Source organism: Cetorhinus maximus, chromosome 4 (assembly GCF_964194155.1).
Source record: "Cetorhinus maximus chromosome 4, sCetMax3.hap1.1, whole genome shotgun sequence".
NCBI classification, from domain to species: Eukaryota; Metazoa; Chordata; class Chondrichthyes; order Lamniformes; family Cetorhinidae; genus Cetorhinus; species Cetorhinus maximus.
The window spans coordinates 167320419-167392507 of NC_135882.1; the positions used below are offsets into that span (position 1 = coordinate 167320419).

Below are 72089 nucleotides of genomic sequence, written 5' to 3' on the forward strand. Positions count from 1 at the left end.
TTTGTGCTGTCGGTGGGTGAGGTTGTAACATTATCTTCCCTTCACCATTTAGCAGCCCCTGTAGCGCCTGTTAACGTTTGCAAACCTCCGCGATCGATGTCAGGCTCCCAGATAGCAATTAAAATAGTATGACTTAAAAAGAGAAAAGCTGCATAATTGTCCCGACGGTGGCTGGGATTTAATCAGGAAATGGGCTCAAACAGCGTTTTGCCTGGAATTGTACCTGACAGAGTTAAGTGGGGAATATATTGAGAGGAGCTTCAATTTGCACATCTGGATGTGATCTGTCAGACTTACAATGAATAATTCGCGCTGATTCTACTGAATACGTGGCATGTGTTGTGGAGATTTGTAGGGGATTGTTCTTTATTTTAAACTTCCAGTGGTGAAATATGGCTCAACGTTAGATTCATTCATTGGGATGAACCTTCTTAAAATGAAACACCACCTTGCAGAAGATTTTGAAGTTTTGCTTTTTTAATAAAACTAGAATGAACAGTACAGGTTTTGTTTTACACGTTGTGCATTTCAGCCTCAGGACAGGATTCCTAATCAAATAACAGAGCGGGACTTGGACTTTATTCTACTCAGTCGAGCAATGTGCCAGTAAAACACCAGCAATTGCAGTGGGCCATCATTGCTTCCACTTACCCTGTCTAGATTTTAGGATTCTCTTCACATCCCAGCCACTGTCCCTTATTCCAGTGGACGGCTGCCAACTCAGGCTCGGAGCATATTCCTGGAGATTTCACCCCGTGACACCCTGCCCCTCCCAACTGGCCAGCCCCTACACTCCTGCCGTTGGTCACCCAACACGCCCATCCTTGCAGTGCATCCCTTTCCCATGGCCAATCAGGAAGGGTATAGAGGGGGAGACAGTGGTGTGCTGATAATGTTACTGGGCGAGTAGTCCAGCAACCCAGGCCAATGCTGTGGGGATATCGGCTCAAATCCCACCACTGATTAATTAATCTGGAATATAAAGCAAGTCTCCATAATGTTGACCATGAAGCTATCGTCAAAATTGTTGTAAAAAACCCATCTGGTTGACTAATGCCCTTTAGGGAAGCAAATCTGTTGTGCTTACCTGGTCTGGCCTAAGTGTGATACCTGATGCACTGAGGCTAGTTTTTTATTTGAATCCAAATTTATTAATTGAATTTAAATCTCACCACCTGATATGGTGGGATTTGAACCCATGCCTCCAGAGCATTAGCCTGGACCTCTGGATGACTAGTCCAGCAGTATTAGAAATGGACAACAAACTCTGGCCTTGCCAGCAGCACCTTCATCCAGTGACTGAATACATTTCTTAAAAATGGTCTGCGGTGCCCAATTGGATGATACTTACATGTTCAGACAAACAGTCTGTTATCCCCATGTCCAGTATCAAAGGCCTTTTCAAACAAACGTTTTTTTTTTAACAATGACCCTATGATTTTCCTCCAGCGATGCTCACAGCCATGACCTGGGGTTTCAGCTTTCACACCTGGAGACTCCAGGGCAATCCCTGGAGGGTCAGCAACTCCTAACCAGTGGGCATGGCAAAATAAAAAGGGATTTGCCTCACCTGTTACCTTACATATCAAAAAGACAACCTACTGAGAGAAGATAAGCGTTATATTTTTAACACTCAGTCCACAATCTTATGGGACCCCGATTAGAAAATTGCACAAATATAGGAATAGACCATCGAACCTACTCTGCCATGAGAGCGCTAACTCCTTAATCCTAATGTCTTGCCTTCTCCCTATAACCCTGTACTTGCAAAGAATGTACCTCATTTTAAACACTTACTGTTTCAGTCTGGTTTCCACTCTCCCCCCTACCAACCCCCCACCCCCGCTCCATGGATGCTTCAGACTTTGATTTTCACTTTTCCAAGATCAAGTTTACAAGTATCAAAAGAATTATTAGTTTTTCGAAATTTGCAATTCCTGTGGTGGATTGACATACATACATACAAACAAACATACCAATTAGGAGAAGGAATTGATCACTCGGCCTCTCAAGCCTGCTCCGCCATTCAATAAGATCATGGTTGATCTGATTGTAACCTCACGCCAACCCCCCGATAACCTTTCACCCCCTTGTTAATCAAGAATCTCTCTAGCTCTGCCTTAAAAATATTCAAGGGCCCTGCTTTCTCTGCCTTTTGAGGAAGAGAGTTCCAAAGACTCATGACTTTCAGAGAGAAAAAAATTTCTCCTCATTTCTGCCTTAAATGAGCGACCCCTTATTTTTAAACAGTGACCCCTCGCTCTAGATTCTCCCACAAGAGGAAACATCATCTCCACATCCGCCCTATCAAGAGGCCTCAGGATCTTAAAGGTTTCAACCAAGTCGCCTCTTACTCTTCTAAACTCCAGTGGTATGGAAGCTTAACCTGTCTAACCTTTCCTCATAAGACAACCCGTCCCTTCCTGGTATTAGTCTAGTAAACCTTCTCTGAACTGCTTCTAACGCATTTACATCTTCCCTTAAATAAGGAGAACAATTCTGAACACAGTACTCCAGATGTGGTCTCACCAATGCCCTGTACAACTGAAGCATAACCTCCCTACTCTTGTATTCAATTCCCCCCCACAATAAACCATATCATTCTATTAGCTTTCCTAATTACCTGTTCTACCTGCATATTAGCCTTTTCGAATTCATGTATGAGGACACCCAGGTCCCTCTGAACCGCAGAGCTTTGCAATCTCTCACCATTTAGATAATAGGCTTATTTTTTATTCTTCCTGTCAAATGGACAATTTCACATTTTCCCACATTATACTCCATTTGCCAGATCATTGCCCACTCACTTAACCTATCTATGTCCCCTTGTAGCTGCCTTCAATCCTCTTTTATTTTCCTACCTCTTTTTGTGTTGTCAGCAAATTTAGCAACCATCCCATCTGTTCCTTCCTCAAAGTCATTGATATAAATTGTAAAATGTTGAGGCCCCAGCACTGATCCCTGTGGCACACCACTCGTCACATTCCACCAACCAGAAATGTATCAATTTATGGCTACCCTGTTTTCTGTTAGCTAGCCAATCTTCTATCCATGTTACCCCCTACACCATTAGCGTTTATTTTCCACAATAACCTTTTATGTGCCACTTTATCAAATGCCTTCTGTAAATCTAAGTACAGTACATCCACTGGTTCCCCTTTATCCATATCACATGTGACTCCTTCAAAGAACTCCAGTAAATTACTTAAATACGATTTCCCTTTCACAAAGCCACATTGACTCTGCCTGATTGCCATAAACTTTTCTAAATGTCCTGCTATGACATCTTTAAGAATAGCTTCTAACATTTTCCCTATGACAGGCGTTAATTTGTCCTTGCTCACAGTGTGTATTGATAACTGAGACATTTTTGCCTTTCATATTTCATCTGCCAGTTTACAGAAGAAAAAAAAATCCTGTAAAATCCATGATTAAATTTAAATTTGTGGCTAGTCCTCCCAGAGGGGGAAACTCCATGTTGGAAGGGTAAACTCAGAAAATGACTTTTACTATTTCCCAAATGGAACTCAGAACATTCCAGGACAAAGCAGCCCATTTGATTAGCACTGCATCTGCCACTTTAAGCATTCACTCCCTCCATGACCAACACACAGTGACAGCAGTATGCAGTATATTTTTATTCTCTCATGGGCTGTAGGTGTTGCTGGCTAGGCCAGCATTTGTTACCCACTCCTAGTTGCCCTTGAGAAGGTGGTGGTGAGCTGCCTTCTTGAACCGCTGCAGTCCATGTGCTAAATACCCACAGTGCTGTTAGGAAGGGAGTTCCAGGATTTTAACCCAGTGACAGTGAAGGAATGGTGATATATTTCCAAGTCAGGATGGTGAGTGACTTTAAGGGGAATTTGCAATTGGTGGTGTTCCCATGTCCTTCTACGTATCAGAGGTTGTGGGTTTGGAAGGTACTGTCGTAAGAGGTTTGGTGAATTCCTGCAATGCATCTCATAGATGGTACACACTGTTGGCCCTGTGCATTGGTGGTGGAGAAAGTAAAGATGGTGGATGGGCTGCTTTGTCCTGGATAATATTGAGTGTTGTTGGAGCCGCACTCAATGAGGGAAGTGGAGAGTATTCCATCACACTCCTGGCTTGTGCCTTGTAGATGGTGGACAGGCTATGGGGAGTCAAGAGATGAGTTACTCTCTGCAGAATTCCCAGCCTCTGTCCTGCTCTTGTAGCCACAGTATTTGTATGGCTAGCCTAGTTCAGTTTCTGGTCAATGGTAACTCCAGTATGTTGATAGTGAGGGATTCAGTGATGTAATGCCATTGAATGTCAAGATGCACTGCAACAATTCAGCAATGCTCCTTCGACTGCACATTCCAAACCCACAACCTCTACCTCCTAGAAGGTTAAGGGCAGCAGATGCGTGGGAACACCACCACCTGGAAGTTCCCCTCCAAGCCACTCACCATCCTGACTTGGAAATATATCGCCGTTCCTTCACCGTCGTTGGGTCAAAATCCTGGAACTCTCCCTAACAGCACTGTGGGTGTACCTACAGCACCTGGACTGCAGCGGTTCAAGAAGGCAGCTCACCACCACCTTCTCAAGGGGCAACTAGGGATGGGCAATAAATGCTGGGTCCAGCCAGCGACGCCCACATCCCGTGAAAGAATTTTAAAAATGGCAAAGAAAGGCTTTGATGTGTCAAGGCTAGGCTACAGCGACAGTGTTTTAGCTACCTTGCCCAGTAACAGCTAGATGTTTTACAAGATGTGCTGTGGGCTAATCCCATTTTCTCAGCCAGCAGGTGCAGTGAGTAGTTCTGTGGCTGATTCTTTCTTATTTTATTTCAGGTCCCCAGCACCCGCAGTTCTGTGCTTTCGATTTTAACAATGCGCTGTCGCCTTCCACATCTGCAGGTGCAACCAAAGGGACAACGTCCCCATTGAATAAGGAATGCCGAAACGGTTCAAGCAATTAGTTCTTTTTATTGATAGGCATTAATAAAGTTCTCAAGAAACAAGGAGAGAAACAAGGGCCGACCCGTCACAATGAAAACCACAAACCCAAAACATGATCGAAGAACAGCTCCTGACGCAAGACAAACCAGACCACAGTGTCCGACACATTAGTGCAAGGTTACATGGAATCTGTCCTGTTGTTTAAAAGGCGCAGCACTACATTATTTAAAAGCATTTCCATTGTAAAAACAGTTCTTATGCAATATGCACCGCCTTTGTCCCAGCTCCACAAGAGCTATTTAGGAATGAAAAAAAAAAACAAGACTTCCTCACACAGAAGCAAATCAATAATGAAAACAAGTACAGCCTGGCTACAGTCCACACCTCCTTCGTCCATGTGCGAAATCCATCATTGTTAAATTTACATTATCATGGGATCAATCGCACACAGTTACACGCGTTGCAAGATTTGGTGCTGGCTTGTTAAGTGAGTGGCATTCACTGCAGAATACCACATTAAGCACATCACCCCACCACCCCCCACCCCCGACCAACAATGTAGGAACTTTGCTGGTGCAATGAAGTGAATTTAAATCTCTGGATTTGAAAACAAAACATTAAAATGTGATGATTTATCAATCCACGACCATTTGGAAATGTACAATTCTTTATTAGAGCTACCAGGGCTGGTTCCGAATTCAAGCTGTTTGGCCTCCGAGAGAAGTTTGAAAGTGACAGTGACTGAAATGATGGAAGTCCGTGCCCCCAGGATGCTTTACTTAAACGTGCTCACTCAAGTTTAATTCGGCACGGTGCTATTTGAAAGTGCCACAGAGTCTGGGTTCATCAGAAAGAGCAAAACAACATCAAGATTAATGAGCATCTCCTGTGAATAATTCACCCTCGAACTGAGCTGGGTCACTGCTATCATAGTCTCAGCACGGAACTCCAAGGGGATTTTATTCCTGAGTGTTATAACTTCCTGTCAAATGATGCTTTGCTGTCATAGCTTCTACGCATCTCCTTCTCATCATCTCTTGGAAAAATATACATTGTTACTTGGATTTACAATGCTGGTTGTGATTCAAACTGAGTGCCAGTAGCACACAGGATTATAGAGTCGTATAGCACAGAAGGAGGCCATTCTGCCCATCGCTCCTGTGCCGGCTCTTTGAAAGCGCATGACAATTTGTCCCATTTCCTTGCTCTATCCCCATAGCTCTGCAATTTTTTTTCCTTTTCAAGAATATATCCAACTCCCTTTTGGAAGTTACTATTCAATAATTCATTAAAGGTCACAACAACTCTCTGTCTAAGAAAACCTCTCCCCTGTTCCCGTCCGGTTTGTTTGCCAATTACTTTAAATCGGTGCCCCCCCGATCTTTCTGCCAATGGAAACAGTTTCTCTTCATTCACTTTATTAAAGCACTTCATAGTTTTGAACACCTCTGTTAAATTATCCCTTCACCATCTTTGCTCTAAAGAGAGCAATCCCACCTCCTCTTGTCTCTCCACATCCCTGGCCTCACTCTAATAAATCTCCGCACCCACTCCAGGGCGTTGTCATCCTTCCTAAACTACGCTCCCCAGAAATGAGCCCTAACCAGTGATTTATAAAGATTTTTGTACAATTTTTTTTTGCAATAACTTCCTTCAGTAGGTGAAACCGAACTCTGACATTTTTTTTTTGAATCACAATTTGTGTCAGTTGTTGGTTGCATCAGAGACGCGATCCTGGACCAAGGACCAAGGACCAAGTCTGCAATGTTTTGAGAAGCCTGGGGCAACAGATTGAAGATCAGGGTAATGATAAACCCACGCTCTTCCTTCCTGGCCACCGAACCAGGAAACAGTTCTGAGAAACGAGAAATGAGAAGCCCATGAGACAGGAAGGTCCATTAATTAGTAAATGTTTATCAAGAGGCTCTGAGAGTCAAACCCCTTATGAGCGACGTAAACCTGAAGCGGAAATTTAAAGATTTTTAAGTACCTAGCAGGGACTGAAAGGTGGAGAGAGCTGGCGCCTTTCTCCATTCGCAGATAAAGTCTTATTTCCAAATATATTACCTCGACTGGCAACCAAATACCAAACTTGCACACAGCAAAAGCTGGGCCGAGATTTTAAATCATTTGGGGCTGTTTTCCGTGTTTGTGCTACAGGCCCACTCTCGCTGTTGGCACATTTTGAGAAAACTTGAGCACACTATCTATTACTAACATAAATTAACAAATCAATGCCTATTTTTCTGGAAATGGCTCTGTTACTTTCTTTGCACAGACGTAACTAGAATGTCTAAGAATGCAGATCACTGCCAGTCACGTCTTAACATGGGCCTGGCCATTTTCTTACTGATCAAATCATTAAATGTTTGGCACAGAATTAAGGCCATTTGGCTGCAGCGCTACAAATATCCATACTAATCTTATCTCCTTGCTCTTTCCTTGTACCCTTCGTTATTTTCCTTCACGTGTTTGTCAAGCATTCCTCCGAAAGGTCAAGGTTACCTCAGGGGGTGGATTTTAACTTCCGTTGTCTGGTGGAAAACAGGCCCTGGTGGCGGGGAGTGGAGTTGGGGTTAGGGGGGGTGCAGCAGGGGAAAAGATAGTTAAAATGGAGTAGGGGAGAGTTGCCCACCCCTTTCTTACCCAATCTGCCCAACTGCGTTGTTTAATCGCTGGTGCCGAATGACAATGCCCCAGTCTAGCAGGCCCCTCTTTAACAATGCAGTGCAGGCTCCAATTGCCTGGTCAGGGCCTGATCTGCCATCTTAATCTGAAGCCTGAGCAGGGGATTAATTTCAATTGTCTTTTAAGTGTGTTTAATTGCAGGCAATAACTGGGGATTCACTTGAGTTTCTTTAAATAAACACAGACTGGAGGTTGGGATTAGGAGGCATATGCTTGTAATGTCTAATTCTGCAAGCAAATATAGAAATGCATGACTGCCATGAAGCTATTAATGTATATAAGATTATTGGAAAATATTTTTCTTTTGAAATAAAGGTTCGGTCTGTGGGTGTGTCTTAATTGGATTAAAGTCAGCTAGTCCAGGAGCTTTGATGTGTACTTGTTTTGAGATATAAGAGAGGTAGAGTGCATTTGCAATTTTTGAATAGACCATTCAAGAAGTGGGGTGAAATCTGGCATCTAGCTAGCTGAGACCAAGCAATATGTTTACATTACTAATAAAATTGGTACTATGAAAGGGGTTTTATTGTTAGAAGAGGTGGGTTCAAAGAGGCTGGTGATACAATGAGAATTTACATTCAGTGAGCTGTGCTGGGTATAACTTCAGCAGTTTTCATGTGTGCCGAGCAGAGGCAATGTAAGATCAAAGTAGCTGAAACCTACAACTGTCTTCACAGGAACCAAAGTGAAAGGAACCTCATTTTGAATTTGTAAGGTGAAAATGCATTGCCTGGTGTTTGGTTAAGTCTATGGGTTGCTGTTGCCTTAATGGAGATTAGTTTGGGAATTTGTTAAAAAGTTACGATATTAGTAATTTGTAGACATGCGTATATATATTTTAACCTGTGTAAATTAATAAAATGTTTCATTTAGTTTAATGTAAAACTGCTCAAGAACTGGTGGTCTGATTCCTGAATTTAGAGTTGCAACTCAAACATACTACTTAAAAAATATAGGTTATGACAGTTGTTTAAAGTTTCCCTCTGGGACTTTTAAATAACTCAGCTTTACCGAAAGGCTGTCTCATAACAATAAGTAAAAACAGAAAATGCTGGACGAACTTAGCAAGTCTCTCTGTGGAGAGAGAAACAGGGTTAACGTTTAGAGTCCATATGACTTCTTCAGAGCTAAGGAGAAGTAGAATTGTGATGGATTTTACACTGGTTCAAACACCAGGAGGGAAATGGAAAGCAATGCAGGTGAAAAGGGTGAAAGAGACAAATGAAGATCCTGTCGGAGAGAAGAGCAGTACTTCTTCAAGGTAACTCTCCTCTGCATCCTCTCCAAGGCCTTGACACCCTTCGTGAAGTGTGCTGCTCAGAAATGAACAGACTGCTCCACTGGATCTAACCAATGCATAAAGAATTAGCGTATCACTCTTGCTTTTGTGCTCTGTTTCTCTATTCATATAGCCGACAATTACGTATGCTTTTTAACAGCTTGTTAAGCTGCCTAGAAAGACCTATGTACCTACACCTCAAGATCTCTCTCCCCTTCTGCAACCACTTAAAAATTGTACCATTTAGTTAAATTTGTGTAAATCCTAAGCACTTAGGTTTCCAGTATTAGATCTGACCTGCCCATTTGCTGATGCTAGTGCATAAGAGATAGGAGCAGGAATAGGCCAAGCGGCCCCTCGGGCCCGCTTTCCCTCCCCCCACCCCACCCCCACCATTCAATAAAATTATGGCTAAACTATTACATTATCCACCCCTCCCCCCACCATTCCCATTTGCTTATTACAACTGACTGTAGTTACTGTTCAATGCAGTGCAGCTTTTTGCTAGCTTACTGCTGCTTGTTAATCAGGTCAGTTTGCTATTGGGTTCCTTTATGTAGTGGATTTCATTATTCTGCACCTTGTGTGAATGAGTTTGAAAATTAGCGGAGCGTAACTCACCCAGCTGGCTGCATTTCTTGTCTCTCTCTCTCTCTCTCTGCATGCCATTAATTCTAGACAATCTCCATTCTAAGCATGAAAGGTTGCTTGTAGTCTATTGATCGCTCTGCTACTTGTTAGCATGCATTTTGGTTTGTTTGGCACTGGGTTATTAATCAAGGGCCGGGCTATCTGTGCACAACATTAACAAGAATGTAAAAGTCAGTAATGGCACAGCAAGACAGATCCGGTCACAGGCAATCTCGGCTTTTACAACTTCCCTCTGCCCCACTCCCGGAAGTAGTGCTCGCCTCATGGCTGCTGGTCACCACTCCTTATCAAGTGGAGTATGCACCTGGGGAAGAGGCCATCCAACCCAACTGATCCATGCTCTTGGCCCAAGGCAGGAAGAATAGAAAAGCAGATTATTCAAACGGAGAGAGACAGCAGAATGCTGCAGTACAGTGGAGCCTGGGTGTCCCCATACATGAATTACAAAAGGTCAGCATACAGTTTAAACAAGTAATCAGGAAGGCAAATGGAAAGTTGGCCTTGATATCAAAGGGGATGGCAATAAACGTAGGGAAGTCTTGCTACAGCTTTACAGGACATCGGTGAGGCCATGGGAACACCACCGCCTGCAAGTTCCTCTCCGAGCCACTCACTATCCTGACTTGGGAATATGTCGTCGTTCCTTCACTGTCACTGGATCAAAATCCTGGAACTCCCTCCCTAACAGCACATGGTCTGCAGCGATTCAAGAAGGTGGCTCACCAGCACCTTCTCAAAGATAATTAAGGATGGGCAATAAAAATGCTGGCCTAGACAGTGGCGCCACATCCTATGAAAGAATAAAAAAAGGGATAAGAATTAGATACAGGCTTCTTGATCCCACTGGCACTCTTTATGATGCCATTTAATTTGAGCAGTTTGTTCGTTGAACATAATAGACCATTTCTGTCTGTCTTCTTCAGGGCCCAGAAATCTCACTATCAACGCAAGGCAAGGTTTGCATTTGAAAGCACCTCAGGACATACAAAGTCATTCTTGTAATGCTGAGGAAAATAGACAATAAAATCACACTGCACTATGGCCCTGCCTCTTACCTTGGAGCTGACATTCTAGTTTTAAATGGGTCCATCTTTGTTTGTGGTAATTTCTCAACTTTAAACCAATGCCTTATGTTGGGGAGGGTTCAGTGATCCAGATTATTAAAGGTTTCAGTGAGATTTGGCCATGACAAAGCTAACGACCGAATTCAAGACAGGATGTCACTGCCACTCACTCCCTTATCCTGCTATCGTTCCGCTTTGGAACTGAGGGAAACAATGACAGGCCTGTTCATAGTCACACCTATTTTACATCTTTGCATTTCAAGCCCAATTGCTCAGCTCTGCTGCATGCCAGAAGGTTTGTTAAGACATCTTTCCTTGGGATTAAGAATCAATAAGCTTTTGACATATTTCATCAGAGATTTACATCCACATTTCACACCGCCAGTGAATCTCTGTCAGGAAGCTAAACAGACGAGTGTGAACGAGTTCTCATTTCCTCCCAGGGACTGGTGTCATCTTGAAGGATGATTCCATCTCAATATTCCAAGATGACAGCCACACACTCTCCCTCACACACAATACACACACACACATACATACTCACACACACATTCGCACATGCACAAATGCACACACACTTGCACATACACACACCCACCCCCACACACACAAACACGCACACTTCCTCAACACACATAAGTATTCACACAAACACATGCGCAATCTCTTTTATAGACACTTCCTTTCACAAACACTCCCTTTCACACACACACACACACACACACACCCACACACACATACCGATATTGCCATATTACATAGAGATTATGACACAAAGACAGGTCGATTCTGATGTCTATGCCCCAGTTGATGAGGCAGGAGAGGGGTGGGGAGAGGTAGATGTGGGCAAAGTGAGCCTAAAGCACAACTTTAAAATTTGCAAATGGCACCAAACTGGGGAGGTATATTTAATACCGAGGAAGATTGCGGCAAAATACAAAAAGCCGTCAGTGAATTTGCAGAAGAGCTGTGTGAATGATAAATTAATTTCAATACAAAGAGTGAGGTTGTGGACTTTACAGAGGATTACACAGAATATATGACACAGAAACAGACCATTTGGCCCAACCAGTCTATGCCAGTGTTTAGACGCCAATTCAGCCTGGTCCCCATATTTTGGAAAGGATAGTGAGGCACTTGGCAAGGTAGAAATAGATTTTCAAAGGTGACACCAGGACTGATGAGGTTACATGTTTCAGGAAAAACTGAGCAGGCTGGTGCTATTTTCTCAGGAAGACAGGAGCCAATGGGAGACCTGATGGAGGTCTTTAAGATGTTGAAGGGATTTGCTAGGATGGATGTACAGAGAGATCTTTCCACTTGTGCGGGATTCAAAGCTGGGGATTCTATAGGAGATAGTCACGAATAAACCCCATTGTGAATTCAGGAGAAACTTTCTTACCCAGAGAGTGGTGACAATGTGGAACTCGCTACCATGCAGAGTGGTTGAGGTGAATAGCATAGAAGCATTTAAGGAGGAGCTGGAATAACATGAGGAAGAAAGGAATAGAAGAATATGCTGATGGGGTTAGATGAAGTCAGTGAGCAGAGGTTCATTCAGAGCAATAACCTGTTGGGCTGAATGGCCTGATTCTATGAGGTTTTCACCTGGTGGAGGCAGGACTGGTATCGATGATCCTTCAGCAGGGTGTATTGCTCTCCCTCCCACTCCTCCCCCACAACTTCAGCTCTGATTCTATTTCAAGGCTCACCCACCTGTCATTTTTATCATCAGCAAATCCTTTATCTGTTTTATCTTAATCTCAATATCTTTAGTTATCTGCTGGTTTGTGAGATGAGAACTAAAAAAATTAATCATTTAAAAGTACCCACTTACAGCTTGAGACAAATACCCTTATCGTGAAGTGATACAGCACAGAGGCCATTCAGCCCATCATGTTAGTGTAGGCAATTCACGCTCGCCTACCTGACAAACAAACACAAGGTGAACAACTATAGCAGGTAGCCATGCCAAAAGTGCAAGAGGTTTGAACTGGAACTCAACTTACAGATACATGAAATGTTTCATCATTTTTAAATTCATTCACGGGGTGTGGGCATCGCTGGCTGGGCCAGCATTTATTGCCCATCCCTAATTACCCTTGAGAAGGTGGTGGTGAGCTGCCTTCTTGAACTGCTGCAGTCCATGTGGTGCAGGTGCACCCACAGCGCTGTTAGGGAGGGAGTTCCAGGGTTTTAATCCAGGGACAGTGAAGGACAGAATACAACAGATTCTTGTGTCAACAGTTGCTTTTGCCTTTTGTAAAGTAGGTGCAGGTTATTGTGAACATGAATCTTTACCCCACCCCATCTTACCCCCACAATGCGCACAGTTGTCATGGTGACACTGAGGAATGCTCTCTTCTCGTGCAGTTCACAAAAGTACTCTTCCCCCAACCCATCCGAGCCTGAATTCAGACTGGCAATTTTTAGGTTTTCTTTCCATTCGTTCATGAGACGTGGCCATCGCTGGCAAGGTTAGCATCTCGCGTTACAGTTCACGCAGGTGTCTGTGTTGCTGGGGCAACATGCACTTTTACATGCACGTTGCAGTCTGGAGCTATGGTGGAGCTCCAACGTTCTTCCCATCACCTGGCTGACGAGGAATCTCTCCTGCTCCTACCATCTGCCGTTGGAATGTGTTTGCAGGTTAATAATCAAACTGCTTGGCCAAGTTATGATCACACCATTCTGGCCCATCAAGCCCCAAGGCGGAATGTGAACCCAGAGCCTCTGACCGAGAGGCAGCGACGTTACCCATTACATCACAAGACCTTCCAGAATCTTAATGCCTAGCTCTAATTGCCTGTGGGAAGGTGGTGGTGTTCCCATGGATCTGCCGACCTTGTTCTTCCAGGTAGTAGAGTCGCGGGCATGGAAGGTGCTGTTGAAGGAGCCTTGGTGAGTTGCTGCAGTGCATCTTGTAGATGGTACACACTGCTGCCACTGTGCATCGGTGGTGGAGGGAGTGAATGTTGAAGGTGCTGGATGGGGTGCCAATCAAGCGGGCTGCTTTGTTTTGGATAGGTTTTTTTAATTAATTTATCGGATGTGGACATCGCTGGCTAGGCCAGCATTTATTGCCCATCCCTAGTTGCCCTTGAGAAAGTGATGGTGAGCTGCCATCTTGAACCACTGGAGTCCATGTGGTGTAGGTACACCCACAGTGCTGTTAGCGGTGGGGAGTTCCAGGATTTTGACCCAGTCACAGTGAAGGAACAGTGATGAATTTCCAAGTCAGGATGGTGAGTGACTTGGAGGGGAACTTCCAGGTGGTGGTGTTCCCATCTGTCTGCTGCCCTTGTCCTTCTAAGTGGTAATGGTCATGGGTTTGGAAGGTATTGTCTAAGGATGCTTGCTGAGTTCCTGCAGTGCATCTTGTAGATGGTACACACTGCTGCCATTGTGCATCGGTGGTGGAGGGAGTGAATGTTTGTGAATGGGGTCCCAATCAAGGGGGCTGCTTTGTCCTGGATGGTGCCAAGCTTCTTGAGTATTGTGGGAGCTGCACTCATCCAGGCAAGTGGAGAGTATTCCATCACACTCCTGACTTGTGCCTTGTAGATTATACAGACTTTAGGGAGTCAGGAGGTGAGTTACACACTGCAGAATTTCTAGCCTCTGACCTGCTGTTTTAGTCACAGAATTTATACGACTGGCACAGTTAAGTTTCTGTTTAATGATTACCCCCAGGATGTTGAAAGTGGGGAATCAAACAATGGTAATGCCACTAAATTTCAAGCAGAGATAGCTACATTTTCTCCTGTTGGAGATGGTCAATGCCTGGCACTTGTGTGGCATGAATGCAACTTGCCACTTCTCAGCCCTGGCCTGAATGTTTTTTTTATTCTTTCAAGGGGTGTGGGTGGCGCAGGCAAGGCCAGCATTTGTTGCCCATCCCTAATTGCCTTAGAACTGAGTGACTTGCTTGGATTCCTAGGAGGGCAGGATTGTTGTATGGGGAGAGATTGGGCTGACTAGGCCTGTACTCACAGGAATTTAGAAGAATGAGAGGGGAACTCATTGAAGCGTATTCAATTCTGACAGAGCTGGACAGACTGGGTACAGGGATGATGTTTCCTCTGGCTGGTGGGGTCTAGAACAAGAGGTCACAGTCCCAGGATACGGGGCAGGCCATTTAGGACTGAGATGAGGAGAAATTTCTTCACTCAGGGGGTGGTGAACCTGTGGAATTCTCTACCACAGAAGGCCGTGGAGGCCAAGTCACTGAATATATTTAAGAAGGAAATAGATAGATTTCTAGACTCTAAAGGCGTCAAGGGGTCTGGGGAGAGAGTGAGAGTATGGCATTGAGATAGAGGATCAGCCATGATCATATTCAAGGACGGTGTAGGTTCAAAGGGCCGAGTGGCCTACCCCCTACTATTTTCTATGTTTTTATGTTTCCATTTCAGAGGGCAGTTAAAAGTCAACCACATTGCTGTGGGTCTGGAGTCATACATAGGCCAGACTAGGTAAGGAGAGTAGATTTCCTTCCCTGTGAACCAGATGGGTCTTAATGACAATTGATAATGTTTTCGTTATTGAGACTAGCTTTATATTCTACTTTTTTTAATTAATTGAATTTCAATTCCACAAGCTGCTGTGATGGGATTTGAACCCAGGTCTCCCCAGGGTACTTACCTGGCATCTGGATTACTAGCCCAGTGGTGTTATCACCACACCACCATCTTCCAATCTCCAATTGCCCATATCTTGCTGCTTCCCAACTTCTGACCTTATGATGGACGGACAATTATTGATGAAGCAGCTCAAGATGATTGGGTCCATTTCCTTTCCTTCTTAACTCTTCCCCCACCCTCCATTTCCAGTTCACACTGGCACTTTCCTCCCATCCTCAACACAGCTCCCAGCTACTAAATCTTGCTGTTGCTCTAAGGATCGACTGCTGTGGGCAGAAATTCCTGATCCAATAAAAATATATGGGAATTCCTATCCGCAGCTTGCCTCCGGGAGCAGTAGCTATGGCGGGAGCTGGGAACCCAGAATGGCTTTATATTCTTTGCATAAAAAAACACCTTTTCATCTTTGATCTTCATCCAAGCACAGCTTTCTGATGTTTTATAATGAATAAGACAATGAACAGTAAGGCCTGGATTTGAACCCTGACTTATTCCCTTCTGGGTGCTTCCACAAAGGTCAAAGGTCAGAGAAATGAGACAGTGGGCCATAGACTTGGGTTGCCAACCTTCAAGGATTACCCTGATTAATCGCCAGATTTTGAACATTAATCTCCAAGACACTGCTGTGAGCAATCAGGAAGAAAAATCATCGGGATATCAAAAAGAATTGTAGTTAAAAAAAAATCTTTGAACATTTTGCCTATTAATTCTAGGAATATTGGAAATATATATATGAAAAAAATACAGGGAAGGAAAGGCTGTTTGATTAACAGCCAAGAATCATGCAATCAGGTAATGAAGGATCTAGTTACCTTCCAATTGGCCTTGGGAAGGAGAAGCATGTCAGCCATTAAGGGGGAGGGTGGTGAGATAGTTATGAGTAGGAGGTCACCTCCAGGGATACATCCAAGCACGGACTGTGCATTAGCCACAAGTCAATCCCAATTCGCTAACCAGCTGATCGAAAGTGCGCTTCAGAGGCAATCAGGCTTCCAACCCTCCCTTACTTCATTACCCATTATCCCAGCCGGAACCAAAGAAACAGGTTCTGCAGAAGTTGACAAGTTAGAACAATAACTCATTCTGGACATGAATTCACATTGCTAATTGCAGAAACAAGGTGGGTTCAGTCTGTCAAGGGATCAAAAGAAAAAGCCCTCTCTGAGTGAGTTAGCCACCAACCAAATAAATATAATGTTAAATTGCAGTGGTGGTTTTGACACGACCGGTAACAATCATCAAAGTGCCCAGTATTCATTCTCATCTACTCAACGTAGTTGTTACTGCCTTTTAACTCACCTCATCCAGCTGAGGAGATACTTGTGCCACTGTGAAGGCTTCAATAATTCTATTAGTTATTTTAAAAATTATTTTAAGATATCATCTCACATATTTCCAAAAAAATAATCAAAGTTCTTTCTCTGACAAGAGAAATTCTGCCCGATATGTGTATATTTCTCAGTATCGTACAACGATACAGCTCCAAAGGAGGAGGTGGCAATAGTGGTATTAGGTTCCAATCCCACCACAGCAGATGGTGACATTTGAATTTTAAAAAAATCTGGAACTAAAAGTCTAATGATGAGCATTGTTGTTAAAAAGCTCATCTAATTAGGAAAGGAAATCTGCCATCCTTGCCTGGTCTGGCCTACATGGGACTCCAGACCCCCCCAGCAATGTGATTGACTCTGAAATAGCCTAGCAACCCACGCAGTTGTCACCACCACCTTCTCAAGGGCAATTAAGGGGGTGGCTAATAAAGACTGGCCCAGCCAGCGATGCCCACAACCCATGAATGAATTAAAAAAAACAAATTCAGCCTGTGCCAGCTCTTGGAGAACGAACCATATCATTCCTTTCCCCATCACCCTGCATGGCCTTTAATTCCCTTTTGAAAGTTCCTTTCGAATCTGCTTCTGCCAACCTTTCAGGAAAGGCGCCCTGGATCATAACGATTCACTGTGTAGAAAAGTATTTCCTTCAGCTCTGAAGAAGAGTCACACGGACTCAAAACCTTAACTCGGTTTCTCTCTCCACAGATGCCGCCAGGCCTGCTGAGTTTTATCAGCATCGATCTGTCTTATGTCAGATTTCCAGCGTCTACAGTGTTTTGCTTTTATTTCCCCTGGTTCTTTTGTGAAATACCTTCTATCCTGTAGCCTCTGGTTATCGACCTTTCTGCCAGCGGGGACAGTTTCTCTTTATTTGCTTTGTCAAAGCTTCTCATGAACTTAACAACTCTTTCATATGTCCCCAGACCTTCTCTGCTCTACGGAGAACAATCCCGGCTTCTCCCATTGCTCAACAGAACTGAAACCCCTCGCCCCTGCATCATTATTTTGCCAATCTCCTCCACACCCTAAGCTTGTAGAATTGCGCTAGTTAAGACTGGGTAACACCAAAGGTTCACTGCTATTTGCTAATAAGAGCTGCTCAAAGATAATCAACCAATGGACAATAATATTTTTTTATAGTCGTTTGGTAGTACAGGACTTGAAAAAAAAAAGACATGCTGTCTAAGCTTTTCGGCTTGCACTCATCAGGATAGCGCACAAGAGTTTACCAAACTGCAACGGGGGGACCACAATTTATGATGCACGAGAAGAGAGTGCTGATTGGTTGGCAAGTGGACTCTGGTTGGTGGAGGCGTTGCCGTGGAGAATGCATCATGGAGCAGTTGACTGCCCAGATTTGTTCAAATTCATACCGAGCAGGTCGACTCTGGTCAAGGGGAATGTTTTTTTTTTAAAGTTAGGTAGACGCTTTTGTTGTCCAGTCCGGATTGAGTGACAGTTACTTGAACGTTGACATTATGCTGGAGAATATCTGCATATAGATGTTCAACTTGTTTGCCTGAAATTCCTCTCTCTCTCTGATGCCTTAGTGAATGCATTAAATCATTTTTTTTAAACAAGGACCCTGCCATTCACACCTCTTCTAGACACATCTTCTGTTTCTGTACCTGTCCTATTAACACTCCCTTTGGCCTTTCTCCACGAACTCTTCATTTAATCTCTTGTGTCTTCCAACCTATCACCGGCCTTCTCTTTTGTTCTTCTCCCCACCCTCCCTGCTTTCACTTGCTTAAAACCTATCACATTTCTAACTTTCCCCAGTTCTGACTGCGGACTTGAACCATTAACTCTGTTTCCCTCCCCACCGACGCTGCCCGGCCTGCTGAGTATATCCGGCATTTTCCGTGTTTAATTTAGATGAGTGTTGTCTTCGCTCGAGGGGCCGGGAATGGAACTTCAGGCGATCGTATTAAGTGTATCCCAGTGTAACTGAACTGGCACAACAAACATAAATAATTACAGGAAATGCTGGAAGAAGAAGCATTCAGGCAGTATCTGGTGAGAGAAATAGACTTAACGTTACAACTCTGTATGCTTTCATGGGATGTTGTTTATGTTTCTCTGTCCAGATGCTGCCAGGTCTGCTGAGCGTTTGCAACAAATGCGGTCGTTATTTTGAATTTCCAGCATTGCGGGGTTTCCCTTTTGGATGAGTTCCCTCAACTCTTGGCTTTTATCTCCTGGGAACTTGGATTCATTTCAGCTTTCTGTACAACAACTGGCATTGATATATCTCCTCTAATTGTACTAAAATGTCCCAGGGCACCCTGCGGGGAGCGTTACTAACACAGTCGGACACTGAGCCACATCAGGGGGTATTAGGATGGGTGGCCAGCAGCTTGGTTAAAGAAATAGGTTTGAAGGGACGTCTTAAAGGAGGAGTGGTGGGGGTGGGTAAAGAGCCAGAGAGGCTTAGGGAGGGAATTCCGGAGTTTAAGGCCTTGGCAGCTGAAGGCACTGCCGCCAATGGTGGAACAATTAAAATTGGGGATGAGTAAAGGGGCCAGAATTAGAGGACCACAATGATCTCAGGAGAGGTACAGGAAGCTAGAAGGGCCTAAGCCATGAAGGGACTTGAAAACAATGATGAGGTCAGCAACCAATGTAAGTCAGTTCAGTTGTACACTCCCTTTTCCCTTTGATCCTTTGTTAAAATGTGACGCACTGTTTCCAAGTCTTCCAGCCCAATAAAAGATCCATCTCTGTAAACACATTTTAGTTTCAAACTAGAGCATTGCATAGTGCACCTGAATAACCCACCCCTTGACGCTCCCTGAATAGATTTTATCTGCCTTTCTTTTTATCAGTTTGACCACATTGAAGTTGGGTAGAGTCGTAGAATTTTACAGTGCAGAAAGGGGCCATTCGGCCCATCATGCCTGCGCTCGTATTTTCCAAGCATTTTCCTGGTGTCTTCCAATGACCTGTCAAAGCCTTTACCTCAATGCTCCACTCCCAGTTTCTCCTTCCCCCTTCCTTAATGCCACATTGAGGGGCAGGGAAGCTGAAGGAAAAAAGTTAAATAGCCTAGCCCAATCCCCTCACTGCAGTCACTTGTCTATTCACGATCACACTGGGGCCAACGTAGCATTACTGTTGAGAGCCAAATGACTCTGCAATTTACTGCTTAAAGGAGTGCAGAACAGCCCAACTGTTTCCAAATTCCAGAAAGCAGTGCTTGCCCCATCGATTAATCATGTTTATGCTGTCAAGTGCACCTGAAAAGGGTGACCTCTACCTGACAAAGTACTTGCCCAATGGTGCCTCTCCATCCATTATAGTTCAGGAGAAGACTCATAAAATTGGCAGATGTTTTGATTCGGTTTGGAAATCACAATTTACAGGTTCCATAAATTTCGCAAAGCATTCCCATGGTACATCTTGATGTGCTGTTCTTATAAGTTATAAATTTTAAGCACTGTGGAAGACAGTTAAAGTCCCACATGAGCTAGATATTGTTTTTCTGGTCGTATATTTCTCTCTCTCTCTCTCTCTCTCTTCAGGACTGACTGAGACAGGCCTCTCTCCGAGACTATTTGCTAATCGGTTCGCAGCCCAGGAGCATGGGAATCAACCACAGAGAGAAGAAACAACATCTGCAGCTCATTATCACTTAATGAGCTCAGTTAAAGGACACATTCCTGAAAGTTGGCTTGTGTGATTAAACCTTATTGCAGCCTCAGTGAATGCCGCAAGTTACTTCTCTATCCCTCCTCCCAAAGTATTCCTCGTTCCCTGTCTTTCCCTGTTCACTGAAAAATTCCCCACGCTGTCCCACATTCCCAATAAGTCTCTTTGCTGGACCCTGCGGGACCCCCATTGGTAACAATTATATCCGGAGCAGAGCTGAGCAGAGCAGGAATACGTTCTGCTTCGATGGATCTAAAAACTTTTCAAATGATACATCTGCGCCCAAAGCTCCCAGGCTCATTCAACTTTTATGGTGAAATGTTGTCAGCGCTCTCGCAACTCCTGGCGCGCATGGCTCTCAGCTGGTAAACCTGGAGTACCCTAACTGGGTCATCACTGACCAGCAGATGTCCTCGATTACCCTGATGTCCTTCTGGGGCATTTTGTCCCTCCAGAGGTGGAGGTTACCGGGTGACACCTCGCCCTCGAACGGAAGGTGGAACAAGTTGGTCGAGGTGGCGAAAAGCACCCTGTTTAACACAGCGGGGGGGAGGGTGAAGCCCAGAAAGAGATAGATCCTCTCGGCCGTTTCCTGAGGGAAGTTGACAACGTCTTCAAACTTCAGCAGCTGGTAGTTGGCGGGCGGCAGTTTCTTGTTTACCCTCAATGTTGCCCTGGTGTTGGCGAGCCACAGGTGAGCCAAGAGGGACAATGTGTCTTTGGCTGGCGCTGAAAACTGCCTCCGAAGCAGCTCGTACTCATAGGCATACCCAGAGTCCAAATTGCACTTTCCCTTATTGTTGTCTTCTGTAAATAGCATGGCTAAATGCTGGGGCACATTTCTTAGGGAATAAACGCTGGGTTTGCTGTTATAGAGCAACGAATAGATCCATGCACGTGGGTCCCTCACCATGTACAAAGCCCTCATTGAAGGCCCTATGACTCCCTGTACAAATGGAAGCTTCAGTGTCCAACTCCCGCTGCTTAAGCTGAGGACCACGCGTGCGTTGGGGTAGGAAGCAAGGTGCCTCCTCAGCCCTTTGATATACTCCGTGTCCTTCTCCACGTTTTCCTTGTACTTCATGTTCTGGTCCATCGAGGAGGCTTTTCTCCTGTACTTCCTCTTCTTGACCCCGCTGGGTTTTTCCACGGGAACTGGGCCCCTGCTGCCCGTGTGGAGCTGAATGTTCTGCAGGTGGAGCTTTGCGTTGTGCACCAGGGACTGGAGCCAGCCCTGGACCAGGCGGTAGCGGCCAGCTCGGACGTCAGACAGCTTCCACTCGCAAGCGTCGACGAAGGAGTCAAACTCAAACTCCATCTCGGGGATGTCGAGGTGCTCAGTGGGCACCCTGATGTAGACGAAGTCCGTGTTGTTGACAAAGAGGTGCTTGAGGATTTCTGCGCCTGAGCCTGGGAGCGACGTGATGATCACGGGCGACATCTTGCCGAGGCTCTCGTCCCACTGCTTCGAGTGGCCGTCCGCGTCGGCGTTGGCCTCGTTCCCGTTCCAGTTCATGCCGCACATGGGCTGCGTGCATGTGCTCCACAGGGCCACCAGCTCCATGAACCACAGCGTGATGATCATCAGCAAGGTGAAGCGTAGCAGCTTGCTGAAGGAGATGTAGAGCTTCCAGTGGGCCGCCAGCAGGGCCAGGCCGAGGCATAGGGCGATGGCCATGAGTACTTTCACCGTCAACCCAAAGTGAAAGAAGTTGGTGGTGATTTTCCTTTGACCCTGCAAAGCGGTCGTCCCAAAACCAAACCTTGTGACCTGGTTAGCGTCCTCCACCTTCGCATAGCCCCCAAACCCTAAGTAAGTGAACCGGGCAGTGGGGTCAGTATACTGGGTCACCACAGACACGACCGTCTCTGTATCGTTAACATTCAGTGTGATCTTCAGCCCACGTCGGCTGTCATCAACGAATCGGCAGTTGGATATTTTGACATACGGACCGTGGAACACGTAGGCGATTCTGGTGACGTGCTCCCCAAGGGCAAAGGTCACATTGACAAATTGGGTCCATCTCTTCTTGAACTCGGCAGCCTGTTCTGCCTCCTGTATCCGGGGGTCCGGGCTGTTGCCGTGGTGGTCGAACCAAAACATCTTGTACTGCGCGTCCCAGACATCCATCATGGCTCCGTTCAGCTGGCCCGTGGTTTGGTAGGGGACGTACTTGAAGTCGATGTCCAGGTTGTGGAAGAAGGCACTGGCCAGGTTGACAGGGGAGTCCTCGCGCCGCTCGATGTGGTCGACCACCAGCAGGACCTGGGGGTTCAGGAGCAGCAGGGCCCGGTACACGCTGGTGAGCCGCATGGCGGACGAATAGGCAGCCGCGGCCTCGCCACTGACGAACAACATCTCGCCATGCTGCGTGGCAGTTACCAGCTCCCCCGCCGACCGCCCAGCCTCGTCCGCCATCCAGTTGAGCCACTGGCCGCACTCGCCCAGCTGACCCTCCCAGGGCTGGTTGCACTGACTGCTCGGGGATGGGGCGAATACCAGCACGTTGTTCAAGTAGCTGTATTTGGGACCATAGAGAGCCTCGGACACGAAAACCTGCCCATTGGGGGCAAAGGTAAAGGAATTTTGATCTGGGTGCTCGTGCCCCGGGTTAAAGTTCTTCCAGCCGTCAATCCAGGAGTAGGAATTCTCGTGGACGATCTCGTACACCGCACGCCCGCCTAGCTTCCCCGATTTGAAAGACAAAAAAGTGTTCCCCAGGTTGTTGGGTAAGCCCCCTCCGTAGGTGATGACCCCCCAGTTGGAGAAGACGTGCAGCTTGGGGACGCCGTAGTCAGCCGGGGGCTGCGGCGTTAGCTCGGGGTCGTACCAGATGTATTCCGTGTGGAGGGTACACCACCTGTGGGCGCTGGAGGGCTCCATCGGGCCATCTTTGGGCCGGTGCTTCCGAATCTGCTTGGCCAGCCAGTTGCCGCTGCCGTTCCTCAGCACGAACCTGAAACACAGGGGGGGAAACAAACACGGACTTTAGACAGGCCTCGCTTGGCGAAAGGGTTCAAAACGGATAGACTCGGTGACGCCCCACCTTGTTACGCTTGCCCTCGTGGCGTCGGCGTGTATAACCTCAGCCAGGAAGCTAAACGTGGGAAAATAAGTCACTGGGAACCGTGGTCGCACCATGGCGCATCATTGCCAACTCTCTGCATCAGGCAGCGTGCGATCCAATAGGAGCCAGGATATGAATGGGACCCAGAATAGTTCCCCGTCAAGCCTGCTCCCCCATTCAGTAAGATCATGGCTGATCTGATTGTGGCCTATGCACCACTTTCTCCCCTGTTCCCCATAACCCTTGACTCCCTTGTCGATCAAAAACCCAGGCTCAGCCTCGACTCTATTCAGTGACCCAGCCTCCTCTGTGAAAGAGAGAGAAGAAATTCCTCCTTATCTCCATCTTAATTGGGAGACCCCCTTGGGCTGGATTTTTGTCACGTCACATGAACATTTAACAAGGAGCAGGAGTAGGCCATTCGGCCCCTCGAGCCTGCTCCGCCATTTAATAAGATCATGACTGACCTGATAGTAACCTCAAACCTGCATCCTGCCTACCCCCGATAACCTATCACCCCCTTGCTTACCAATAATCTATTCACCTCTGCCTTAAAAATATTCAAAGACTCTGCTTCCACTACCTTTTCAGGAAGAGAGTTCCAAAAACTCACGACCCTCTGAGAGAAAACATTTTGCCTCATCTCCATTTGAAATGGGTGACCCCTTACTTTTAAACAGTGACCCTTAGTTCTAGATTCTCCCACAAGAGGAAACATCCTCTTCACATCCACCCTGTCAAGTCCCCTCAGGATCTTATATGTTTCAATCAAGTCGCTTCTTAATCTTCTGAACTCCAGCAGATACAAGTCTAGCCTCATTAGACAACCTGCCCATTCCAGGCATTAGTCTGGTAAACCTTCTCTGAACTGCTTCCAATGCATTTACATCCTTCCTTAAATAAGGTGACCAATACTGTACTCCAAATGTAATATCACCAGTGCCCTGAATAACTGGAGCATAACCTCTCTACTTTTGTATTCAATTACCCTCACAATAAATGATTACTTTCCATTAGCTTTCCTAATTGCTCACTGTACCTGTATACTAGCCTTTTGCAATTCATGCACTAAGACACCCAGATCCCTCTGCATCCCAGAGCTCTGCAATCTCTCACCATTTAGATAATGTGCCTCTCCTTTATTTTTCCTGCCAAAATTGACAATTTCACATTTTCCGGGTGACTCGGGCCCTTTTCCTGATTCTGGGATTCCCGACCCCATTCCCAGGGTTTCCAATTTTTGGCAGTGCCTTTTAAGGGCGTAGGCTGGTTTGGGTCTCGAGCCCGCACCTTGCACTCCCAACCTGGCCAGCTTCATTGTGGAATAGGCATGTCCTAGTTCGCCGCAGTTTTTATGGAGTTGGGTCAGCTTTTCAAAGAATCATGGTCCACAACACCTTTGAGGTGTTGTGAGCCATAGCCTGCATGTGGGGACCTTTTGAAAGGTGAGTTCAAAAGTTTCTCCTCATGCTCACCCAGGCCAAGGTATGACCCCAAACAACCCTTTGGCCCTCATTCCCCCATGCCCAAGTTATGGCCTCCAAACAACCCCTATGGCCCCTCACACCCTCAATACCAAGCTATGGTACTTGCATGCCCATTCACCCGCTATACACTGTATAGATCCAATCAAGCCTATGGTGACAGTGGGATGTATAAAAAAAATGTTTAAAAACAGTATTCATTGATAACTTTCCACTTCCCTAAATAAAAACTCTTTTTTACTACAGACCAATAAACGTGTCAATCATCCAGACCCTTTAAAGTATCAATAGCTGAAACTGTAAGCATCTGAAACCTCTTTTATCTTGTGTACTTGTGAAATTGACAGCATCAATCAGAGGGTCATAGCTGCCAATCAAGTAATATTTTCCCTGGGGCTTAGTTGTTTCAACAGTCTAATGGATTTCTGGGCTCCCAACAAAGTCTTATTATGTATGAGCTGCCTCCGTGCTTTTTCCCAGGTTGGCTGGCCCGACTACAGCATGCCCGACCACCCCACCCCACACAATGAAAATCCTGTCCTTGCAAACACTTTCTCCTGACATGGATGGGCCGAGCCTGGAATTTTCCTGACTCCAGCTACTCACCTCGAGGGTGAAAATCCAGCCCCTTATTTTGAAACTGTGTCCTCTAGTTTTAGATACCCCCATTAAAGAGGAAACATCTCATTCTTCTGAACTCCAGTGAGTATCGGCCGAACCTGCTCAACCTTTTAAGTGGGCGGGCCAATTAAGGCCCGCCCAGCAGTATCCCCGATGGGAAGGGCTATGCACTTCCTGTTCCGGGGTGGTGGGGGGGGAGGATTACCCATCTGTCAAAGAGCACTCTTTCGTGCGTTCTCCCTGAGAATAAGTGCTGTCTCAGGGAGACCAGTGACAGTCCGAAAAACTTTAAAAATACAAAAATTAAAAACTATTAACATGTCCCCCTCATGTGACAATGTCACACGAGATGGGACATGTTAATAAAAAACACATAAACTTTATAACTTCTTTACAATACGGACATGAACCTTTCATCCGGCCAGTGGATGAAGTTTCATGAATAATCTGGAACCTGCTGGGGCTCCTGGCCTGCCCGCCAGCCTTAAGGTTGGACAGGCACATCTTTAATTACTTTAATTAGCCTGTCAATGGCCTCAATTGGCCATTGACAGGTCGGTGGGCAGACAGCTGATTTCGCCCGCCTTCCTAAAAATTTAAAGGGACCGGGATGACGTCGGGGATGCCGAGGGGAAAATCCTGGCCATGATGTTTGTGTTATTTTAAACCGCATACTAGCCAACTGAGCTAACCAGCCCCATTTTGCCCCCATTGCCCTGTAAATTAGTCCTCTTCATGTGCATGCCTAATTGCCTTTTAAAAGACTCTATGGGATTTGATTGCTCCAACCTTCCAGGGAGTACGCTCCAGAACCTAGCAATCCCCTGTGAAGAAACATCTCAATTTCCCTCAACTTCTTTATTTCACAGGATAGGAGCGCCATTGGCAAGGCCAGCATTTGTTGCCCGCCCCTAATTGCCCTCAAACTGAGTGGCTTGCTAGGCCATTTCAGAATCAACCACGTTGCTGTGGGTCTAGAACCACATGCAGGCCAGACCAAGTAAGCGAGGTATATTCCCTTCCCCAAAAAGGGGGGGCAGTGAATCAAATGGGCTTTTATGACAATCGATGGTCACTTGATAGCCGCCTTTGCTGAGACTAGCTTTCAATTACAAATTTTATTAACGAATTGAATTAAAATTCCACCAGCTGCTGTGGCAGGGTTTGAGTTTGTGTCCCCAGAGCATTAACCTGAGCCTCCAGATTACTAGCCCAGTGATTTTACCATTATTCCACTGTCTCCCCTTAACTCTTTTAAATCTATGGTCTTTGGTTACCGACCTACTTGTCAGGGGAACCAGTTTCTTCCCATTTACTTAATTAAAACCCCCCCCATAATTTTCAATGTCCCTGTTTAGGTCTTTCTTTATCCTTCTCTGCTCTAAGCAAAAAAAAAAACCCCAGTTTGGACTTTCCCACGTAACTGGAATTTCTTCTCCCACTGGTATCAATCTGGTAAATCTCCTCTGCACCCTCTCCCAAGGCCTTGATCCCCAGTGCCCAGAATTTTCTACAATGCCCCAGCTGGCACCCAAAAACTAAAGGATCATCTTATTGGGGAGGGTTTTTCCCTCATTGGGCCGGCTCGGCGGGGGGGTGGTGGGGGGGTAGAGAGAGCGGGAGCGTGTTGTGTGGCACTGTATCGAGTGCCTTTTGGAAGTCCAAATCAGGGGCCGGACCGCAATTACGCACTGATGGGCCCATTAAGGCCCGCCCAGCGTGAAACACGAGCGGCAGCGCTCAGCGCTATCTGTGTGTTGGGGGGGTGGGTGGGGGGAGGGGGGAATGCGAACTTCAGGCGAGCGCGCGGACGAGTGTTTAAAAAGCTCCCTGAGGCGCAGAGCTGCCTCAGGGAGATGGACGGTTTAACACATTAAAAATAAAGATCTTAAAAACGTTACAAAACATGTCCCTTCATGTGTCTCTGTCACGTGTGCAGGGACATGTTACAAATGAAACGCCGACATTTTAATTTTATTTTTATTGGCTGTTGGAGACCTCATCCCGCCCGTGGATGAGGTTTCCTAAAAAATGCAAAGGCCGCTTGGCCTTTTCGCCTGCGCGGCAGCCATAAGGTTGGACGGGCAGCGAAAAATTTCTTTCGATTATAACTTTAATGGCCTTAACAGGCCTTTTTAATTGTTGGCGGGCGCACAGTCGACTCTGGAGCGTGCCCGCCAATCGAAACGTCGCGCGAGTGCCGGGACTTTCACCTGATGTCATGGGGGGGTCATTTTACGCTCGGTGGGGGTTGGGCGCACACCAGCCCAATGAGCTAAAAATCACTTCAAGGCTTTTCCAAACTGTGTGAAGCCTTTCTGGTTATGAAAAGTGCTGATCATTTCAGGCGATTGTAAGCTCATCAGCTACAGCTTTCCTCAGGCTGTACTGAAGGCCAGAGCATGTTCCTGACACTTCAATACACACATCCTTTCTCCAATTATAAAGAAGCTGTTTCATGGAGATGTTGCAAATAATGAGAGATTGTTATTGAGTAGATGTGGTGGGGGGGAACTGTTTCTACAGCCAGATTTACAATAATTGGCCAAAGAAGCCAAAGGGAAGGCGAGGAGACTTTTTTTCTTTTTCACTTAGCGAGTTATTGTGCTCTGGAATGGACTCTCTGAGTCATTGAATCATAAAATGGTACAGAAAGAGGCCATTTGTGCCAGTTCTCTGTGATCTCAACTCAGCTACTCCCACTCACTGTAGCCCTGCAAATCTTTTCTCGTGAGGTGCTTCTCCAATTCCCTTTCAGAAACCACCATGAAACTACAAACCTTCTTCCAGCCCGAAAAATACCCACTAACCATTACTCTCTGTTTCCTATCCCTCCGCCAATTTTGTATCCACTTTGCTACTGTCCCTTTTATTCCATGACCTATAACTTTATCACAAGTCTATTGTGTGGCACTGTATTGAACGCCTTTTGGAAGTCCATATACACATCAACAGCCTTGCCCTGATCAACCATCTCTGTTACCTCTTCAAAAAGCAAGTTAGTTAGACACGATTTTCCTTTAACAAATCCATGCTGACTCTTCCGAATCAATCCACGTTTTTCCATGTGACTATTAATTCTATCCTGAATAATTGTTTCTAGAAGTTTCCCCACCACCGAAGTTAAACTGACTGGCCTGTAATTGCAGGGCAGATCTTCACAACCTTTTTTGAACAAGGGTGTAATGTTTGCAATTCCCCAGTCCTCCGGCACCTCCCCTGAATCCAGAGAAATTGAAAGATTATTGCCAGTACCTTTGCAATTTCCACTCTCATTTGCTTTAATATTCTTGGATGCATCTCATCTGGTCCCAGTGCCTTGTCAGCTTTAAGTACTGACAGCTTATCCAATACCTCCTCCTTATCAATTTTAAACCCTTCTAGTGACTGAGTTTCCTCCCCTGTCACCATGGCCTGGGCAGCATCTACTTCGTAGGTAAAGACTGATGCAAAGTATTCATTTAATACCTCAGCCATGCCTCTTGTCTCTATGTGTAAATCCCCTTTTTGGCCACTAATCGGCCCTACTCCTCCTTTTTACCACACTTATACTATTGATGCGCTTTTAGAAAATTTGGGATTTCCTTTTATGTTAGCTGCCAGTCTTTTTTCATAATCCCTCTTTGCTTCTCGTATTTCCTTTCTCACATCCCTTCTGAACCTTCTGTAGTCAGCTTGGTTCTGAATTGTATTTGCCACCTGACACCTGTCATAAGCACACTTTTTCTCCTTTAACTTAATTTCTGTCTCCTTTGTCATCCAGGGAGCTCTGGAGAGATTGCGAAGGGATATGGACAGGTTAAGGTGAGTGAGCAACAAGATGGCAGGTTGATTATAATGTGGGGATGCGTGAAGTTATTCGCTTTGGTTGTTAGAATGAAAAAGCAGATTATTTTTGAAAAGGAGCGAAACTTGTAAATGCTGATGTTCAAAGAGACGTGGATGTGCGCGTGTAAGGAATGTAGAAAATTAACATGTAGGCACAGCATGCATTTAGGAAGGCAAATAGTGTGTTGGCCTTTATTGCAAAGGTATTGGAGTACAACAGTAACACTGCAGACTTGTGTCCCAGAAGTAACTGTGCCCCGAGCCAAGCTGTTCCACTACAGCTACAACACTGGCACCTACCTGACAATGTGGAATATTGCTCAGGTATGTCCTATGCACAAAATGTAGCGAAATACCGCCCTCTCAGTCTACTCTGGGTCATCAGCAAAGTAATGGAAGGTGGGGGCGATGGTGCTATGAAGCGGCACTTACTCAGCAATAACCAGCTCGCTGACACTCAGTTTGGGGTCTGCCGGGGCCACTCAGCTCCTGACCACATTGCAGCCTTGGTTCAAACATGGACAAAAGAGCTGAACTGGAGAGCGAAGTGAGAGTGACTGCCCTTGACCGAATGTGGCATCAAGGAGCCCAAGCAACTTGGGCATGGATTCTTGTAAAGACGGAAGGGCTCTGCACCTTAACCAATACAGCATCTGTGCCCCAATTCCATTAGTCCTGCCCCAAACCTAAGACCCACCATTTTCACTGGTGGTGGGGGCAGGGTGGAATAGGTGCAGGTTGTAGTTTGCACATCTGTGGTTCATAGAGGCAACTGCGCATTGAAAACTTCAGCTGCCTTCAAGAGTACCCAATTTTCAGTACTAGGACTTCCAAAACTCAAATTGTAGGCTTGAGACATTTGTGGAAAAGGTCTACAGCTGCCAGAGATATGTGGAGAGTTAAGGTGCCATTTTGCAGGGGTAAGATACCCCTTTGGGAGAAGTCAGGTGAACTTTGGGAGAAGCCAGGTGACCTTTAGGAGGGGTAAAGTACTCCTTCGGGACAGGTCAGGTGATCTTTGGGAGAGGTCAGGTGACCTTTAGGATTATTAAGAGTAGATGTGGCTGTCTGTAAAAAATGGATAAACTTAGTGGAACTGTCAAGCTGTAATTTAATCCCCAGGCCCTTTAAATTTTTGAAAAAAAATCCATGCTGCAGTTGAAAAAAAAATCGTTGCTTGCAATTTCACTGCATGTTGATATAAGCCTGAGGGTTATCATTATGGAAATAGGGCTGTTCGACTGCTTCGACAACCTCTCATTATCACAGCTGGGGCTCTGTAAATTCAGTACTTGACTGACAGCTCCAAGTGGTTATAAAGAGATTAGCTGTCTTTGATATGCGGCTATGAATACAAATGTTTGTTTTCACTAGGGATTAAGTTTGTAGGAAATGTTTGTTTTTAGTAGGGGTTAAGAACATAAAGGGATTTAAATGTTATCAAAGAGAATATTTTTTAACATAGTGAAGTTTGCAACAGACACTTGGGCAGAACTTTCCCTTCGGCGTGCGGGGGTGGGTCCCACACACCGACACATAAAATGATGTGCAGTGATGTCGGGCGTATGTCTCAACATCACCGTGTGTCGTTCAGACCTTCCGTTCGGTGGGCGCACGCCGGAGACGGCTGCACGCCCGCCGAACTATCAAAGGCCTGTTAAGGCAACTAATAAACCAATTTAACTAATTCTCAACACTGCCCATCCAATCTTAAGGTTGGCAGGGGGGGCAGGCGAAGAGCCCAAGCGGCCTTAGCACTTTTCATGAAACCTCATCCACAAACGGGATGAGGTTTCATGAAGGTTTTATTAAATTAATAAATATTTTTTACACATTTCATAAACATGTCCCAGCTCATGTGACACTGTCACATGAGGAGACATATCTAAATAGTTTTAATATTTCATTATTTTGAACTTTCAATTTGTACTTAATCTCCCTGAGGCAGCTCCATGCCTCAGGGAGATTTCTGCGCTCTTTCGCATGCATGCGCAAAAGGGCGCAGGCCCCGACTTACCCTCCTCACCCTGCCCGCACAGATAGCGCTGAGCGCTCCTTGGTGCACATCACAATGGGCGGGCCTTAATTGGCCTGCCCACGTAAAATGGCGGCGCGCAGGCGATCGGCTCCGCGGCCACCCACACCCGCTCCTGGCCGGCCCGCCCGACAGGCAGAAGGTTCTGCCCTTAGAATTTTATTTTATTTCATCTCACCATAGCTCCTGAGGTCTGCCCATGGTGGATACTGGGTAGGTTGACATGGAGTGTGTAAGGGCAAAGGGTAGTGGGTGAGGGGAGGGGGGGTGCGGGGGGAGTGGGTTGGCATGACTTGGCACTAAGTTTTCATCGAGGCTACAAAATAGGGATAGAGCCATATGGATAGGTGGTTTGCATGGGCTGGCATGGAGGGTATGAGAGGCCACGGAGGGTGGGTAGGGAACATGAGGTGGCATGAGTTGGCATGGATAGGGCACAGGGATTGTTGGGGGGGGGTGAGGGCTATTGGGCTGTTTTTGTTTTATTGTTTTTATTATAACTGGGACAAACTCTGAAATAAAAACAGAAAATGCTGGAAAAACTCAGCAGGTCTGGCAGCGTCTGTGGAGAGAGAAAAACAGGTAACGTTTCGCGTCTGTATGACTCTTCTTCAGAACTCTGAAGAAGAGTCATACGGACTTGAAACATTAACTCTGCTTCTCTCCCTACAGGTGCTGCCAGACCTGCTGAGGTTTTCATGGACACCTGGTCCTGTTAGCAGAGAGGTCAATAACCAGGGGAGGTCTAGATTTAAAATAATTGGTAGAAGGACTGGAGCGAAATTGAGGAGTACTCTTTTCTGAAGAAAGAGACATGCAGTCGAAGTGTTTTGTTTTCTACTCATCAGGGCAGAGTTGCAAGAATACCAAAACTAAAGGGAACAAGAATTTTTATATACTTGAAGCAACCAGCACACTCTTCACATGCAGTATAAATCGTTGTTCCCTTTGTGATTTAGTTTTCTTGCGATTCTGTCAAGCTTTGACAGCATGTCTCTTTTTTCAGCAATACTCAAGTTCTGTACTACCAAGCGACTATTATTAATCTTTTCACTCAGAGGGCGGTGGGGGTCTGGAACTCACTGACTAAAAGAATGGTAGAGGCAGAAACCCTCATCACATTTTTTAAAAATGCTTGGATATGCACTTGAGGTGCTACGGACCAAGGTTATGGACCAAGAAATGGAAGGTGGGATTAGGCTGTACAGCTCTTATATGGCCATCACAGACATGATGGGTCAAATGGTCTCTTTCTGTGCAGTAAATTTTCTAAGCTTCTATCATTACCGAATGGTGGAGCAGGCTTGAGAGGCCGTATGGCCGACTCCTGCGTCTGTTTCTTATGTTCTTATGCACCGCTTGGCCTTCAGTCAATCCCAGGTGCCTGAATGGTACAGGCGAAGGATAGTGCAGCAATGAGTCCAGTGTCACCGTGTGCCTGCATCAGCCCTTTCCTCCTCCCAGCCAACACAAATGCTCAAAGAATCAATTATTGCAATGCTTGTTCTGACAAGGGATACAAAACACGGTTGTTTAGAAACTCCAAAAGGCCACAGGCTCACCGCACAAGCCCCAACATGAAAGGCCAGGCTGCCTGCGGGTGTTGTGTGGCAGGAACACATCAGGTGTGACGTCCGCCCAGGTGTAGCCTCAGTTACATCACCACCGATAGCTTGGGTTGCTCTTACGCCCAGAAGTTTCCTTCATGGCAACTGCTTGGAGTGGAGCATTGGCTGATCAGAAAACATAGACCAGACACCTTTCCTAATATAGCATCCCCACTGACCTGAATTTACAGCTGCCTTGAGGCTCTATACTGACACCAGCTTCTGGATTAAGGTACTTGTATGTATAACTGAATGGTAGTAATGCAACCGTGTTCATGTCAATTCAGAACAAAGGGTTGATAAAATGAATCTTTAATCCTGTCCTTTTCTTCATTATCGATCCAATGCTTAATTTAGCCAAGCTACATTCCTGTTTGTTCAGGACAATTAGCATTGAGCCCAGGACTCAACAAATGAGCATCCATGTTGCATTCTGAAACCTCTCGAGTTTGACCTCCAATGAGCCCTTTGACCTGACCCTATTGGTAACTAGTAGCCAGCCATTGAAATGTCTACCTGGAAGAAAGCTATGGTGACTGCTGCAGTGGGAATATTTCATGTACCATCCTCCTTTATCATTTCTTCATATGTTAGATATTCAGCTATGATATTTCAACTGAATGTGTCTCTTTTTTGAGCAATTTATCCAGCAGCCTTTCAATTCCCCTCCTCCTCCTCCAGGTACCATGCCCTAAGAGGGCGTGGGTGACCATGGGTTCCCTTGGATTGGTCCATGATTATGCTTGGCTAAGTATTGCAATGGTTTGCCATTGCCTTCTGCAGTATGGCTGACCAGGAAAATCTCCTGTTTTTACCACCTGCCATCCCGCCGATTGGAAGGATCTACAGGCGGGTAATCAACCTGTTTCAGCCACATTATGAACACCAAGTCTTGAAATGACAGACGTCAGAGGACGGAACACTTCCACTGTGCCACCACACCTCCCAGCCTTTCAGCTAGTCGACCTTAACACTGCATTCGTGCTGGGAATTAATGTTTGACAACAGCCAGAGTCTGAAGCAGTGTTTAGTGAAATAAAATTCAGAAGCCCCATTCCAAGATATGGAATTAATTTGTTGCAAGTGGTTTAAATTCATCTATATGGCAGCTGCCCATTGCATTACTCATGTAACTAATCAGTCTCATTAGGTCTTGCACACGGGAAGTTAGTGGGTGTGGTCCTCCAGTTACAAAAAACAGAAAATGCCGGAAATGCTGAGAAGGAGGTAGAAATGGGCTATTCAGGGTTGGGGGGATTTTGAGGTTGGAGGCCAAGGAGGGAAGACTGGGAGGTCCATGTGTTACGATCTGGTTAGAGACCATTAACATTTAAAGAGAAATCCCAACACCTCGTTTTAACCAACAGAACGATACTACGAGGTTTCACATTTTTAAACAAAAACACAAACTTAATTGTGTATAAAAGACTTAAGCAAAACAAGCGCTATTAACTTAACACTATGGTTTACAACTACTTAGGTTAAGCACTCAGTATTACTTCTTACATCCCCCAAGAGTTCTATTACAAGAGACATCAATCACAAAGTTATTTACTTCCATAGGGACTGCCCATAAGTATGCCACAGTCCTCTGGAAACTATTTTTAATCCTCCTCAGTTCCAGCTATTCTCAGAGGTAAGACGTTCATTTACTACCTCTTGACTGTGGATGTCTCAGCCCCTTGTTCTGGTTCCCTTCTCAACAGTTCCAAGCTAATTTTCTGGTTGCTTTTTTTGACACAAGACTCTGTGGGGACCATAAGACTATAAGACACAGGAGCAGAAGTAGACCATTCAGTCTGCTCTGACATTCAATGGGATCATGGCTGATCTGATAATCCTCAAATCCACTTTCCTGCCTTTTCCCCATAATCCTTGATTCCCTTACTGATTAAAAATCTGTCTATCTCAGCCTTGAATATACCTAACGACCCAGCCTTTACAGCCCTCTGCGCTAAAGAATTCCACAGATTCACCATCCTCTTAGGGAAAAAAAAATTCCTCCTCATCTCTGTTTTAAATGGGTGACCCCTTACTCTGAGATCATGCCCTTTGGTCCTCGTCTCTCCCACAAGGGGAAACAACCTCTCAGCATCTACCCTGTCAAGCCCCCTAAGACTCTTATAAGTTTCAATAAGGTCGCCTCTCATTCTTCTAAACTCCAATGAGTGCAGGCCCAACCTACTCAACCTCTCCTCATAAGAAAACCCCTCCATACCCAGGATCAACCTAATGAACCTTCTCTGGACTGCCTCCAATGTCAGTATATCTTTCCTTAGATAAGGGGACCAAAACTGTTCACAGTATTCTAGGTGTGGTCTATCTAGTGCCTTGTATATTTTTAGCAAGACTTCCCTATTTTTATACTCCATTCCCTTTGAAATAAAGGCCAACATTCCATTTGCCTTCCCTATTACCTGCTGAACTTGTATGTTAGCTTTTTGGGATTCATGCTCGAGGACCCCCAGATCCCTCTGTGCTGCAGCTTTCTGCAGTCTTTCTCCATTTAAATAATATTCAGCTCCTCCATTCTCCCTCCAAAGTGCAAAACCTCACATTTTCCCACATTATATTCCATCTGCCATCTTTTTGCCCACTCGCTTAACCTGTCTATATCCCTCTGCAGACTCCTTGTATCATCCTCACCACTTGCCTTCCCATCTTCCCATCTACTTTTGTGTCATCTGCAAACTTGGTGATAGAACATTCACTTCCCTTATCTAAGTCATTAACATATATTGTAAATAATTGAGGCCCCAGCACTGATCCATGTGGCACTCCACTAGTTACAGGTTGCCATCCTGAAAATGTCCCCCTTATCCCAACTCTCTGCCTTCTATTAGTTAGCCAAGCCTCTATCCATGCTAATATACCACTCCCAACACCATGGGCTCTTATCTTTTTAATTAGTCTTATGGTGCAGAGGAGATTCACCAGGATGTTGCCTGGGATGAAACTTTTAAGTTATGAAGAGAGGTTGGATAGACTTGGGTTGTTTTTGTTGGAGCAGAGAAGACTGAGGGGCGACCTGATCGAGGTGTACAAGATTATGAGGGGCATGGACATGGTGGATAGGGAGCAGCTGTTCCCCTTAGTTGAAGGGTCAGTCATGAGGGGACATAAGTTCAAGGTGAGGGGCAGGAGGTTTAGGGGGGATGTGCGGAAAAACTTTTTTACCCAGAGTGTGGTGATGGTCTGGAATGTACTGCCTGGGAGGGTGGTGGAGGTGGGTTGCCTCACATCCTTTAAAAAGTACCTGGATGAGCACTTGGCATGTCATAACATTCAAGGCTATGGGCCAAGTGCTGGTACATGGGATTAGATAGGTAGGTCAAGTGTCTCTCACATATCGGTGCAGACTCGATGGGCCGAAGGGCCTCTTCTGCACTGTGTGATTCTGTGATATCCCCTTCATGAAGCCATGCTGACTCTGCTTGATTGGATTATATATTTCTAAACGCTCTGCTATTACATCCTTTATTAGAGATTCTGACATTTTTCCAATGACAGATGTTGAGCTAACTGGCCTAAAGTGACCTGTTTTTTTGTCTCCCTCCCTTTTTGAATGTGGATGTTACATTGGCCGTTCTCCAATCTTCTGGGACTTTTCCAGAATCTAAGGATTCTTGGAAGATTACTACCAGTGCATCCACTATCTCTGCAGTTATTTCCTTTCATATCCTGGGATGCAACCAATCAGATCCAGGGGGCTTCTCGGTCTTTAGCCCCATTAATTTCCCTAGTACTTTTTCTCTTGTGATAGTTATTCTATTTATTTCCTCCCCTATTTTTGCCCCTTGATTATTTAGTATTTTTGGAATGCTATTAGTGTCTTCTATTGCGAAGACTGATGCAAAGTATTTATTCAACTCCTCTGTCATTTCCTGGTTCCCCATTATTATTTCCTCAGCCTCATTGTCTAAGGGGCCTATGTTCACTTTGGCCTCTCTCTTCCTTTTTATATATTTAAAGAAGCTCTTACTCTCCGTTTTTATATTACTTGCTAGTTTACCCTCAAAGTTTATTTTCTCCCTCTTTATTTTTTTTTGTCATCTTGTGTTGGTTTTTAAAACTTTCCCAATCCTCTGGGTTACCACTAATCTTTGCCACATTGTATGTTTTTTCTTTCAATTTGATACTATCCTTAACATCCTTGGTTTATTCCCTTCCTTGAATCCTTCTTCCTCACTGGGATATATCTTTGCTGAGAGTACTGTCGAATCTTTCACTAGTTTCAAACTAACCAATCTTACAGCTTCTATTACCTCACAATATTCAAACTGAGATTAACCCTCCACATGGTGAATGGTGAAGCTAGTTTCTTGCTCTGCTTACAGTGCAGGCCCATCTAATCGTCATTTCCTTTGGCTAGTTTCTCTCTCTCAGTGAGCTGCAGACGGCACAGGCCATTTCCAAGCCACAACTACCCCTTGGTTGGCTCTGCGTCTCTTTATATCACCTCAACCAGTTTCAGTCTGCCCAGACCTTCCAGACCTCAGGTTTGGTTTTTCTTTCCTGGGTGGTGGTGTAGTGGTAATGTCACCAGCATAGTCATCCAGAGACCCAGGGTAATGCTCTGGGGCTGAATATCGAGCTCAACAATTTTAGATCATGAACTCTCTCCTCCATCCCTACCCCCTTTTTTTTCCAATAATTTATATAGATTTTTCTTTTCCCGCCTATTTCCATTATTTTTAAATGTATTTCCATCCATTGTTTTATCTCTACCTTTTAGCCCATTTCGATTCCTTCACCCCACCCCACCCCCACTAGGGCTATCTGTACCTTGCTTGTCCTGCTTTCTACCCTTAATTAGCACATTCCTTAGATAATATCACCACCTTCAACACCTCTTTGTCCTTTTGTCTGTGACATCTTTTGGTTATCTCCACCTATCACTGGCCTTCTATCCAGCTCTACTTGTCCCACCCCACCCCCCCACCCCCTTAAACCAGCTTATATTTCACCCCTCTTCTATTTTTACTTAATTCTGTTGAAGAGTCATATGGACTCGAAACGTTAACTGTGGTTCCTCTCCGCCGATGCTGCCAGACCTGCTGAGTTTTTCCAGGTATTTTTGTTTTTGTAATGCTCTGGGGAGCTGGTTCAAATCCCACTGTGGCAAACGGTGGAATTTGAATTCAATTTTTAAAAATCTGGAATTAAAAGTCTGATGGTGACCGTGAAACCATTGTCCATTGTTGTTAAAAACCCACCTGGTTCACTCATATACTGTTAGGGAAGGAAATCTGCTGTCCTTACCTGGTCTGGCCTACATGTGACTCCAGACCCACAGCAATGTAGTTGACTCTGAAATGACCGACGAAGCCACTCGGTTCTCAAGGGCAATTAGGGATGGGCAATAAATGTTGGCCTAGCTGGCAACACGCACATCATGCACAAATAAAATAAAAGGAAACATTTAATCTCCCTTAGGCAGCTCCGTGCGTGCGGAAGAGCGCAGGCCCCGACTCTCCCACACTAGGTAGCGGGGAGAATTTTTCCTATGGTGACCCAGGCGGGCTAGGCAGGAGCGGGCGGGCACGGAGACGATCGACTGCTCGCCGCCATTTTATGCAGGCGGGCCCATTAAGGTCACAACGGAGCTGCCTCAGCGAGATTGAACCGATTATAAAAGTTTCCAATAAATAAAGTAAAAGCTTATTTAAACATGTCCCCCTCATGTGGCAGTGTCACACGAGCTGGGACATGTTTGGGAATTTTATTTAATTATTTTATAAAACCTTCAGGAGGCCTCATCCCGCCCGTGGATGAAATTTCCTGAAAAACGCGAAGGCCGCTTGGGCTCCTCGCCTGGCTCCCCCCCACCCCCACCCCCCCCCCCACCCCGCTAACCTTAAGGTCGGATGGGCAGCATCCTCAACAGGTTTAATTACTTTTTTAATGACCTTAATAGGCCGTTGACAGCTCGGCGGGTGCGCAGTCGCCTCCGGGACGCGCTCGCCAAACACGATGTCGAAATGACGCACGCCCGACATCATCGCAGGTCACTTTATGGGCTGGGGTGTCAGGCCCTGCAGGCCGGTGGCAATATTCTGCCCTATGTCCCCCCACCCCCTTTTCTGTTTATTCCGAATATTCTGCCCTCTGTCCCCCCACCCCCTTTTCTGTTTATTCCGAATATTCTGCCCTATGTCCCCCCACCCCCTTTTCTGTTTATTCCGAATATTCTGCCCTATGTCCCCCCACCCCCTTTTCTGTTTATTCCGAATATTCTGCCCTATGTCCTCCCCTTTTCCATTTCTGTTTCCAATTAGCTCGTGCGCTGTTCACATTTCTCCAGCTAATGTTTTATAATAGCTCCATCTCTCCTACTCTGACCTCTGAAGTGAAATAACTTTGCCAGCTTGTTTGCACTGCAGTCACATCAGATGGTTAGCAGTTTGAAATTAGGTTTCCACCCCCTCCCCCTCCCAGTTTTCCATAGTTAAACTTTCATTTCCTAAAACTAGAAAGTTATGTTTGAACCATGAACCAGTTATTCACAACAGATGACAGTTTCTGGAAACAACGGTTTGATATTTGCTGGTGGGGGTTGTGGTACAGGGGGGGGTAGCAGGAAGTGTCGGAGACGTGGCATTCTCCGCAAAGTAGAGGTCAGTTCGCCAGGCTTGATAACAGTGTTCGTGTTGGACCTCAGGGAATGGGGTGCAGTAAGTTAAAAGGGGGAGAGGTTAGGGTCAGGATTCGACAGTCTTTCTGATGTCTGTCTCTGCTGTGTCTTTTATAAGGGGTTTAGAGGGAGACTGAGCATGGGGGTGGGGTGTAGTGTGCAGGTGTTGGAACTGGAGCCATTGCAATTGCATTTGGGGAGGGGGTTTGTTGGGGAATTTCTTACCGCAGTCAGATCAGTGTTTTACTAGTGTGCCTTTGCTCTTCTACATTATGCCCCTATTTACAGAACCTAAAATTCAATTGGCCTTCAATGTCTTTAAATCCCCAGTGCATCTTTGATGTACCCGCTAGACACGGCAGTCTGGACCTCAGAAGTTTCAGTCCTCCGTTATCTCTCTTTGATCTGGGCTTTTCTAAATGCTAGCTAATGTGATCTAGTGTTTATAGTATTACTGTGAAGTGAAGGTTTACTGAATCAAGCCTTCTGCAACTGCCTCTGTGGTGAAATCAGTTCGTGCCAAAATTTGTGCTGTATGTTGGTGATAATACGGAAGGATTAAATTAGCGAAAGCATCTGTTGCACATGATGTGGTAACTGAAGCCAGAAGAATTGTGTCTGAAACCAAAACAAAAATACCTGGAAAAACTCAGCAGGCCCGGAAGGTCTTTGTGTCTGCAGTTGTTTACACTGATTGTAATTTGGTTAAATCAAGGCTGACGCTGCAGTGCAGAACATGAAGGAGAGGTGCCCTGTCGGAGCTGCTGTCTTCCGGGTGAGACATAACGCCGAGGGCCCGTCTGCCCTCTCAGGCACAAAAACAGAAAATGCTGGAAAAACTCAGCAGGCCTGACAGCATCTGTGGAGAGAGAAAAACAAACGTTAACGTACTGAGTCCGCGTGGCCCTTCCTCAGAGCGCCTCAGAGTCACACGGACTCGAAACGCTAACTCTTGTTTTCTCTCTCCGCAGATGCTGTCGGGCCTGCTGAGTTTTTCCAGCATTTTTCTGTTTTTTGTTTCAGATTTCCAGCATCCACAGTATTTGGCTTTTGCCCTCTCAGGATGTATTGGAAAGATCCTGCGGTGTTATTTCAAAGAGCACGTCTGTTCTCCCCTGTGCCCTGGTCAGTGTTGGCCTTTGCAAACAGATTATCTGGTCATTATCACGTTGCTGGTTTGTGGGAGCTTGCTGTGTGCAAGTTGGCTTCTGCATTTCCTGTTGATCTCGCAACTCTTCAAAAATAGTTTGTTGACTATAAGGGGTTTTGGGACATCCTGAGGTGGTGAAAGGTGCTATTTTTTTGGCAATGTAGCATCATCTTGGGCAAGCGTACAGTTCTTTTTCACTTTTCTGGTTAGTGTCCTTTTTTTAACCTTCTTTCATGATGTTTATCAGTGTGGTCATCAGGAGGATTGCAATGAAGTGTTACAGTGAGGGTGTGGGAATGTTGTTCTTAAAGTGAAAGAGTGCCTGATTCTAAAGCCGTAGGTTTCCTTCGTCCAAACCTGGTGGACCAAGGAGACAAACTTAAGCTGCCGTATGACCGTTGTGCGAATTCGCAGTTTACCTTGTTCAGGCATTCCCTGCCTGTCAGTTTTATGAAGTCGGAGCCGGCAAAGTGTGAGCCCTCTGCACCACGCACGGTGCTGAGCGGCCTTGGCGGCAAGAGGGTTAGCAAAGTAAAAATGAGGCGACTCTCAGAGCAATAATGATTAAGACCACAATCCGAGAGTTCCAGACAGGCTGCATTGCCCCATGTTGGGTACAACGATTTGGACTGTGGGCTGACTTACATGTGCGTTGTGGGAATTTTGCACTCTCCCGCTACAGAGAGAGAGCAGCTAGAATGTATAGAATGTCACTAGTGGTGGAGCATATTTCGCAAACATATGAATTATCGGTAATCCCTTGGTCTTATGTTGAGCAGGGCTGTCCTGTGCCAGTGGAGACACACTGGGGAGCACAATCAATAGTCTATATTTTTTTTTATTCATTCATGGGGTGTGGGCTTTACGCTGGCTGGGCCAGCATTTATTGCCCTTCCCTAATTGCCCTTGAGAAGGTGGTGGTGAGCTGCCTTCTTGAACCGCTGCGGTCCATGTGGTGTAGGCACACCCACAGTGCTGGTAGGAAGGGAGTTCCAGGATTTTGACCATTAACAAGGCCAGTAACTCAAAGAAAACATTTGTAGTGCTTCCACAACTCTCCTGGCTGGGGTCAGCACCTCAGCACAGACTGGGAATTCCAAACCAGTATTGTTTTATAAGGCCTGTTAATTCTAAACTAAATGGCACTATTTGACATATCTACAAGAAAAGCTCAATTAAATTAAAAATACTTATCTACTAGGGAAGAAATGGCAACTGGCCACCCAAAAAAAAATCACACAGGGCTTGTTACAGAATTTTACAATTTTAAAGTTCTCACCATTGTTTTCAAATTCTTCTGTAGCCTCATCCCTTCCTATCTCTGTAATCTCCTCCAATTTCACAACCCTCCAAGATGACTTCACTTCTCCAACTCTGGCCTCTTGGGCACCCAGATTTTAATCCATCCATTATTGCTGGCTGTGCCTTCAGCTACCTAGGCCCTTAACTTGGAATTCCCTCTGCAAACCTCTATATGTCTCTTTCCTCCTTTAAGATACTCCTTAATATCTACCTCTTTGGCCAAGCTTTTGGTCATTTGCCCTGATAGGTCCTTGTGTGACTTGGTGTCCAATATTTGCTGTGTGACGTGCCTGTGAAGCACCTGGGGCATCCCTAAAGGTGCTATATAAATACGTGTTGTTGTTGAAGGACATCGTAACACAACAGAATATTGAGTTTAATTAGTTCTGACAAAGGTTAGTGTGAGAAATGAGAAAGTCATCCTCAATACATACCCAACCCATAGGATATTATGAAAAAATATCCTAATGGGCAGCTCTTCTCAAACTGTCGGGAATCTAATGCCTGCACAAATGCTCATCGAGCAAATACAATTTTACCAATAAGTTATAAGCTCCAGAAATAAATCTTTTTTCAGTTTCTAACCAACTGCATTCAAGATATATACTAAGCCTCAATCGGAACTGAAAGCAATTCGCTTGGCCATTTTGATAAATTAGTAAAAAGAGACAAACAGAAATCTTTCCTTCTCTCATGTTGTCACTGGCAGCTGTCCATTCTGCTCCTGTAAAAGTTCACCAACCGTCTCGATAATTTTGCTTAATTTAATCTACTTTGATTGGAGGGGTTATGCTACTGGGCCAGCAATCCAGATGCCTGGAATAAAGAGCCAGCGACATGAATTCAAATCCCACCACAGGAACTGGGAGATTGAATTAGTTAAATAAACCTGGGATAAAAAGCAGGTTGAATAATAGTAACCATGAGGTGATTGGATTGTTGCAAGACTTAGTGGGGTCACTAATGTCGTTGAGGGAAGGAAATCTGCCATCCTTACCTGATCCTGGCCTACATGTGACTCCAGGTCCATGGTAACGTGGTTGACTCTTAACTGCCCTCTGAAATGACCTAGCAAGTCACACAGTTCAAAGGCAAATAGGGATGGGCATCAAATGTTGGCCTTTCCTGTGACACCCACATCCCATGAAAGAATTTTTAAAAACTTAGCAAGTCAGGCAGCACTCATACAAGGGAATGGAAAATTTGAGTGTGTCAGGTGACAGCCTTTCATCAGAATTGGAAGATATTAATGGCGAACAGAATTTAAAACAACAACTTGCATTTATATAGTGCCTTTAACAAATAAAAGATCTCATCGTACTTCACAGGAGCATTATTAAAGAAAGAGGGAGCTTGAGTCACATGTTAGGACAGGTGACCAAAAGCTTGGTCAAAGAGATAGTTCTTAAAGAGCGTCTTAAAAGAGAAGAGAGCGATAGAGTGTTTTAGGGAGGAAATTGCAGAGCTCAGGACCAAAGCAATTGTTGGCACAGCCACCAATGGTGAAGCCATTGATGAAAATAGGAGATGGACACGAGGCCAGAATTGGAGGAGTGCAGAGATCACAGAAGGTTGTAGGGTAGGAGGAGGTTACAAAGATAGGGAGGAGGTGAGGTCAGGAGAGAGATTTGAAGACAAGGATGAGAATTTTAAAATTAAAAAATGCCGGAGCCAGAGCTAATGTAGGTCAGAGAGCACAGGGTGATGGATGAACAGGAGACTTGGCACAAGCTAGCACACAGGCAGCAGAATTAGGAGCAGCGAGAGGGGGAGGGTTAAAATAAACAAAGTCAAATAATTAGAATGACCAGTAATGTCCTTAAGTGGAGAATGTGAAATGAGCAAATGTGAAGCAGTAGAAGTGATATTAGTGCGTTTTATCCCTAGCCCTTGTTCTGGATGGATCTTTTTGAGTGACAAAGTAGGTTTAAACGGCTTACGAAAGCTTTATTTCTTATGTTTCACCGCCCTTCCAGGCACTGCATTCCAGGTCATAACAACTTGCCGCGTAAAAAAAAAGAATTCTCGAATCGTCTCCAGTTCTTTTCTGCCAATTACTTTATATCTGTGTCCCCTTAGTTACTGAGCCTCCTGCCAGTGGAAACATTTTCTCCTTATTTATTCTATCAGAAGGCTTCGTGATTTTGAACGCCTCAATCAAATCGCCCCTTAATTTTCTCTGCTCTACGGGAACAACCCCAGCTTCCCCCGTCTCACCCTATAAAAGATTGCCCAGATTTCCTGACAATGCTCATATCTGTTAGCAGGCACAGGATCGCAGAATGGTTACAGCACAGGAGGAGGCCGTGCAGCCTGTCGTTTCTGTGCTGGCTCTCCGGATAAACTATTCACCTAGTGCCACTCCCCACCCCCCTAGCCCTGCACATTCTGCCTTTTCAGAAAATGATCCAATTTCTTCCGGAATGTCTTGTTTGAACCTGCTTCCACCACACTCTCAGGCAGTGCATTCCAGATCCTAACCACTTGCTGCGGGAAAAAAAAATTTCCTCATGTCGGCATTGCTTCTTCTGCCAATTACTTTAAATCCGTGCTCTCTCATTCTCAATCCTATCACGAGTGAGAACAGCTTCTCCCTATCTACTCTGTCCAGGCCCCTTGTGGTTTTGGAAACCTCCATCAAACCTCCTTTTGGCCTTCTCTTCTCCAAAGAAAACAGTTTTGACGTTCTCCAATCTATCTACGTAACTGACATTCCTCATTCCTGGAACAATTCTCACAAATCTTGTCACAAGTACACAAGGCGAATCCTCATTATCTTCCCCAAGAACAGATAGTAAATGTTGCTTCCTTCAGCATCTCCTTCGTGCAATCCACTGAAATCAGGGGATCGTAATGGGGAACTTATGGAGCTTTGTAACATCCTGGGCTGATTTTTCCCCCGCTTTTGGGGGGGAAGTTGATGATCGGGCGCGTGCGGGCGCGCTTCCGATCAGCGCTTCTGATCGGCGCCCCCGATCGGAGGCGCGGTGCTATTTTACATGGGCGGGCCAATCAAGGCCCATCCAGCATGATGTCCGGCGGGAAGCGCTATGCGCTCCCTGTGCGGGCGGGGAGGGGGGGATTCCTAAATGCGAGAGTGCGCTCTTTCGCGCATGCGCACAAAAGAGCGCACATCTCCCTGAGGCTAAGTGCAGCCTCAGGGAGATCGGCTCTACGTGCAAAAATATTAACAATAGAAAAAAAAAATTCCCTTACATGTCCCCTCATGTGACAATGTCACATGAGTTGGGACACGTTCATAATTTGCAACAAAACTTTAGTAAAATTTTTAAAGCCCTACATGTAACCTCATCCCGCCTGTGAATGAGGTTTCATGTTTTTTCTACTTCCTGCCAGGGCTCCTGGCCTGCCCGCCTACCTTACGGGCAGGTCCACTAATTACTTTAATTGCTCTGTCAATGGTCTCAATTGGCCATTGACAGGTCGGCGGGCGCGCAGCTGATTTTGCTGCGCCCCCACCTTCCTGAAAATGTAAATGGGGCGGGGTGACGTCGCGAGTTCCGCCCGTAATCCCACGTCATTTTACGCGTCGGCGAGCAGGCCCCTCCCCCACTCACTGACGGTAAAATCCTGCCCCCTGTGTGGGCAAAGAGCAGATGTTTCTACCGGAATAGGAAACCAAAGCTAGGGACCATCAATATAAGATAAGGGGCTAATAAATCCAATATGGAATTCAGGAGAGACTTCTTAAGCCGGAGAATTGTTGGAATGTAGAACACGCTTAGAATAAGAAGTAGTTGAGACAAATAGCATAGATGCATTTAGTGGTAAGCTAGGTAAACCCACAAGAGAGAAAGGATTAGAAGGATTTATTGCTGGGGTTACGTGAAGAAGGGTGGGAGGAGGAAACACATAACAAAAATAGCAAATAACGAATGGCCTGTTCCTGTGCTGTAAAAATAATATCGACATGCACCACAGAGCATTTGGGTCCTGTTTATTGTTAGCATAAAAGCCACAGCCTTTGCCATCAATGTAACCCCTTCTATTCTAGTATAGACTTGGAGTGAACAATTTACAACAAAAACAACTTGTATGGAAGAGCAAAATATCCTCACATTCTTCACAGGAGTGTTATCAAATAAAATATGTCATTGAGACACATAAGGAGACATTACAGATGATGACCTAAAGCTTATTCATCAGCAGTTTTAGGGGATGTCTTAAAGGAGGAGAATGTGGTAGAGAGGTAGAGAGGTTTAAGAAGGGATTTAGGCCTTGGGCAGCTGAATTTATCATTGAAAATGGTCTTCAGACCTTTCTCTCTGCCTTGACTAAACAAACTGTGTCGTAACAGCAGTTTCGATGCCTTTTGGCCTGACTGATTGTTGTTTTATCCCAGAAAGTAGAATAATAAACTCTAGTAGAGCAACAGTGGCGTCATCCACGGTGCAGTTGGTAGAACTGTCACCTCTTGAGTGAGAGGGCTGCGGGCTTTAGGGACAAAAAATCTAGGCTGACGCTCCAGTGCATTACTGAGGGAGTGCTGCACTGTCAGAGGTTCATCTTTCAGATGCGATGGTGCCCTCTCAGGCCAGACGCAAAGAATTCCATGGCACAACTCAAAGGAGACCAGGGCAGTCCTGATCAAAGTTTATCCTGCAATCAATATCACTAAAACAGACAATCTGGTCATGACCTCATTGCTCTATGCGGGAGCATGCTGCATGCAAATTGACTGCCTATTTCCCACATTACAAAAATGTCTACATGTCAAAACATACTTCATTGGCTGTAAAGGGAATTGGGATGTCCTGAGGTAATTTTTTTTTAAATTCATTCAGCGGATGTGGGTGTCTCTGGCTAGGCCAGCACTTATTGCCCATCCCTAGTTGCCCTTGAGAAGGTGGCGGTGAGCTGCCTTCTTGAACCACTGCAGCAAATGGCGCTACATATGCAAGCTTTTTTCTTTCATTTCTATAAATATCCTCACCTTTGGGTACGCTTACAATAATTGATTTTGGACATACCCACTAGCTTCTGAATCGCAGATAGTTTTATATGTGCAACTCGGTAGAAATTGCGTTCAGACTGTTGGAGGGAAACCGTTCATCTAAATCAGTGAGGTGAAATAGCACCCTCACCTTTGAATCAGAAGGTTGTGGGTTCATGTCCCACTCCAGGACTTGAACAAAAAAGAAAAGTCAAGAACTGTGAATGTACTCGAAAGAGTTACACCTGTGAATTCCTTTCTGAATACCCTGGCCTCCAGAGAGTCTCTCGTTACTGACATAACAAGGCCAGAATGTTTTGAACAGAATGTGACTTGCACCTGGCATTCATATACTCCTCTACCCCAATTTAACAACTACCAGCGTAACAAATGAATGTTCTATGCAGTGGAAAGTGACAGATCACTTGAATTCGGCTCCATATATCAGTTTGAGCACAATCACATAGGTTTGCACCTGAATAATATCCAGGCAGCAGAGCTTTTGGACTATGAGATAAAGCCAGAGAAGGTGTCTCAATTACATCCACTGCGAATCAGCTGGAAATCCATATCATGTACATACCTTCCCCTGAAATGTGAATAGTTTGGGCATTGAAACTCTTATTAACAATGATATTTTATAGCATATATTTCATAATTTCCCTTTATATCTTTAATAGTGGCTTTTCTTTGACAGTACTGCGTGGTGCTCATGATATTCAAGCAACCTAAGGGCACAATTATACAACATTTTACAACACCAACTGCATTTATATAGTGCCATTATTGTAATAAAACATCTCAAGGCAGGTCACAGGAATGTCATCAGACAAAACTTGAAGCCAAGCCACATAATGAGATCTTAGGACCAGTGACCAAGGCTTCGTCGCAGAGATAGGATTTAAGGAGCATCGTTTAAGGGAAGAGAGAGGTGGAGAGGTTTAGGGAGGGAATTCCTGAGGGTTGGCACCTGCCAAAACAATGAATGTTCACAAGCCTTTAAAATGAAAGCATTGATGGCCATAAAGTAAAAGGTTTGGGACGATGAATGTTTGAGACTGCTAGAGACCATGTTTGAAATTATGGTCACAATGTCATCATCGGCAAATGGTAAAAATTACCACAGCCACAAAATTTAATTTAAAATCGTAAAACATAAAAGGTGGTAATTTAGCCCATCATGCCTATAAAAGCTCTTTGAAAGGGCTATTCAATTAGCCCTACTTCACAGCTCTTTCCCTAGAGCCTTGCAAATTTTGTCTTTTCAATGATGTATTCAGTTCCTTTTGCATGTTACCTCAACCTCCCCTTAACCTTCTCTGGTCTAAGGAAAGGAACCCAACGTCTCTGTCTCTCCCCCTTATCCCTGGTATCATTCTGGCAAATTAAAACAGAAAATTCTGGAAATACTCAGCGTCTGTGGAGAGAGAAACAAGGGTTAATGATTCAGGCTGGTGGCCTTTCATCAGAACTGGGGAAATTTATTTATTTATTCTTTCATAGGATGTGGGCATCACTTAGCCAGGCCATCAGCTGTTGCCCATTCCTAATTACCCTTGAGGGGCTTCGGAGGGCAGTTAGGAATCAACCACGTTACTGTGGGTCTGCAGTCACATGTAGGCCAGACAGGGTAAAGATGGCAGATTTCCTTCCCTAAAGGGCATTAGTGAACCCGATGGGTTTTTACAACAATTGACAATGGTTTCATGAGACCAGATTTATTAATTGAGTTGGAATTCCACCAGCTGCCATGGAGAGATGTGAACACAGGTCCCTAGATAACTAGCCTGGGCTTCTAAGATTACTTGCACAGTGACATTGCCACGACACCACCATCTCCCCTCCGCAATGTTGTGTTTTAATCGAGTGAAAGAGGAGAGGGTGGGACAAAGAACAAAAAGAAAGATCTGTAGTCGGGTGGAAAACAGGAGACCTGAAATGACAAAGGGGTTGGTGGTGCAAAGCCAAAGTGAGAGGTATTGGAAGTAAAGACACAAAAGAGGTCTGAATGCCAGAATGGTGAACAGCTGCCCTCTGAATGCAAAAAGAAGTGAAAATCAAGAGTAAAAGCAAAACCTGTAAAGGAAAAGGAAACAAAATGGAGGCAGAGATTGTGATCTGAGATTGTTGAACTCAACGTTAAGTCCAGAAGGCTGTAAAATGCCTAATCGAAAGCTGAGGTGCTGTTCCTCGAGTCACTGGAACACTGCAGGAGGCCGAGGACAGGGAGATCAGTATGAGAGCAAGGTGGAGAATTAAAATGACAGATGGCCCAAGCTCAGGTTCATGCCAGTGGCCTAAAGGGAAGTATTTTGGGTTTAAGACCATAAGACCATAAGACATAGGGGCAGAAATTAGGCCATTCGGCCCATCGAATCTGCTCCGCCATTCAATTATAGCTGATAAGTTGCTCAACCCCATTCTCCCGCCTTCTCCCTGTAATGTTTGATCCCCTTACCAATCAAGAACCTATCTATCTCGGTCTTAAATACACTCAATGACCTGGCCTCCTCAGCCTTCTGTGACAATGAATTCCATAGATTCACCACTCTCTGGCTAAAGAAGTTTCTCCTCATCTCTGTTCTAAAAGGTCTTAGCTTTACTCTGAGGCTGTGCCCTCGAGTCCTAGTCTCTCCTACTAATGGAAACATCTTCCCCACATCCACTCTATCCAGGCCTTTCAGTATTCTGTAAGTTTCAATCAGATCCCCCCTCATCCTTCTAAACTCCATCGAGTATAGACCCAGAATCCTCAAACGTTCCTCATATGTTAAGCCTTTCATTCCTGGGATCATTCTCGTGAACCTCCTCTGGACCCTCTCCAGGGCCAGCACATCCTTCCTGAGATACGGGGCGCAAAATTGCTCACAATATTCTAAATGTGGTCTGACCAGAGCCTTATAAAGCCTCAGCAGCACATCCCTGCTTTTATATTCTAGTCCTCTCGAAATAAATGCCAACATTGCATTTGCCTTCCTAACTACCGACTCAACCTGCAAGTTAACCTTAAGAGAATCCTGGACTAGGACTCCCAAGTCCCTTTGCACTCCAGATTTCTGAATTCTCTCCCCATTTAGAAAATAGTCTATGCCTCTATTCTTCCTACCAAAGTGCATGACCTCACACTTCCCCACGTTGTATTCCATCTGCCACTTCTTTGCCCATTCTCCTAATCTGTCCAAATCCTTCTGCAGCCTCCCCACCTCCTCAATACTACCTGTCCCTCCACCTATCTTTGTATCATCTGCAAACTTAGCCAGGATGCCCTCAGTTCCTTCATCCAGATCATTAATGTATAAAGTGAAAAGTTGTGGTCCCAACACTGCCCCCTAGTCCACTAGTCAACGGCTGCCATCCTGAGAAGGACCCCCTTATCCCCACTCTCTGCCTCCTGCCAGCCAGCCAATCTTCTATCCATGCTAGTACCTTGTTTCTAACACCATGGGCTCTTATCTTACTGAGCAGTCTCCTGTGCGGCACCTTGTCAAAGGCCTTCTGGAAGTCCAAGTAGATAACATCCATTGGCTCTCCTTTGTCTAACCTACTCATTACCTCCTCAAAGAATTCTAACAGATTTGTTAGGCATGACCTCCCCTTGATGAAACCATGCTGACTTTGCCCTATTTTACCATGCACTTCCAAGTATTCTGAAATCTCATCCTTAATAATGGACTCTAAAATTTTACCAACGACCGACGTCAGGCTAATCGACCTGTAATTTCCCGTCTTTTGCCTCACTCCCTTCTTAAACGGGGGGTTACATTAGCGATTTTCCAGTCCTCTGGGACCCTCCCTGACTCCAGTGATTCCTGAAAGATCGCCACTAACGCCTCCACTATCTCTTCTGCTATCTCCTTCAGAACTCTAGGGTGTAATCCATCTGGTCCAGGTGATTTATCCACCTTCAGACCTTTCAGTTTTCCTAGCACCTTCTCCTTGGTAATGGCCACCATACTCACCCCTGCCCACCGACTCTCTTGAACTTTGGGGATGTCACTCGTGTCTTCCACTGTGAAGACTGGTGCAAAGTACCTATTCAGTTCCCCCGCCATTTCTTTGTTCCCCACTACTACTTCTCCAGCGTCATTTTCCAGCGGCCCAATGTCCACTTTTGCCTCTCTGTTACCCTTTACATATCTAAAAAAACTCTTGCAATCTTCTTTTATATTACTGGATAGTTTACCCTCATATTTAATCTTCTCCCTCCTTATTTCTTTTTTAGTTGTCCTCTGTTCGTCTTTGTAGGCTTCCCAATCCCCTGGTTTCCCACTGCTCTTCGCCGCATTATATGCTTTCTCTTTAGCTTTTATGCTGTCCCTGACTTCCCTTGTCAGCCATGGTTGCCTCGTCCTCCCTTTAGTATGCTTCTTCTTCCTAGGGATGAATTTTTTGCTGTGTCTCCCAAATTACTCCCAGAAACTCCTGCCATTGCTGTTCCACTGTCTTTCCTGCTAGGCTCATCTCCCAGTCAGTTCTGGCCAGCTCCTCCCTCATGCCTCTGTAGTTGCCTTTATTCAACTGTAATACCGTTACATCTGATTCCAGCTTTTTCCTCTCAAATTGCAGGGCAAATTCTATCATATTATGGTCACTTCCTCCTAAGGGTTCCTTCACCTTAAGCTCCCTTATCAAATCTGCCTCATTACACATCACTAAATCTAGAATTGCCTGTTCCCTAGTGGGCTCCACCACAAGCTGCAAGTTTCTAGTCCTACAGGACACTGCACACAACCAGCCACTTCCAAACATCTGAAAATGTGATCCCAGCTTCCATGCGCCTCAACTCCTCCCCTCCAGCTCCTACTCCCTCCTTTACCTCCAGCCTCATACTCTGTTCTGAATTGTCCTGGCATCTCCCTGGCATTCTGGTATTCACTTTGACCTCGGCATCTTTGAGCAGTAACTATCTTCCCTTTTCCTGCCAATTTCTTCCACCCACTTCATTCCTTTCTATTTTGGAATAGCTTATTTTTCGTGTAAAAAAAAAACTTTCCGATAATGTTCCACTGCTGGACAGACACAATCTTTGTATCCCAATTTCAACTTCCTTCAATTTTTTTTCCCCTTTAAAGAAAGAGTTTACAGTTTATTGAACCCAATAACTGATTTCTGGGAGGTGCAATGTTGCAGGTAATACAAATCGCAGATTGGTGACTGCAATGCCCACTGGCAGGCTGCTGTATGCTTCACTGTGGCACTTTCATCTCTTGAGGCCAGAGGGGCACGGGTTCAAATCCCACTCCAATGACTTGGAGCACAAATTTCAGGTGCATGCTCCTTTGACAAGGCTGAAGGAATGCTGCACAGTCAGAGGAGCTGCCTTTTGAATGAGACTTTAAAATCGAGGCTCAGAGTCTCCTCCCTCAGGTGGAAGTGAAAGACCCCATTGCACTACTGCGAAAAAAGAACAAGGGAGTCCTCGCCAATACTGGTCCTTTAGCCAACATCGCTGAAAACAGACTATCCAGTCACTCTCTCATTGCTGTTTTGAGGGAACTTGCTATGTGCAAATTACCTACTGTGTTTCCCGCATTACAACACTAATACATCAAAAGTATTTTGTTAGCTGGAAAGCACTTGAGGTCATGAAAGCTGCTGTATAAATGCAAGACTTTCTTTTCATTCAGTAGCTAAGCAGGTCCAGGAAAGTGCTGAGCTAACAATCAAAATCAGGCCGTAATTAGAGGCAGCTTTAAAGGTTTTGGAAAAGAGAGCAATCACACCCGGAAGATGTTTAACTTCAGATTTCGGTAAATGTGGAAAGTATCTAGAAGTACTATTAAGCCCCTGAAGCATTTTATCAATCTGTTTTGACACTGCACTAGAGTTGCTTTCTACATGGTGTCATCTGATATTTCCTCTTTCACAAACCGTTTTGCATCTTACTTCAAAAACCTGACCATAACAATGCTAAAACTGCAATGTAAACTTGTACTTTGTGCTTGTGGTCAGTGTGTAAGAGGGAGTGAGATGGACTAGAGGAAGACAGAGAAGCCCTGCTTTCAACCTAATGCCAAAGGTGACAATGGGACTCATTACCCCTTTTAAACCCCACTCGATTGACATCCTCTTGAGTGGGGCAGCAGTCAGCCATCCGACCCCAACACACGTCAGACCTGCTGGACAAATTTGGTTAAATTTAGGGCTTAAGTGGGAGTTAGAGAGCGATGTGGAGGGAGAGAGAGAGAGAGAGAGAGATAGAGATGGAGGTGGAAATGGAAAAATACAAGATTAACCAGAATTTGGAAAGAGCACAGTAACACTCCCAGCCTGTGTTCATCCCACAAATCACATCACACAACACCTCTCCACCACTGCTTTATTCAGGTACTTAAGACGATTCTCTTGAATTTCCTGATAGATCGAACCCTAGTGATCCCGCTGATCCTCACTGAATTGAACCTTAGAAATTTGGTGCATATTCCCCCCCTTCCAGCCCTGTGACCAAGCACCCAATAACATCCCCCTGCCTCAACACATCCCACAACTGCAACGCATCCTCCTAATGTGCTACAAACACATTCAGCGTTCTTTTAAATCCAATCAAGTTGGATGATCTCCACACTATCACCCAGCCAATAATCATTATATTTTCACAAGTACGTATACCCGACAAACGTTATTAAAAAGGTGCCAATTAATTACGAGGTCTCAGACCTTCCCTCGCACAATGATATAATTTTCGTATGGAGCACTTTTGATTATGGGTTTCGGTGATGGTAACATTGCTTCTCTAACAACAGATGGAAACACGGTGACTGTGGTGCAAATAAATGGATCTGAACTGAACGAGGGTGAAGGCGAAAATAAAAAAACAGGAACAGTGTAGGCCATTCAGCCCAAGCCTGTCCCATCATTCAGTTAGATCATGGCTGATCTGCATGTTACTCTACCTACCTGCCTTGGTTCTGTAACCCTTAACACTCTTGCCTAACAAGCAATCGATCAGTCTCAGCTTTGACATTTTCAGCTGAACACCCCCCTACCCCGCACACTGCTCCCTGCTCCTTCCCACCCACTCCCTCACCAGCTTTTTTATGCCCCAATGCTTTGAACCGGCATCATTTTACAACAGGACCGACACAGTTAGGGAGGAAGGGGAAGAGTTAACACCAACCTGTCCAGGAAAACTAGCTGGCTCTCTGGCCCATAGAACCAGTTGTAGTTGGAGTCGGCGATGCCCACGCTCCTCTGGAACCCGGGCAACAGGGTGGCGTAGTAAAACCAGAAGTGCTGCTTCAACCAAGGGCTGCCAGTGTGGTTCAGGTGGAAATGCCGCAGCGCCAGGAAGATGTACTGGGTGAGGGACTTGGAGGTGTAGCTGCCATAAGCCACCCCTTCATCCAAGGAGCCGTCGACGATGTGGTCGAGCAGGAAGATGGTCTTCTCCATGATGTCGATGGCGATTTGCTTGCAGAGCAGGGCGGTCTGGGGTTGGTGAGGGGTCAGCACCAGGGCACCCATCAGCACGGCCAGGATGTTGGTGGCCTGGTGATTGTGCAGGTAGTGTTTGCCCCAGGCCCTGTACTTGGAAAACTCGTAGAGCTCCTTGGTGACGCTGTGGATCTTCTCCAGGTAGCCCTGTCGCCTGGGCGCGTCCAGGAACGGGTAGAGGAAGTCGAAGGCGGTCACAAAGCCGGTCAGGGAGTGAGCCACGGGCACCTCGTCGTTGGGTGCCGCCCGGACCTGCCAACGAGGGTACCCGGCCATCCTGTCCAGGTAGTCCAAGGTGAAGTCCAAGGCTGACCGGTCATCTGGGAAGAGCAGGCAGTAGAGGCTGAGCACCCCCAGGTTGTTGCCATAGACTTCGTTCCACTTGGAGGAGAAGCTGAGGTGGTCGCTGGGGGGCAGGTAGAGGGTGGACTTGGTCAGCATGACCCTCACGGCGTTCCTGATGGCCCGGGTGATGGATGAGTGGCTGGTGTGGGACTTTTGGCGCAGGGTCCTCACATCCCGGGAGCTGAAGTACAGCAGAGGGTGAGGCAGTGGGTGCAGCTCCTCCGAGTAGCCGCTGCGGTCCCAGTAAAGGTTGCTGCCCCCCGGCCCATGGCAAAGCAGAGCAAAGAGCAGCCAGCGTGTGGGCACCAAGGCCATTGTTCCAGCTGAAGTTAGGGTGGGGGGTAGGGGGGTGGTCAGCCCGGCTCTGTCCTGCCTGGCGGAAGGAGGCACATTAAAAACTCAGCTCGGTCCCGACCCTGCTCCCCGATTGAGGAATGCAGCCCCAGCCTCTCGCGGCAACATCGACATTCAGCTCCAGCTGCCAGACTGCATCTGCCCACAGCCGCCAGGCAAACTTTCTAGACAAATCCTCACAGCCTGTTCCCATCGCCCAGGCTCTGCCCGGTCCCCCTGTCTCCCCCCCTCACACACACACACACACACACTCAGATACCCTCTCCCCCCCCCTCACACACACTCAGATACCCTCTCCCCCCCTCACACACACTCAGATACCCTCTCCCCCCCTCACACACACACACACACTCAGATACCCTCTCCCCCCCCCCTCACACACACTCAGATACCCTCTCCCCCCCCCCTCACACACACTCAGATACCCTCTCCCCCCCTCACACACACTCAGATACCCTCTCCCCCCCTCACACACACACACACACTCAGATACCCTCTCCCCCCCCCCTCACACACACTCAGATACCCTCTCCCCCCCCCCTCACACACACTCAGATACCCTCTCCCCCCCTCACACACACACACACACTCAGATACCCTCTCCCCCCCCCTCACACACACACAGATACCCTCTCCCCCCCCCTCACACACACTCAGATACCCTCTCCCCCCACCCCCTCACACACACACACACAGATACCCTCTCCCCCCCCCCCTCACACACACACACACAGATACCCTCTCCCCCCCCCCCCTCACACTCACACTCACACACAACCTCTCCCCCTCCCCCCCTCACACACACACACACACACTCAGATACCCTCTCCCCCCCCTCCCCCTCACACACACACACACACACTCAGATACCCTCTCCCCCCCCTCCCCCTCACACACACACACACACACACTCAGATACCCTCTCCCCCCCCCCCCTCACACACACACACAGATACCCTCTCCACCCCCCCCCTCACACACACTCAGATACCCTCTCCCCCCCCCCCCTCACACACACACACAGATACCCTCTCCCCCCCCTCTCCCCCCCCTCACACACACACAACCTCTCCCCCCCTCACACACACACACACACACTCAGATACCCTCTCCCCCCCCCTCACACACACACAGATACCCTCTCCCCCCCCCCCTCACACTCACACACACACACACACAACCTCTCCCCCTCCCCCCCTCACACACACACACACACACACTCAGATACCCTCTCTCCCCCCCCTCACACACACACACACACACACAGATACCCTCTCCCCCCCCCCTCTCACAGTCACACACACACACACTCAGATACCCTCTCTCCCCCCCCTCACACACACACACTCAGATACCCTCTCCCCCCCCCCTCTCACACTCACACACACACACACTCAGATACCCTCTCTCCCCCCCCTCACACACACACAGATACCCTCTCCCCCCACCCCCTCACACACACACACACACACACACAACCTCTCCCCCCCTCCTCTCTCACACACACACACACAGACACCCTCCCCCCCCCCTCTCTCTCTCTGTCTCTCGTCTCTTCTCGTCTTTTTCTCCTCTCCTTTCTCAGTCTCCCCTTCTCTCCCCCTTTCCCTCCTCTCGCGTTTTATCTGTCTCCCCTCCTGTCTCTCTCTGCTCTCTCTCTGTGTCTTTCTATCTCTCTCTCCCTCCCTCCCTCTCTCCTCCCCTCCTGTCTTTCTCTGCTCTCTCTCTGTCTGTCTTTCTATCTCTCTCTCTCCCTCCCTCTCTCCTCCCCTCCTGTCTTTCTCTGCTCTCTCTCTGTCTGTCTTTCTATCTCTCTCTCTCCCTCCCTCTCTCCTCCCCTCCTGTCTCTCTCTGCTCTCTCTGTCTCTGTCTTTCTATCTCTCTCTCCCTCCCTCCCTCTCTCCTCCCCTCCTGTCTTTCTCTGCTCTCTCTCTCTCTGTCTTTCTATCTCTCTCTCCCTCCCTCCCTCTCTCCTCCCCTCCTGTCTCTCTCTCTCGCTCCTCCCACCTCTCTGGGTGATCAGCTCGATTTCGTGCCCATAAAGACCGACCGGGTTGGTTATCCCCCCCCCCCCCACCCCCCACCCCCCACTATCTGTCTCAAACACCACCCCCTTACTCCCCCCTCCCCAGCCTCTGTGGCTGAGATTAGTGTCTGTGTGTGTCTGTCTGTGTGTGTGTGTGTCCCTGTGCTGAGATTAGTGTGTATGTGTCTGTGTGCTGGTTTAAGTCTGTCCCTGTGTTGAGATTAGTGTGTTTCTGTGTGTCTGTGTGTGTTGGGATTAGTCTCTGTGTCTCTCTATCTGCGCTGGCATTAGTGTCTCTCTCCGCCTGGGATCAGTCTCTCTCTCTCTCTCTCCCTGATGTGTAGGCTCAGTGAGACCGGATTCTTATCTCCAGCTGAGAGCCACCTCCTCCCGTCGCTTCCCCAACACACCAGTCGCTGAAAAGCCCAGGGTAGAGTAGAGTAGGGTAGAGTAGAGTAGGGTAGAGTAGGGTAGGATATAGAAAGCTGTGGTTCAGAGACACAACTTTTTCAATGTGCGCCCGTGAGGTTGCCAAACTTTTTTAAAAACTACCTTTGTATTAGCAGAAGGAATTCCTGAGCAGTCTGAGCTCCTCTTCGGGTAGTTTGGGGCTCCTCAGACCCACTGACTGATTCATCCTCCCCCACCCCCTGTGACCGAGCTGTCTCGGGTTGTTAGACTCTCTGACAGGACCGCAGTCCCCCCTCTCTCTCTCTCTCTCACACACACACTCACATATGTTGCGCACACTCTCTGAGCTCAGTTGCTTTGTACAAACTGCTTGCAGCCCGGTCGTGTTCATTGTGTTTTGTTTTTTGAGTGGCCGATTTGTTTTCCCTGGAATCCTGTCTTTCTTGAATCAACGACAGAGTGACTTCAGAAAATGCAAACTTATCAAAGAAGTTTTTTTTTTAAAACTTGTCCAGCCAGGAGCAGCCGGGATAAGGCAGAAGAGGGCGCCTTGTCTCAGCTCCGTGATTAAACCCAGGTTCCCCATCACATTCCAATTCCAACATGTGTGTCTCGCTGCTCCACTGCGTTTGCCTCACTCCTGTTGTTCTCCCAGAGAGTGCAACTGTTCAGCTGCACTCACAACAGTGAGGTCCATGTTTGCTGATCATTCCCACTGCCACTGCTTCCTCCCTACGGACAAAGGCAGCTTCCCCCACCCACCCACCACCACCGCCCTCTGAAAAATGGCAACTTGCATTTCCACACACATCTTTGGGCAATCTCTTCTTTGCCTCCACCTATCACTGGCCCCCTATCCACTTCTACCTGTCCCACCCCGCCTCTACCAGCTTACATTTCACCCCATTTCTCTATTTCCTTAGTTCTGATGAAGAGTCATACGGACTCGAAACGTTAACTGTGTTCCTCTCCGCAGATGCTAGGTCAGGCCTGCTGAGTTTTTCCAGGTAGTTTTGTTTTTTTGTTCTGCATTTCCACAGTGCCGTTAGGGTACACCGTCCGAGGGCACTGGGGAGGAGTGATGTGGGGGGAGGCAGTGGCGTAGTGGTAGTCGTTGGATAAATAATTCGGAGACCCAGGATAGCTGGTGGGCATTGAATTCAATTAATTAAAAAGCTGGGATTGTCTCACTAATGATGACCAGGAAACTATCATTGATTGTTGTTCACTAATGCACCTTTAGGGAGGGAAATCTGCCATCCCTGTCTGGCCTACATGTGACTCTGGATATACAGTCACCTGGTTGACTCTTAACCTCCCTCTGAAATGGCTGAGCAAGCCACTCAGCTCATGGGAAATTAAGAATGGGCAACAAATGCTGGCCTTGCCAGCGACACCCACATCCCATGAAAGAATAAAATTGATACTGAGCCACAGAGGGAGATATTAGAGCGGGTGGCCAAAAGTTTGGTCAAAGAGGTAAGTTTTTAATGAGCGGAGAGTTGGTGAGGTTGAGGGAGGAAATTCCAGAGTTTAGAGTGGAGGCTAGGTCAAAATCCTGGAACTCCCTTCTCAACCGCACTCCAGGTGGACCCACACTGTAGAGACTGCAGTGATTCAAGGAGGCAGCTCACCACCTTAGGCGCGGGAGCAGAGCGGCTGTATAAAGAGCAGGAGTTTACGTGTGAGGGAACGGAGTGGCTGTTTAAAGAGGGGAGCTGAGTTTACACGTGAAAGTAACTGGTTCTCACCAAGACACTAGGTGGCACTGAAATTCGAAAGGAGTGACATCGGGATAAGGGAAGAGCTGATTGGTAGGTAGCAGTTAAGTTGTTTTTTTCCACTTTAAAGCGACATTACAGAAGTTAAGAATCACAGCATTTTTTTGAGGAAAACTAAATAGTTTTCTGCTTGGCTTAAATTTAAGGAAATAGTCTTTAAGTTAAAAACAAACAAAAAGTATGGCAAGGGAGCTCAGTCCCATGTGTTGTACGGCCTGAGGCATGCGGGGATTCTTAGCCATTCCTTGCAGTCCGGATGACCACATGTGCAGGAAGTGCCACCGGCTTGACCAGCTTGAGCCAATGGGTTTCAGAGCTTGAGCATCAGCTGGAGACACAGGGGAGCATCCGCGAGGCTGAGGGTTACGTGGATAGCATGTTTTCAGATGCGGTCACTCCACAGCTTAAGGAAGTGCAGTCAGAGAGGGAATGGGTGACCACCAGTCAGAAGAAGAGAGGCAGGCAGGTAGTCAGGAAAGCCCCAGAGTGCATCTCACTCAGGAACCATTTTTTTGTGTTGGAAAACGGTGAGGGTGAAGGTTCCTCGGGAGAGTGCAGCCAGAGCCACGTTCATGGTACTGTGGCTGCACAAGGGGTGAGGAGTAAGAGTGCAAGAGCAATAGAGGTAGGAGACTCAATAGTGAGGGGTGCAGACAGGTACTTCTGCGGCCGTAGACGTGACTCCAGGGTGGTGTGTTGTCTCCCTGGTGCCAAGGTCAAGGATGTCACAGAATGGCTGCAGGGCATGCTGAAGGAGGAGTGCGAACAGTCAGGTTGTGGTTCACATTGGTACCAATGACATAGATGGAAGGAGGGATGAGGCCCTGCAACAAGAATTTAGGGAGCTAGGTAGCAGATTAAAAAGCAGGTTGTAATCTCAGGATTACTCCCTGTGCCACGTGCTAGTGAGTATAGGAATAGGAGGATAGAGAGGATGAGTGTGTGGCCTAAGAGATGGTGCAGGAGGGAGGGCTTTAGTTTCCTGGATCACTGGGTCTGTTTCTGGAGAAGGTGGGGCCTGTACAAGTCGGACAGGTTGCACCTGAACCAGAACGGGACCAACATCCTTGCGGGGAGGTTTGCTAGTGCTGTTGGTGGGGGGAGTTTAAACTAATTTGGCAGGGAGATGGGGTACACAGTGGAGGTACATAAGGGGGTGATGTGCAGCCAAATAGAGAAGAGAAACTAAGTCAGTCTGGAAGACAGAGCAAATATAGACCTGTTAAGGCACAAGGGAATAATGCAAGGCTGGATTGCATCGATTTTGCAAGTAAGGCAGATGAATTGAGGGTGTTCATTAACACATGGGAATGATATTGTTGCTATCACAGAGACATGGTTGAGGGAAGGGCAGGACTGGCAGCTCAATATTCCGGGTATAGAATCTTCAAGTACGATGGGGTGGGGGGGTGGGGGTGGCGGGGGGCGGGGGGTGTTGATTGTAAAAGAGGAGGTGGTATTGCATTATTGATCAAGGAGTCAATTACTGCAATAAGGAGGGATGGTATCTTAGAAGGGTCCTCAAATGAGGCCAGATGGGTAGAACTTAAAAACAAATAGGGGGCAATCACTTTGCTGGGAGTGTACTCCAAACAGCCAGGGAGAAATAAGGGAGCAGATATGTAGGCAAATCTCAGAGAAGTGTAAAAATAATAGGGTAATAATAGTAGGGGATTTCAACTTCCCCACTATTAACTGGGATAGTCTTAGTGTAAAAGGCTTAGAGGGGGCAGAATTCTTAAAGTGCATCCAGGGGAGCTATTTGAGCCAGCACACAGAAAGTTCTACAAGAGAAGGGGCGATACTGGACCTAATCTTAGGGAATGAAGCTGGGCAAGTGGTAGAAGTGTCAGTGGAGGAGCATTTTGGGGATAGTGACCATAACTCTGTAAGATTTAAGGTAGTTATGGAAAAGGACAAAGATGGACCGGAAATAAATGCCCTGAATCAGGAGCAGGCTGATTTCAATATGATAAGGAGGATTTGGCCAAAGTGGACTGGGAGCAGCTACTTGTAGGATGGTGTACATCAGACCAGTGGGAGTCATTCCAAAAGGAAATAGTGAGAGTTCAGGGCCAACATGTTCTCGTAAAGGTGAAGGGCGGGACCAATAAGTCCAGGGAACCCTGGATGTCAAGGGATATTGAGGATTGGATAAGGTAAAAAAAGGAGACTTATGGCAGATACAGAGGGCTGAAAACAGTGGGAGCCCTAGAGGAGTATAGAAAGTGTAGGGAGGGTACTTAAAAAAGTAATTAGGGGAGTGAAGAGGGGGCATGAACAAATGCCGGCGGGCAAGATAAAGGCAAATCCCAAGGCATTTTATAAATATATTAAGGGCAAGAGGATAACCAGGGAAAGGGTAGGGCCCATTAGGGACCAAAGTGGCAACCTGTGCGTGGAGCTGGAGGACATAGGCGAGGTTTTAAATTATTACTTTTCATCTGTGTTCACGATGGAGAAGGACGGTGTAGGTGTAGAAATCAGGGAGGGGAGGAGGGCTGTGATATACTTGAACAAATTAGCAATGAAAGGGAGGAGGTATTAGCAGTTTTAACGGGCTTAAAAGTGGATAAACCCCCAGGTCCAGTGTATCCCAGGCTACCAAGTGAGGCAAGGGAGGAGATTGCAGGGGCTCTGACACTATCTTTCAAATCATCTCTGGCCACAGGAGAGATGCCAGAGGACTGGAGGACAGTGAATGTGGTACCATTATTCAAGAAGGGTATTAGGGATAAATTGGGTAATTACAGGCTAGTGAATCTAACATCAGTGGTAGGGAAACTATTGGAAAAAATTCTGAGGACAGGATCAATCTCCACTTGGAGAGGCAGGGATTAATCGAGGATAGTCAGCATGGCTTTGTCAGGGGGAGATCGTGTCTAACAAATTTGATTGAATTTTTCGAGGAGGTGACTAGTTGTGTAGATGAGGGTAGTGCAGTTGATGTAGTCTACATAGACTTCAGTAAGGCTTTTGACAAGGTTCCACATGGGAGACAGGTCAAGAAGATAAGAGCCCATGGGATCCAGGGCAATTTGGCAAATTGGATCCAAAATTGGCATCATGGCAGGAGGCAGAGGGTGATGGTCGAAGGTTGTTTTTGTGATTGGAAGCCTGTGACGAATGGTGTACCACAGGGATCAGTGCTGGGACCCTTGCTGTTTGTAGTGTACATTAATGATTTAGATGTGAATATAGGAAGTATGAGCAGTAAGTTTGCAGTTGACACGAAAATTAGTGGTGCTGTAAATAGTGAGTAGGAAAGACTTAGATTACAGGACGATATAGATAGGCTGGTAAAATGAGCAGAGCAGTGGCAAATGGGATTTAATCCTGAGAAGTGTGAGGTGATGCGCTTTGGGGGGATTAACACGGCAAGGGAATACACAGTGAATGGTAGGACCCTAGGAAGTACAGAGGATCAGAGGGACCTTGGTGTACATGTCCATAGATCCCTGAAGGCAGCGGCACAGGTAGATAAGGTAGTTAAGAAGGCATATGAGTCACTTGCCTTTATTAGCCGAGGCACAGAAATTAAGGGCAGGGAGGTTATGTTGGAGCTGTATAAAACCTAGTTACGCCACAGCTGGAGTACTGTGTGCAGTTTTGGTTGTCATATTATAGGAAGGATGTGATTGCACTGGAGAGGGTGCAGAGGAGATTCGCCAGGATGTTGCCTGGGCTGGAGCGTTTCAGCTATGAAGAGAGACTGGATAGACTAGTGTTGTTCTCCTTAGAGCAGAGAAGGCTGAGGGGGGACCTGATAGAGGTATACAAAATTATGAGGGACATAGATAGAGTAGATAGGAAGAAACTTTTCCCCTTAGCAGAGTTGTCAATAACATAGATTTAAGGTAAGGGGCAGGAGGCTTAGAGGGGATCTGAGGAAATTTTTCTTCACCCAGAGGGTGGTTGGAATCTGGAAAACACTGCCTGAGGGGGTGGTAGAGGCAGGAACCCTCATAACATTTAAGAAGTATTTAGATGAGCACTTGAAACGCCATAGCATACAGGGCTACGGGCCAAGTACTGGAAAATGGGATTAGAATAGATAGGTGCTTGATGGCTGGCACGGACACGATGGGCCGAAGGGCCTGTTTCTGTGCTGTATGGCTCTATGACCCCATGATCTTCTCAAAGGCATTTTGGGATGGGCAATAAATGCCAGCCTAGCCAGCGATACCCACGTCCCGTGAGTGAATAAAAAAAGGCAGCTGGTGGCAAGGCCGCCAAGGGTGAAGCACTAAAAATTGGCAATGTGGAAGAGAATCAGAATTGGTGCTAATATCTTTGAGGATTGGGGGGTGGGTGGTGGTGGGGGGGGGGGGATGCTAGAGGATCCCCTAGCACCTCTAGGTGCCAGAGATAAGGAGGAGGTGAGGCCATGGAGGGATTTGAAGGCAAGAGTAAGAATTTTAAAGTCAAGTCAGGCAACGGTAAGATGTATGAAACCAAAAACGTATGGGACTGCGTTTTTGCTTTCACCAGCACGGGAAACAATTTGCATTCTCTTTTTTTTCTGTGCAAAACAGCTTCATGAGAAATGAGGGAGACTTACGAGATCCTTGGGATTGTACCTGCAGTGGGCCTGTAGCCTTAAAGGTGGAGAAAATGTTAGGTAGGGTTTGTTTCAGAAGAGCCCTGCAACTTTGCATCCCACAGATGCACATGTTGTGCAGTTTTACCCTGAGAAAATTAGTCATTGTTGTCATGAGTATACGTGACCCTCTGTGGGGGTGGTGGGGGGGGGTGTGGAGGGGCAGCAGGCAGTGGGGTATGTGCAGAAGCATATTTAATTATTCATCCAGCGTCCTCATCTGTAGATGTGAACAGTATGTTTTCTCTGGGTGGGAAGGAGAGCAATGCTAATAAGTCAGCAATGAATCATTTAGCAGTTTTGCTGGAGATAATCCACAAGGGAGAACTCAGATGACTGTTTGCATTAGTTCCAGGTGCTCTGCTCCAGCACTGAATATGCTGGATCATTCATTATGCCCATTAGCACATGATTCAGGATGAAGCATCACTACTTTCAGTTAGTGTTTTCATTCTGTTCCTTTTCCTGTGTGGCAGTCCAGTGTGGAGAGTCCATCACTGCTGTTCACAGTTTCCCTTCCCCCCGCCCCCACCACCCACCCTGCTACTCGGACATAGCCTTTCCGGTTGTTTTCCTGCCTTTCAATCTGTTTCTTCCCCACTGCCAGGGCTTCTGCCCTGAATTCCCACAGCTTTCAGCTCAACTCATAGGCTTTTGTCCTGACCTTGGTCAAAAGCCTTTTTGGAGTCATGGTGCACCATGTTGTATGGCTTCATCGAACACAATAGGCTTTTCACTTCCTCAAAAAAAAGGTGTGAAACGCATGCTACCTGTTCCTGACTAGGTTATTGGTAAACTAATTACAGAATATTACAAAGCACTTACAGGGTAGGAAGAGGCTATTTGGCCCCATGTTCATGCTGGAAAAACTCAGCAGGTCCGGCAGAATCGGTGGAGAAGAAAAGAGTTGACGTTTCGAGTCCTCATGACCCTTCAAGGGTCATGAGGACTCGAAACGTCAACTTTTTTCTTCTCCACCGATTCTGCCAGACCTGCTGAGTTTTTCCAGGTAATTCTGTTTTTGTTTTGGATTTCCAGCATCCGCAGTAGTTTTTTGTTTTTATCTCTATGTTCATGCTGGGGTTCCTTCTCCTCCTTCTTAATCAGCCCCTCGGGATCGAGGATAGCTTGCTTCGACTCTGGTTCAATGGGTTCTGAGGTGGCTGGTAAGTCCAACAGGTGATCTGCAGGCTCTGCCACAGGAAAGGCAGGTTGTGCTTGGACAGCCGGGCAGGTGAGGCAGTTGTGCGCTCTTCTCCGATGCCTCGACTTCCCCTCTCCATGCTCCCGGCGAAGTCTGTCAATGTGCCTTTGTGAATGAACCTTCTCCATTTTGACCAGTCAGCGGGGATGTTTGACATCTTCAAGGACGCTTTGAGGGCTTCCCCAAAGCATTTCCACTGTCCTCCTGCCATGACTGAGTTCTGCGTAGGGCAGTTGCTTTGGGAGTCTGGTGTCAGGCATATTAACAACATATCCTGCCAAACAGAGCTGGTTTGGAGTGATTGGCACCTCGATGCTGGGCATGCTGGCTTGGGAGAGTACGGTGCTGTTGGACTGCTTTTCCTGTCACCAGGTTTCGAGGATCTTAAGGTGCCACTGGTGGTACTTCTCTAGTGCTTTGAGGTGCCTGTCGTAGGCCATCCAAGTCTCTGAAGCACATAAGAACGTGGGGATCACTGCTGCCTGGTAAACCATGACCTTAGCCTAGGGTTTGAGATCCTGGTCCTCAAATGTTCTTTTCCCCAGCCAGTCAAAGGCACATCTGGTGCACTGGAGGCAATATTGAATTTCATCGTCTATGTCTGCCTTTGTCGAGAGGAGACTCCTAAGCTATGGAAAATGGTCCACATTTTCCCGGATCTCACCGTTGATTATAATCCATGAGGGGAGGTGTTGTGCTGTGGGAGCTGGTTGAAAAAGGACCTTAGTTTTCCAGGTGTTTAGTGAAGGGCCCATTTTCTCATATGCTTCGGAGAAGGAGTCAACAGTGACCTAGAGCACAGCTTTTGAGTGAGTGACACACGAGTGTCACCCCTGTGTACTGAAGCTCCAATGGAGTGATTTTGGCTTTGTATTGAAGGCAGTGTTGGCTGAACAGTTTCCCATCTGATCTGTAAATTCAGTCCATTCCCTGTGGGTTTGTTGGAGGTGAGATGCTGAGTGAGGAAGATGGAGAAGAGGGCTGGTGTGTGAGCTTTGTGTCGGGTTTAGTAGTAATTTTAGGATCTTTAGGACGTTTTTATGATTTTTTAAAATCACGTTAGTTGTCTTTTTATGTCAAGGCCAAATTGCAAAGTATGATGGCTAATCCAGTCTGGAAAATGTCAAGATGTGATTGTTAAATAATGTGGCTAAGCAAGATGTGATAAGGACCAAAGTAGTTAAACATATGACAGACTTAAACTGGTCTGTCTGACACCTTATGGTGAAATAGTAATCACATAGTATTGTGGTTTATAACATGTGTTGAAGATTAAGGAACAAGCCATTATGTTGAGAAGCAAATTAATAGTCTAACTATAAGTATCAATGCATTGGAAAAGCAAATGTGATTACATATCTTGCAAAATGTTTAGAATTTATTGCAATAGGAAATACTTTGAAATGCGATGCAGAATTATGACTTTTGGAACCTTTTGCAGGGACTAAGAAGAACAGGGAAAACTTGTGAGGTCGTTGGGCAGAAATGTAAAGAGGTTATGGCCTCAGACTAAGCCAATCATGTGAGAGAGATTGGGATACACCCTAACAAGGTAGACCACCAGGAAAGAGGATGAAAGTTGGGGCACTTCAAGACATCGGTGCACACCAACAGAACAGCAATCGAAGACCATCGTTCAACAGAACACGTGAAGAGACAATGTCATAGCTATCCAAGAGGAAAGGACCTAAGTTGCAAAAGGCACAGCTGCATACTCCTGCCTTCATTAAGTAACACACATTTTAACTTGTGTTGCTTAATAAATCACTCATTCTCAAGGTCTGCACCTGTGTGGTCCTTAATCAGTCACAAACAAGTCTCAAATCTATGGATCTAACACTTGTTTGACTCCAGTCTTCATTGAGTTAGATCTTTGATCTGATTAGACTCTACACAAGCCTCCTTTCACCCTACTCCATCTCACCTTATCAATATACCCTCCTATTCCTTTGTCCGTCATATAATTATCTAAATCATCTGTTCTATTTGCCTCAACTGCTCTAAGTGGTAGCGAGCTCCACATTCTGGGTAAAGAAGTTTCTCCTGAATCCATCATTGGATTTATCAGTGACTGTCTTATGTTTATGGCCCCTGGTTTGATACAAGTGGAAGCATCTCCTCTACGTACCCACTATCAATCCTTTCATATGCGTAATGGCCTCTGTCAGGTCACCCTTCAGCGTTCTCTTTTCCAGAGAAAAGGGCTCTAGCCTTTTCTAATAAATGTAACTTCTCAGTTCTGGTATCATTTGTTGCACCTTCTCCAGTGCCTCTAGATCCTCTTTCTAAGCTGGGGACCGGAACTGTCCACAGTGTTCCAAATGTGGTCTAACCAAGATTCTATACAAGCTTAACGTCACTTCTCTGATGAAAGGCCACAGGCTGGAAATGTTAACACTTTTTGCTCTCTCCACATAAGCTAAGTATTTCCAGTATTTCCTGTTTTTATTTCAGATTTCCAGCATCTGCAGGATTTTGAATTTTTATAACTTCTGTGGTTTTTTGACCAATGGCCTGAATCTTCGGCTTGGCGAGCGGGGGCGGGGCCTGCTCGCTGGGGTGTAAAATGATGCGCAGTGACATTGAATGATGCGGGGCGTCCCGCCAAACTGTCATAGGCCTATTAAGGCCATTTAAATATCAATTAAACTAATAAACTGAGCTGCCCGTCCAACCTTAAGGTTGGCGGGGGAGGGGCAGGCGAAGAGCCCAGGCGGCCTTCGCATTTTTCATGGAACCTCATCCACGGGCGGGACGAGGTTTCATGAAGTGTTTATAAGTTGAATAAAAATTTTAATAAAAATTCATTGACATGTCCCAGCTCATGTGACACTGTCACAAGAGGGGGGACATGTCTTAAAATTTTTTCTATTATTTATTAAAATTTTGGGAATTTAAACAGAGCTGCCTCAGGGAGATTTCTGTGCTCTTTCACCCCCGATTCAATGAAACCCTCTCCCCCCCCCGCCCGCCCGCACAGGGAGTACTCAGCGGTTCCGGATGCGTGTCATGCTGGGTGGGCCTTCATTGGCCCGCTCACGTAAAATGGTGGCGCGGACCCGATGGGGGCGCCGATCGGGTCCGCGCCCACCCCCTCCACCCCCCACACACAACCCCCCTCCAACGGGGGCAAAATTCTCCCCTATAGTTCAAGAAATGAACCCCAATACTGCGCTTGCTCACATCCGACAGCGCAATAGTGATTACACTTTGAAGGTACATCTTTGCCTGTGAAGCACTTTGGGACATAAAGGGAAGAATGTTCCCCATGTTGGGCAGGCCGAGAGGGAGCAGGGGCGGGCATGGGCGCGGTCCGCGCCGCCATTTTACACGGGCGAGCCAATTAAGGCTCACCCCGCGTATTTCTCAACTCCAGAGGATGGCGGGAATGGGTGGGCGTGCACAGCGGGCGTCCAATGGCGCCTTTGCAAGGCTGCTCACAATGGCCAGGAGAAGAGCACAGCAGGGGGCTACTGTGCATCACGCAAGTCCGGAGGGTAGGCCAGTGGAGCAGGCCAGGCCTGAGGGTAGGCCAGCGAGGCAGTGTGTCCCTCGTTTCTCAGATGAGTGCCTAGCTGTCCTCTTGGAGGAGGAGGCAGCCCGGTGGGAGGTCCTAATTCCGAGGGACTGGAGGCAGAGGCCTCCCCACCTGACCAAACGTGCGTGGGAGGAGATGGCCGAGAATGTGAGCTCCCCATGATGTGGCACGGCGCACATGGGTCCAGTTCCGCAAAGAATCCTGCACTCGGGAAGGGTGAGTACCATGTTGACTGAGGTCACTTAATGCAGCCATCACCTTTCCCCCCCCACCCCAACTCTGAGTACAGTAATGGCATTAACTCCTTCACGGCATGTATCCTTCGCTGGGTGTGCCAGCAGATATTGCCCATGTCTTGTTCACCCTGAGAGGGTTGAGCTAGGATGGGCTCTGCACCCGCAGCATATGTGACACTGACACCCAGAGTATAGAATGTGGGTGAAACTCAAGGATCTGCACCTAAGCAGAGTGCTGGAACTGGGAAGCATGTCAAAGTCAGGGTGCTAACATGCTGGGAGAGGAGCATCCAGGTGGCGGGGCACCAATCCATCTGCTGGCCTTTGCGCTCCACGTGCTTGTGCCTCCTTGCTTAGCAAAGTTACGCCTTGTGGTGTCACATGTGTAGGAGGCAGCATTTGGGCAATGGGGGGGTGGTGGTGTGGGGGGGTCAGCCGTGGCTTGTTTGGGTGAGTATGCGGCAGCTGCAGGGCGACGAAGAACTGGAGTCCTGCAATGTCCCACTCTGGCTGGGGTGGCAGGGATGAGATGGGAATCCAGGTACAGGTTGGACTAATCAATGCTTTTCTCTCCTTTTCAAGAGAAGACTGCACACAATTCCACAGAGCGGATGTGGACTGGAGGAGGCCAGACCCAAGAGGTGATCCTGACACCTTACAAGCAGTAGACCATAGATCTGGAGAGGCGCCATGCACCCAGGTCCACTGGTGGCGGAGACGCTGGGGTGCCACGGGGAGGTATGTTTGGCAAGCACTCAGGTCACCATGTGTGTCCCAAATGCCATGGCACTGCTGAGTGCTCAGTGATTGAAGTTTGCAACATGGGTTGACCATTGATTATGGAAGGATGAGTGCATAATGATCCAGGGGACAGGGATGCACATTGACATTGTCTGCACTATAACTAATCCAATGTCCTTGTTCATCCTTTCAGCATCACCGGAGCAGGGCCGGGAGAAGGAGGCAGAGGGGCCACCTCTCACACCTGAGGACCCAGAGGAAATCCACTCACCAGCGTCACACCATCTCTGCCAGGCAGGCACCAGCACAGATACTAGCACCTCGGTGGGAATTAGATCTTCGGCTAGTGTCCTGGGGCACGGCGCTGAGGGCACTTCACACTCGCTTGAGGCGTGGGCAGAGACAGAGAGTGCCCAGGGCGCCGGCAGTCGGAGGACTGTAGGGGACCAGGCACATGCTCAGTCAGTGGTTGATGATGAGCCTCTGGAGTCGTCCGTGAGGCAGCAAATGCTGGAAGTGCAACAGGGTGTGCGGGAGGATCTGGCGGAGATACATGAGGCAATACGTGGAATGGTGCCTGTGCTTGAGGTGTCCACGCAGGGTATCACTGATGCAATGAGCCTCATATCTGAGCGCCATGCTTCCTCCATGGAGACAGTGATAACTCTCATGAAGAGGCTCCTCCAGGAGAACAATCAGGGCCTCCTGGGGTGGCACTCGGACCTGCAAGCCCTCACAGCGGCGTTGACCTCAGCTGGCCATTGCCCGTGTGGGAGATGGTTTAGGCACCAAGTTTCCCAGCTCGGTGCCCATCCATCTACGGTGAGCAGGGAGGTCCAAAGCGACCTCATGTCGGCGCAGCAACTGCCTGTCATCTCTGCGGGCTCCTCTCAGGGCGCTCCAGATGAGGGCAGCAGCTCCTCCACCCCTCTCCCAGTGACTGTGGCACCCGATGAGGCTGCGGCAACTGGGGAGATGCCAGCTGTGGAACTGGCCGCTCCCTCTCAGGCGGGGCCAGCACAGGCTCCACAGGGCAGAGGACGTCCATCAAGGTCATCGAGGCCAACAGGACAGCACAGTGAGCAGGCTGTGTCAGATGCCAGTGCCAGCGAGGGGACAACACCTAGACAAGCGTAAATTTAAGGCACCTTAGGCACACCACGGGTCTCTCAGTGGTGCTTTTATGTTGGCCCATTGTAGTTTATTGAAGACTTGGTATGATGTCCAACACCTATGAAGTTACATTTGCTCTCTCAATAAATTTTGCTATGTTGCCATGCCGCAGGTGATTCCTTACGTCTGCAAGTGGATGGGAACCCATGATGTTATGAGTGAGTTGTTTGACATTGAGCTTTATCGACAAGGGCCCGAGTTACTGTTCCTATCCAGGCAGGTTTAGCACTCAGGTATCGAGTATGGAACCTGCAGCCATGGCTTGTGTTGAAGGTCCATCTGTGGTGTGCTAGCTGAAGGCTCTTTGAATTAAAGCCTCCCAGGTGTCCCTGCCTCCTTGGACTATGCCCGGGTCAGTGTCTATCCCCTCAGCATTTTCCTGTGCGTGCTCATCCTTGGACTCACTGCTGGACTCATCGTCTGCTGCCAGAGCAGCTGTATCAACATCTTCTTCCTCCACTGAGTCCCCCCTTTCCAGCGCCAGATTGTGGAGAGTGCAGCATGCAACCACTATCAGTGACACACAATCTGGGGGGTACTGGAGCGAGCCCCTGAGCAGTCCAGACACTGGAAGCGCATCTTGAGAAGACCGATGGTTCTCTCCATCGTGGAGACGTGGCTCCTATTGTACCACTGCTCAGCTTCTGTTCTTGGATGGCGGAGAGGTGTCATGAACCACCTTCTGAGGGGATAGCCCTTGTCACTCAGCAGCTATCCATCCAGTCGGGCTGGAGCACTGAAGAGCTCCGGCACCTGGGAGTGTCTGAGGATGTAGGCGTCGTGGGAGCTGCCTGGGTACCTTGCACAGACTTGTAGAATCAGCATCCTGTGATCACACACTATCTACATGTTCATGGAGTGGAAGCCCTTCCTGTTGATGAAGGCACCGGGCTCACCTGCTGGGGCCTTGATGGCCACATGTGTACAGTCTATAGCACCCTGGACACGGGGGAAGCCAGCAATGGCCGTGAAGCCTCTGGCTCGCTGGGTCTCACTGGTAGTGGATGAAGGTCAATGCCCGTCTGAACAAAGCGTCTGTAACCTGTTTGACACAAGTGTGGACAGCTGATTGGGAGACACCGCAAAGTTCACCCACCGAGCCCTGGAAGGAGCCGGAGGCAAAGAAGTTGAGGGCAGCTGTGGCCTTTAGAGCCACTGGCATGGGGTGCCCACCCATACAGTTTGATGAGATCTCAGGGCCTATCATCTGACAGATGGAGGTCACTGTCTCCGTTGAGAGACAGAGCCTCCTTCGGCACTACACCTCAGACATATTGAGGTAGTTGCTTCGCCGCCTGTAAACCCTGGCAGCAGGATAGTGGCGTCTT

At 46.8% G+C, this 72089-nt stretch overlaps 1 protein-coding gene across 1 annotated transcript; it reads right to left on the reverse strand.

Moving 5' to 3' along the window:
* Positions 1-17078: 17078 nt before the first annotated feature.
* Positions 17079-55019, reverse strand: LOC144680019 (dermatan-sulfate epimerase-like protein). Its single transcript, XM_078541102.1, has 2 exons — positions 54036-55019; positions 17079-23192 (listed from the first exon to the last, which is right to left on the reverse strand). Exons 1-2 carry the CDS (start codon positions 55010-55012, stop codon positions 20594-20596), a joined length of 3576 nt encoding a protein of 1191 aa, XP_078397228.1. The 5' UTR covers positions 55013-55019; the 3' UTR covers positions 17079-20593.
* Between the last annotated feature and the right edge of the window lie 17070 nt (positions 55020-72089).

Coding starts and splice junctions, on each gene's coding strand:
- LOC144680019 (XM_078541102.1), bottom strand. CDS start 55,012: ATGGCCTTGGTGCCCACACGCTGGCTGCTCTTTGCTCTGCTTTGCCAT. Junction 23,193..54,035: donor CAGCTAGTTTTCCTGGACAG/GTTGGTGTTAAC, acceptor CCTGTGTTTCAG/GTTCGTGCTGAGGAACGGCA.